Source organism: Haliaeetus leucocephalus, unplaced genomic scaffold (genome assembly GCF_000737465.1).
Source record: "Haliaeetus leucocephalus isolate CR32 unplaced genomic scaffold, Haliaeetus_leucocephalus-4.0 Scaffold848, whole genome shotgun sequence".
NCBI classification, from domain to species: domain Eukaryota; kingdom Metazoa; phylum Chordata; class Aves; order Accipitriformes; family Accipitridae; genus Haliaeetus; species Haliaeetus leucocephalus.
In genome coordinates this window covers 2,109,705-2,170,043 of record NW_010973284.1, presented here as the reverse complement: position 1 = coordinate 2,170,043, position 60,339 = coordinate 2,109,705, and the positions used below count along the sequence as shown (strand labels likewise).

The window sequence follows — 60,339 nt, the reverse complement described above, 5'->3', positions numbered from 1 at the left end:
GCCTCCCGCCTCTCGCGCCCCCTCGCCGCGGCCGTTGCGGAGGCTCCGCCCCCCCTCGCCTCGAGCCCCGGCGCGCGAGGCGAGGGAGGCAGCTGAGGCGCCCGCAGCCGCCATTTTGTGGCAGGCGGGGTGGCCGGGGGTCAGCGGGGGAGTGGAGGGGGGGGGTGTCCCTTCAGGAGGCGCAGAGGCATGCTGCTGCCGTCCTTTCTCCTGTGTTGCCTTTCCCCTGGCTTTACCCACGGTGTTGCTGTGAGGCCTGTGTGCTGCCCTGCCTCACCTCTCCTCACCTCACGGCTGGGGTTGACCCTGACTCCTGTGTCCCTGGGCCTGGCTGTTAAGAGGTCCCAAGCCAGACCTTAAGGCCCCTTCAGCTTTCAGAGCACATGGGTGTTACGCCTTGGGCTTGCTTGCTGTTGGTTTTGGAGACTTGAAGTGTTGAAGTGCTTCCAGCTACCAGAGAGGGCTGGTGGCAGTCGGCTCTACTGCGGCAGTGGTAGGTGGGGAGGTGGTGTTTTGCTTCTCCAAAGTCCAAGAAAATGGCAAGCTGCTAACCTAATATCTAATTTTGTCTGACTCATCTAGCTGACAGAAGTACATCATAAATGTTGTGATGTGAAAAACAGGTTATGTGCTGAATGAAAGGGTGAGGCTGGGACATGTGTAGTGATGACAGGGCAGCCCAGGCTTCATACACGCCCTGGGGCTTCACATGTAAACAAAAGCCCTCTCCTTTTGAAAGGTAAAGAAATACAGATCTTTGCCTTCAGCTCTATATATGAGCACAGTCAAGTATTGTTCAGTGTTTGCTGAGATACTCATTAGTTCATCCCTTTTTATTACCAAGGCCCTATTCTGTGACAGTTCTTAAGCACTGATGTCCGCTGCCAAGGAAAATACATAGTGACCAGATCTTGGAGTCCAGGTCAAGCAGAAACCTTATATAGTGATAGGTAGAAAATCTCTTTTCATTAGACCCAATTTCTTTCAGACCTGCCCAGCTTCCATTATCATGAGAGGCATGAGGAGTAAGATCTGTCAGTCAATTAGCATAGCATTAATTTTTGTGACTGTCTGCTCCAGTCACAAAAACAGCTGAGCTGTAGCAGCAGCAAAGCGCTTTGTCTAACCTAAGGCCTGTGTGTTTCCCAGCTGCCAAGAAATGAAGAACTGAGATGGAAGCTCTTATGAATGTCTTATGATGCTTAATGTCCTTATTTTTTAGACTTTGTATTTGCTTGCTTTTTCTTCTTGTCTTTATCTAGAATTCTCTGTTCCTAAGCCAAGCATGAAGGCTTTCTACAATTTCTTCTGTGGAGCAAATGTCATTTTTCCACCTCACAGAGTCTCCACTTTATTTCAAGGCTGCTGAAAATGCTGGGTTTTTTTCCTTTGCATATTTCTTTTTGCTATTCTTTGTTTCTCCAATCGCATTATTTAATTCTGTCTGCACAGGGGGTATAGGAGCTATTTCTGCATTCCTGACTTGCCTAAATTCCTGTTAAACTCGATGGATGTTTTGAGTGTGCAAGGGTGGAGCTAAAAATTTTGATCTACATTCTGCACTTGTAAAGTCCCCCCAAGTGGCATCACTTAAAATTAAAAATTCAAATCAGCCAAGCAGCAAATACAGCACAGGTAATTAGAGGATCTCTCTATCAGATACCAACACTAAATGACTCTCTCTGTGAAAATCTGGTAAACAGTTGGGCAATTGAATAGTTATAAAGTGGTGTTCTATGCTTTGGAGAGATAGGTTAAGACTTGTTTTGTAGCTGAGATTTTGCTTACTAGCCTCATCTCTTCTTCAAAAAAAGACTGTAATTCACATTTCTGAAGAAGACCAGAAGGCAAGCTTTCATGCCTTAAGACTGCATAAGACCTACTTAGAGGTCATGAGTGATGTATGGGTTTTCTGATGAACCTCAGCATGGCACTGGATTTCATTGCTGAAAAACTGATCTGTAGAGTGAGTTCAGATCGTGAGGCATTTTCACAGCTGTCTTTTTTTTTTCCCAAAGATGAAATGCGTATGAAACACCTGTGAACTCTGTACATGGTAGGATGGAGCTCACAGAGTTATTTATCATTACCTATCCCCAAATCTTTTCTTCAAGTTGCTGTGGAGGAAGCCGTTTAATATCAAACCCCCTTGACTGACTAGATATGAGCTTATCAAAGCTTTTGCTCACTGCATACACTGTACAAATATGCTATGCAGTAGTCCTTGGTACAATTAATACTTTAACAGGTACAATTTTCCTGTGTAGATGTCTCTATTAGTATTTGTGTATCTCTCTGTAAAAGTAGTTGTACTGAGCTGAATGAGGTTTTTTATGTGTATGAAATTATTCACACAAATGTCAAACGCAATAAAGGTAATGAAAAAGAGTTTAAATACAAAAAATATTTTTTCTGTATATTCAGGTAGAAACAATTTGGTACTGAAGTCTCCCTGCTACCAAGTTTGCTCATCACAATTAAAAAGTTGTCAGTTAAAATCTAAGAGTCTTCTGCTTCAAATGAAAAAACTTACTATAAAATAATAAAATACTTGGCTTTTATATAAATTCAAGTAAAAACTAATTGATGGTTTTGTCATTCAAGTTTCAATGTAAGTCACTTTTGCTCATTAGTGCTGGGCTAAAATCTTGGCAGAAACAATGCACTCCATCAGCCTTCTGCAAGCCTTCAGAAATTGGATTTAATGCCATTTAACCTGTTTGGCTAGTTGAAATCTCAGGAGTTCACATTCACTTAAAAGACTAGGCAACCCTTTTCATAAAGATCAAGATTTTCCAAATCTTGTTCACTAGAATATCTTGTCTTGATCTACTGAGTGTATTGTATTGTGTACTAACTGCCCTTGCCCCACTGACATACCAGCTAGTAGATGCTACTTAAGAATGCAATAGGTAGTAACTATTTCTGCTTATTATCTATGTTGTTGATGTAAAAAAAAAAGTACATTCAAAATCCAGAAGATGAAGTTACTCAACCAAACAGAAGTTCACTGCAAAACTTCCTCTAAAAGTTGTTATAAAATTCAGTACAGTCCTTTCTTTCCAAAGCATGCGTGAAGAGGTTGTAAGGAAGGAGTGGTCTTTTCTTTGCTTGCTATTTTACAGTATTTTAATTAAAGACTCTCAGTAAAAGCCACAAAAGACTATTGGATCCTTTCCTACTAAGGAATTGATTTTGATATCCCAGACATGCAGTTTGTTAGTGCCATTTATTCAGTAGTGGCATTCCTGGGAATCACTTAGTGCCGCCAGTCTTATGTTGAGTTGCACTAACGTTGAGTACTTTGCTGGCCCAGGATGTTAGTCAACCCAGAGTTAAGTGTGTGAGCTATTTTTCTTCTTCTCTGGGGTAAGATTAATATAGACAAGATACTGCGAGTTAAGGAACTAGATGTACAAACATTCAGATTAAATACATTTTAGGAACTTGTGATTTTGAGGGCCTTAAGATGAAGTAATGAACATGAACTCCAGCATTGCTTTCAGCTTGCCAGATCTGACAACCATTGCACTTTAGAGGGCAACTTGGATGCTTAGTAGTTGCAAAACTGGCAGAAATTCTGAGAATCTATCACTTAATAATTTTTATTCTCCTAGCTTCTAATTCTTGCACATAATTTTTAAACTGCTTTTGAACTGCATAAAAACGTAAGTGAAAATGGTAAATATGACAGAATTCTTCTACTAGATCTCTAAAATGCAAAATTTGTTTGGAGAGACTGAAAAAAGGGAGCATTAATTAACTTTCTATACTCAAGAGATTTTGCTTAAGTCCTTCAGCAGAACTGAGACAATTACAAAGCTATCTTTTTTCCAACAACAGAAAAGAGCACATGAAGATAGGAAGAAAAAAGGAGAACTCAACAGACCAGTGCTAAAAATGAGTGTGTCTGTACTGCACAGTGCAGTGGTTACAGCATAGCCACATCCAGTTACTTTCTAGTTGTTCCACTTAGCTTTTCTGGGTGCAACTAGACTAGAAAAACCGCTGAGATTTCTCATTTCAAACCTTACAAGGGCAGACATTTATTTCAAACAAAACTTTTTCAGCTGAAAAAGGTTGCGTGCATATGCCACCAGTACTGTTGGACCCACATGTAAAAATCCCAGTGGCAAATTAGAAATGCATTCTCATTCAGTCTTCCATTTAGATAATACAAAGTCTCCCTAATTGTTTCTGTGGCACTTGATTTGTGCTGGAGTAGGACTGTAAGTGTTATTCCTTGGGGAATAGGGATCGTCATGAAAATGAGATGTGAATCTTGTCAGACTGCCTGGCGGGTATGAAATTTTAACTAGATGAATCCTGGTACAAGGAATTTTGTTAGAACTGCGGAATAATAATTGTAAAAGTTCTGGAAGTTGATTTTTTCCTGCTCTGGTAGCAATTGTAATGACTCAAGATTAATTTTAGCATTAAAAATAGGTAATTGCAGTACTTGAGACCCTGAGGCAAATCAGGGTAATGCTTTGGAAGGATAATTATACCTGCACGAGGAAGACTATCTGTTTAATGGCATTAACTGGTCCAATTAAGGAGAAGTAGAAGAAGGGCCAATTTGTTACTTCTTTAACTATTCTCTGAAAAAGTGGTTTTGATATGCAAGCAATAGAAATTGGTTTGTTTTTTCTAAGGTGATTCTCCGAGGTTTAAACATTTTAAGGACTACTTGGGGGGATCTCGTCTCTAGTTGTCATTAAGTGCTTAACATCACAGACATGCTGGTGTTTTACCATCTAAACAAGAAGAGAGGGGTTGGGCGTGTTTATGCAGCAAGCATTTTGTTTCACATTGTTAACCTAATCTGGCCATAGTCCCGGTCTAAACATCCATAAAGAGATTATTCTTAATCAGGGGAAGATGGGACAAGAAGAGGATTCTTTGTTGTTCCAAAACAGCAGCAGGTTTGGGCTATTTTACCACTGATAAGAGCAAGAGCAGGCTGCAGGCTGGCTGAATGCAATGCAGGATCTGCTGCCACAAAGCTTTCCCCAGGGCCTGCCTGCTCCAACATAAATAGTGATGTGCGTGCCTTTAAGTATAGGTGTGGGAATGGACGTGTGTGTACACACGCCAGTCATTTGCAAACTAATGCAGGGATTTTGTGTCAGTGCGTTGGGAGAATACATACTTGCATATATAAGCAGGCATGGATTTTACCAGGGGGAATAGAGGGAACAGAGTTTAAGAGGGTTTTAATCCTTCCATGAATCCTTATCTTTCATTTCCTTGCTGTAATGCTGGCATTGCTTCTGGCACTGTCCTCAGATCTTGAGTGGTTAAAAAAGTTTTAACTAAAAGTTAAAAGCAAAGGCCAGAACTGGCTTTGTGCAGTTGCACAAAGGTAGTAGCGCTGTATGGAAAGGGCAGCGCTATCCTCTTCAGAGTCATAGCACAGAGACAGGATTTTTTTCTCTGCCAGTGGTTACTTTGAGCTTTCTAAGGCAGCCCTTCACCAGTTGGAATTGCAGAATGTAATTTCAGCAATGGGCAGCTCTACCTTCGTTAAAGCATGCATACCATCTGTTATGTAATCCAGGTAGGTACTAGCACAAAGGCATTCTTGTATCAGCTATGGGTTTAGTTCTGTATCTACTTACAGATAGATTCATAAATATGTATGTATTTCTACCTACAGAGTATTAAAACAGCATTCTAAAACAAAACAGTCCCCTGAATACATTTATGGCTGAGCAGACCCCACAGAAACTGATACAAGATTGATGTTAATCGCATTGTTCAGGGCGCTGCTTGAAAGCTGTCAGCCAGTGCCGCCTAGAACATAAAACCACCATCACTATCACCAGGCTGGCTGTACCCACGGAACCCACTGCAAAGTGGATAAAGCCAAATTACTTAAATGCAACGAACAAACACGCCATTAAAACAGGATGATGTAATCAGGAAGAGGGTAACAAGAAATTTCAGAGTTAGAAATTTCTAAATTAGAGTGAATAATAAAAAGCATTTTAATTTTGTAAAAGCTGACAAGTTAATTTTCTCCTTTTCAGTGAGAACATCGGCAGTGGACAGAAAGTCAAACAAGCTGAACATCATGGAGTGTTACAGTAAAATACTTGATCTACCATCTGCAAAAAAGATACTAATATATAGCCCGAGAGGTGGTATGACTGGAGCAGCAGGAAAGAAAGGAGTACTTAGCAGAACCCATGGGTATATTTGGTTTATTAGTCCAGATCCTACAGTAGCTTTACATAGCTTTATTCAAGTAGAATGATCTAGTCCAAAGAGAGGTTCTCTGAGCTCTGCACTGCAATTAATCTTCCCATTCTTTTGATTAATTGCAGACACATACCTTACCACTCCTATTAAATGACCCTAGTGCATTTCCAGTCCCCTAGCAGCATGCAGTCTGCTGGTGGTGATGACTAGCAAGAAAATAACTGACCACAACACATGATTTTCATGCAGCAGTCCTTTAATGATTAATAAAAATATGAAAGGCATCACAACAGCCTCTCTTGTCAATCTCAGCTTCTAAAAAGAAAAGCAGGAGCCAAAGAAAGATGCTGAAACTGTTACCTGTTAAGATTTTTTCAACAATTAGTCATTTTTGCCCCTCCTAATCAAAATTATGCCTACATGTTAATATTCTATTTTAATATAAAAGCTCATCATTTACCTTGAAAATATTTTTTTTCTTATGACAGAAATGAGAAAAATGCAGTGATTTTAAAAGAATGTTGAAAGCCACAGTAGATCCCCAGAAAAGACTGCACATCTCAGGATCTTCTCTGATGGAAGGACAGCACCAACCTCTCAAACACATATCTTTTATCAGCTCTGCGTAAGTTAAGAAAGTGGTTAAGCAATGTACTTGGAAAATTTTTATTGTCATCCTACATTTCCTCAGCACTGAGGGCTACTCAGCTCCAGATTTTTAATTTAATCCGTTTTATAGAAACCTAGTTGCAAAATTGTGTGGAGTTAGGCTAAGTTCTGAATTTTCCTATGACTTGGGAAAATTCAGCCTAGATATTAAATTCTCACTTCATCTTCTATCAGTACTAATGTACATACTTGACTGAAAAACAACCAGTTTGGACCTGTTGCTGTAAGGCACACAATTAAATTATAGACCCTGCTCCAAAATTTTTTGAATGTATTAATACCACTGATGCAATTGCATAAAAATCTTATTTTGGGGAAACATGATGCATCTGCCCATTCTATGTATCCAAAGTCAAAATACTTCCAGCATGTAAGTGAACAAGAATGAGGTTAAATGGAAATGGTGTATGTTGAGCCAAAAATTACTAAACAAACAAACACCTCCACCCCCCAAACAGCAAGTCTCTTCTATATAAACAAAGGCAGAAACAGAATCAAAGCATCTTCACTTTTTTCAGAGTGAAATACTCATCAGAGATGCATATTTAATAGTTTGCCCTAGAAGCAGTGCATTACTGTTATTACAATTACAAACTAGTAATGTTGAAACTAATTAACAGAATAAAAGAGCTGACCCTGCTGCAGTGCCTAGGTGTAGCAGTCTCATTGTGAACAAAGCAGATTAGACTGATGGGGCTTCAGACATCCATATGCAGTACAGAGAATATAACTGCCAATATTTCAACATTTAACAACTAGCATTATTTTCTTTAAAATGTCCTTCATGGTGGATATGACCTCTCAGACAAGGAACACAGCAGATGAGTAGGTAGCAAAGAAGTCCAGTTCTAGTGTCTTGGCCAAATTCCAACTTCAGTAATTACACTCTGCTCTTAAATTCCCCCTGCAGCTCTGCTAGAATAAAGCTCTTTTTCAGCTTGTCCTTAAGCATTGTGTAGTATTCCTGTGAAGGTGTACAACACTGAAAAATATCTCCTCCCATTAAAATTGCAAGGGGAATTTAGGTAGACAGAAAGCTATTACCAGAGTTTGAATTTGGGTGGAACACCAAGGTTAACTTACACTTGCATTGGGATCAAGGGATCTTTGCTGACTAGGAGTGTCAGACCCTTGTTAAAGAGCACACATGGGAACAGCTCACTGTGCTGCCTGAATACAAACTCGGAAACTCCGCACCTGGAAGTGACCGCAGGAATGTTTCCTAACAAATGACTCCGTATAAAAGCCTCTGGAGCTGTAGAATATCTTATCAAAACCTTATTTGGTTATTTAGTAGAATTTATGAAATTATTTGTTGATTAAAAAAAAGTTCTAGCAACTTTAAAAACAACGCACATTTTAAAAAAGTCTTTACCAACAGAAAAGCAGCTATATAACCCAATCATGCCAAGGCAAGTATTTGAATTTTGATAAGTAGATATACCAAGAACCACTCAAAGAGTATTTAAGCAAGCTGAACCAGGCCTGCAGTACTAGTGAAAGCATTCTACATTATGCTAAATAGAAAACTGTAACAATTTTCTTAGCCTCTAAATTGGGACACATTTAAAATATTTAGGTAACTTGATTCCCAAATTAGTTTATACCCAAAACCAAAAAAAATCATTCTTACTAAACTAGAATAATTTAGAATTATCACTGTACAAATTCCTGTAAAAAGGAAAACAACACTCCAGATCCATCCACATACAGTGAGTCTGTTTCCTATTTGTATTTTGTGCTTTTTTTTTCTTCTTCTTTTCTTCCTGTTGTTGCCTTTCTTTTTTCAGATCAGGGCAGCTGTAAGCTTGGTGCTCTTATTTCACCCATTTCTTTAATCTCAACTTTCTCATATTTTCTTGTCTGCAGCCACTTCAGAACAACCAGCACAGTGATGCCAAATCCAGTGGTCAGTATCACCACTGTCACTACAGCACTAATGCCAGAAACCAGTTGTCTCATGCAAAACTCTGGTGGCTTTTCATCAACATAGTAAATCCATAGTTTTTCAATATCCAGAGCATCTCCATTGACAGAGACAGTTAATGTACTGTTGGAATGAAATATGGAGTCATTTTTTATATCTTTTTCAAGGTAATAGGCTACATCAGCTATATCTACATCACACCTAGATTTCTCAGAGTCATTCTGGTTCAGGCCAATTTGGATAAGTGGGGAATCATACTTAATGGCTGCGATGTACTTGGGGTGCAGTTTGTATCGGCTCTCAAACAGATGTTTCAGGGCGTTTGCTACCTCGGGAACATTGAAGGCATTGGACCTTTTTTTGTGCTTCAGTTCAATGTAGATCCAGCTTGTTCTAACCAGTTCACTACAACTCAGGCTTTTGCCACCCTTTTCAGTTCTTCTTACTCCGGCAGTGTTCACACACCAGCAAGTATCAGTTTGATTGCACTGCCTGGCTTTGAAGATACCACTGTCCTTGCAGTCTGGATTGTAAATGCCATCATTGTCTAACAGCCCACGGGGATGGCCCCGGAAGCGCTTCTCCTTCAGGGGGGTCATTTCTGCCTTCATCAGCAAGCATTTTGAAGTCAGTGTTGAACAGTCTACCTTGTGATTTGAACCTACCAGCATGCAGGTGCAGTTCCCAGATGCGTCCTGGGCACATACTGTCCACTTGTTGGTCGCACAGGTACAGTTGTTCTCTGCTGATGAAGCTACCGCCAGAATCAAACCCAGCAAAACCCCAAACAGAGGCTCCATATTGCAGGTGAAAAGTGTTGATAAAGTCCCGAGTGATAGCAGACAGTATCTGAAGCTTTAATCCATTCATGGAGCCTGCTCGTTTCTATACGCTGGTGTGCTGCTCCCTTTATCAAGATTCAAATCAGACCCACCAAACAGGTTCTCCTTCCAAAACAACTGACATCTCATACCCAAATCCTAGAGAAGTCAACAAGCTGCACATTCATCTGTTACTTCTCACAGAGTGGTGCCGATGCCTGCCTTCCCTCTTGATGAGGAAGCAACAGGGAAGAGACAAAAGCCAAACTGAACCACAGCTCCTACCTTGGGCTTCCCTTATGGATTAAAGCACAAGCAGCTTGCCCTTTTTCTTCTTCACACTTTATATGGACTGTGCAAATGCACGTTTAAGGAATTTCTCCCATTTCTGTTGGAAGAAATCCTACTCCTCCACTTCATCATGGTTTTTCCTGTGTCTTCCATCACACAGCTTCTGTATCATTCCGCTCTCTAGAGTCTTATCAGTTATGGACTTCCTCCATTCTACTTTCCTATATTTATAAAATAAAGCCTTTTTGAGTTTCATGTTTGCTGCCTGGAGTAGCTGCCAATTCAGGAGGAACGGCTGTTCAGCAGTTTGATGGCTGCTCTCCTACTTACAAAGCACAGGAGCGCAGCCCCATCTTCCAGCACGGAAAGCTTCTCTCCCTGCTCTCCTTTGGCACACTGTCATCCCAAGGCAGTACTAAGAATGATGATTTTCATGCTTGCATTACCCTTACAAAGTTGTTAGCCGTTTCTGAAGAAATTTTTCAATCTGAACTTTGAGTAATGCCTTTTGCAGTACACTCCAGTAGCTCCCAAGTGTCCTAATGATCTACAAAGCACGAGTTAACCATTTCCATGTGTTTCGGCAGCAGCTGAAAGATATTTTCCAGTTTGCATTAAGCAAGTCCCATTCATCCGATTTGTCAAACACTGTCAGACACTTTATAAATCATTATTTTGCAACAAGTAACGACCACAGAACAGCGTATACGCCATTCTCCCATCCACGCAACTTGCACACTGCCTTGCCGTCGGCTCTTTTTATCTGTGCTGCTGTTTTCCTGAGGGCCTGCCCTGCTTCAAATCAATGCAAACTGGGCTACTTGCAGCAATGGCATGTGTCCGTGTGAACAGTGGGAAGTTACCCTGGCTGCCAGTGAGTATTTATAACACAGTATAGGTTTAATATTAGAGGTCCAGGTGTAAATACCCTCTACCACTAGAGAAGGGCACAATCTGGAGTTGAACTTTGCAGCTAAACCTCTTTCTAAATAAGCTACAGAAACACATGCTACTTGAGGGAGCAAAGATGAGACAAGTTCTTCAAATTATTCCTGGCTCCTTTATAGCACATTATCACACCTCTCCATTTCCCCTTTCTTTAGATAAAAATAACAGTAGTTGCCTGTAATTGAGATCTACAGCTAAAATAATTATTAAAATTGCTAGGTATTTCAAGTTGTCATATTAATGATTCTTTGATAAGAGTTTAGTAACTCTTTTCTCATTTTTAATTTCTAAGTCATTCATTTACCTATAATAACTGGGTTTTTTTGAAATTCCACATCCCTCCTTCAAAGTCAAAATCCATTTAACTGTCACCTACATACTCATATCTTGTCTTTTATTTCACATTATGAACTCTAGCAAGACTAAGTTTTCTTTTTCTTCTCTCTGGAGGAGAGAGCCTCAACTGCTCTAAAGTTACAGCTTGCAAACCAGCTTCAGTGAAGCGAGGGCCGTTTCTATATGGCTGAGAGCTGCGCTGCCCTCGTGCTTAGAAAGCACCATGTGGACGGGCAGTAACAGGACTTTTTAGTAAATAGCACTGTGCTTGTATGCTGTTGACAGATGTTCATGCTTTGTCTCAGCCTCACGTTATCATTCGATAGTTTCCCCTTCTTACGGACACTTTAGAGGAAAAAGAGGTTTGTCAGAAGTAATATATGGAAGAAAAACCGTAGGTAACTAAATGAGATGGTCTGTTTTCCCTACCAGTGAAAGATTCTCATTGCTGTTACCTTAATTAAAAACTGCATTGTCTCTTCCCTCAAAGGTAGCCAGAAGCACAATGACAGTTTTACAATATACCCATCACCAAGCAAAAAGTGTAGAACAGTGGCAAGAGAAGGGCAAAGAAGGAATAATTTTAAGTTTCCCTGACAAAATTGCATAAATTGCCAAAATGAAAGTGCACTGTTTCTGTTGACTTTTTTTGTGCTGGTGGATTTTGCCCTCTGTAAATAAGGAGAGGACAGACTTATTTTAAAGACAAAAGTCTTTCCAAATATCTATATACATAGATATTTATATGTATAAAAATATAGATATGTAATGCCTCTATGATGCTAAAAAAATAAAAAGTATTATTTCCTTTATCTGTGCTAAGCTGTAATGGCACTACAAGAGTTAATTCTTTAGAACAGCAGGCTGTAAAAGGAATAATCCTGTAGGAAATGCGGAGTGCATTATTTCTTTAGTGATCTCTGCTTCCATGGAAACAATTTCTCGGCACAATTCTAAATCTCATAAAAATAGGGCACGAGGTCTATGTAAAACAGCAAGACATTTCCAATTAAACAACCAGAATGCTTTTATCTGGGCCATTAAATACTTTGTCCCGTATCAAATATGATTACAGTGTTCACTGGGATGTTAACAACCAGCTACTTCCCATGCGCCAGCTCTGCGGGTCCGGATGAAGTCACCCCGCACGCATCCTGACGTCCCTTGCCTCTGCAGCGGGGTTCGCGGCGACAGCACAGCACGTTCCCGGCCCCTTGCAGATGCCGGGGCGCACCGCTCTGCCACACCGTGCCTTTCAAGGTGTGCTGTCCACCTCCGTGCTGCTTGCTTCCCACCGCCGCAGCATCTCCTTCCCCCGCACACCACCGTGTCCTCATAGCTAAGTAATGCCCAGCAGACCAAATCCTCTGCTAGCACAGCAGGAAGGAGTTTGTCTGGCTTCTGCTGAAGGCAGAAATACAGCTAGAACCAACACCCTCAAATCAAATTTGGGTAATGAATACGGTTGGTTGAAAGGTAGTCTGATGATCGCCTTCAGAATTCACTGGAGTTGCCCAAGAAAACAAACCCGTTACATTACTTACTTTAGTGATCCTACAGCCAGGATTCTCTCTGTGAAAACAGCGTGGAGAATACCCATCTACCATCCTGGCGCCCCTGCCACGAAGCACCACTGGATAACTTTTGGAAGGAGACTAAAGCAGAGGGTTTGTAAGCACAAATGAGAGAAACAAATCTATACCAAGGTACACAGCTACTGCCCATAAAATTTAATCACTGACCAGAAGTTCCCATGCAATACTACTACCAAGAACAGTTTTGCTCTTAGTCCAAACCCCGTTTTGTATCAGCTGTGACAACGCTCCCTCTAGTGGCTGTGGAACTGCGTTGAATCACCGGGTTATTGACACTGACTTGGAGTAAATAACCAGATCTGATGCTCGAGACAAGAAGCTATTACAAATACGGAACACACCTTTCAAGACACTGCATACACAGTCTTTATTAGCAGTCTCCTGTACACAATCAGTCAGGAATATCAAAGCAGCAAGCAAAAGGAAAAAAGAAAACAAACATCAATGGCAACAGTGTTAACTTTTTGTTTGGCTGGGTTTGGTTTAGTTTGTTTGTTTTCCTCAACTGAATTGTTCTTGGGAAGTTACTTATTTAAAAAAATATGGGCATTACCCCTCCCCTGGAACACGAGGCTTATATCCCTGTGAAGAAGCACTGCTGATAACTGGGACAGCAAAACTTGACTTAGCCAACAAATGCCCATAAAGGGTATTTGCCAAAAGTTACATCTTGGGGATTTGGGGGCTTTTTTGTTTGGGTTTTTTGTTTTGTTTTTTTAAACTGTTGACTCTTCCAGTTTAAATTGTATCATTCTACTTGCTACTCAACCATTTCCCACCTCCTGAACAACAACTTGGCAAGGTGTAACAGCTGGTCTTACATAAAGGAATAGCGTATGAGTCCACACAGGTACATGGAAACAAAGCTAGCATAAAAAGAATTGCTGGATGGGGAAAAAAAAAAAAAAAAAAAAAAAAAAAAAGAGAGCTTCCCCCAAAATATTTAATGCCTTATATGCGTTTGGTAGCAAAACTGGTAGTATTAGTAAAATGGATTTTTATCTTCTTAGAAGCATGCAACTTCCAAACTCGTATTGTTAACTGCACAGTCAAAATAAATTACGAAGAGTAGGTTAGTTCTTTCCTGCCAACAAAATTATTACTTAGCATCACAAGTGTGGTCTTTCCAATTCACATACAGTATTGGGTGATAATACTGGATTAGGATGGTCTAGCAGTTTTATTTCCTCCCACACCACCCTGCTAATGAACTCTTACAGAATCTGGAGTCTTTGTGTGCATGTCAAAGGCTCAATACTGCACCACATCCTCTTCTCAAGAGACAAACTGCTTCAAGTATGTTTTACTCAAAACTTTTCTTACATAACATCACTGTTAAATCCAATGAATACAACTGTAGTACTTTAACTCATTTTAATCATTAAATAGAGAAGCAGCCAGCACATTGTTACCACTACTGGGTTAATACTGACATCCATCCTTAAATGCCTGGAAATAGACTGTATGTGGACAAAGAACATTATCTACTTCCTATTGCTGTTACACAAGAGGTTCAAAATTCTCTTCCTACAAATCAGAACTAATTACAGCTTTTAGTACATACATTTACACCGTGTGATTTTTCTAGAAAGTAACCTATGCAAAACTCCAAAAGAATACCTTACACCGCAGACCACAACTAAGTAGGGAAGGAATGCTTTCTCACCGAGAGTGTAGCTCAAACTAGAAATACAGAAAACCATGCAATATTTTTAATTAGGAAGTCCCAAAGATGACATTTTAGAATATATGCAGTCTGAGTCAGCATGCCTTATAGAGATGGATACACCAAGTATGTAAATTATACATAGTAGTGGGATCTAAAGCTGCGCACCAGCAGATCTGAACATAGAAGAGAGCATAGAACATTCACCGATATTTTTAAGTCCACAGCTCTTGCATCTGCATTGGGAGAATCACTGAGTATCAAGGGCTCACGTTTTCATACAATCAGGTTCTGCACCTTCCACTTAGTAACAGAAAGAGACTAACATTTTACAAGGTGTTACAAAAAAGTAATGTTAACCTCCTGCAAAGGGGTTCCCTCCGTGGGATGCAACTCTACTCTTTTAAAGCTTTTCAAACTCCTTATACAAATGAAAAGCTGAAGTTAAAAATGTAAACATATAAAATCTTAAAATTCCATTTGTGTTATGTAGAACTAGATATATACAGTTGGTTTTTTTTTAAATAAGAATCGAGTCCATTGTCACCCCTCTAGATGTAAACTCAAGGTCTTGCTTGCTTCATGTTCTCAAATACATTTTAGACCTCTCTGAGAAACTTTGCCCAAGATAAATCTGTGTAAATAGTAATAACTGTATACGAGTCAAGTTTCCTCATGAATCAGAAAGCAAAATTTTAAGCACATTATTTCTATAAAGATTCACAGTGATATAGCTCATGAAACATTTCCAAGTTGCAATCAAGAAACTTCTCAATCAAGATCAATCTGTTTATGACTAAGTTATCTGAATATAGACTTGCATGAAATTATAACTGAAGAACTGATAGAAACCAATGTGTTTTCTTATTGAGCTGCACATTACAGAGAAGACTCTGGATATAAAAGTTGGTGGGTTTGGTTTTTTTCTTTAAATTAAAGACAAATACTTTTCTGCTTGTTGCACTCAGTTTGCCATCAATCAAGAGCTCTTGTTTCCACAGGAAACAGTGGCAATTAGAAGTGGACAAATCACAATGATCTGGCGGAACAACATAACATCTCCCCATAGAACGGAAGATCAGAAAGACCGCAACCTGTAATAAGACAGGAGTTACCATTTCCACTGGAAACAAGCACAACCACTGCTGAGAAGTCATGAAAACTTGCCAGCTTTTTCTCCCCAATATAGAAGCAAGATGGCAAAGAACATGCCAAAAAGCTACTTGACCACGGGGATCAATGGGCAGGGAATAAAAATCAAATGACATATTAAACTACAACTGAATAAAACTTTAGACTGGATATCAGGAAAGTTTGAAGTCAATGAGCTACAAAATTTTCATTTCAGTTAAGTTTCTCTTTTGTGAATTCATTCAAACTTACAATCTCTAAAGCGTCAAGGAACAAATTCATTCCAAGTTAGATGTGTACTGGTTAAAAAAACAGAGAAAATTCCCAAAGTGAAAGACTTGAGAGAGGACAAACTCTCCTCGAAGACTGAAGCACAGTATTCTTGCCAGGTGGTCCTTCTTCCCAAATGGCAGGCTGTTGGTCAATCAATTAATTCTGTGGCACTCATTTTTTTACAAAATGTTAGTAGTAAGCATTCCTCGTGTAGTCAGGTCACACACATTAGGAGTTTTTCAAAGTGTGTTTAAACCGTAACAATAAGATGACCGTAGATTCTGTAACAGTTACCATTAAAATGGATAATAATTCTGAAAGAGTTGACATAATGGGGAAGAAGAGAAGAAAAGGAAAAAAATAAAGTCAAAATTCCATAATTTTGTCTTGTTAAAGGCATCACACTGGCAATTCATTTGAACATTCATTCTCAGTTTCTCCAGCACTACTCTTTTTCTCACTCTTGTATGTGGAAAGGAATAAGTTTTCAATCTGAGTTAAGAACTCTTCAGCAATGAAGCAGTTTGCTACCTTGACCAACGTCTTCCTCATGCACTCCAAAAGCTAGTCAAAAGAAAAGGAGATTTTTTAAAAATTGTCATATTTCCTGAGTTTATTTATTCTAGCTGGTAAGTATTCCAAAGGGATTTTTATTTATTTATTTAGGATTAACACTACAGAAAGTGTTCAACTGTACAATATAAATTTTAGAAAGGAACAGTCACACAGGAACACATGGGTGATTTAAAACCAATTCTTTAAAACCAATTACACAACAGCTAAATTCAAGAGTATTCTACCAACTCAATTTTAGATTTAAGCTGTTTATAAGCAAAGTCATGTTGAGAGGGAAAAAAAATTAAGATGTGGGTAATCACTGTGTATGTGTTTTCTGTTTATGTCTTTTGCTTTGGGCAGATTTTCTGTCTTGTTTGTGCAATTAATGTTACAGCTGTAGTTATTTAGAACTTCATAGCAATGACGACACTGACTGGAAAATTGAAGTTCTCACTTCTGCATGACAATCATAGCACAGCACTACTTTACTTATCGAACAAAGGACTAGGAAGTTCAGATCTGCTCTTGAAATGCATGCAGCTCTCGACACCTGAAGCATACAACATGCTGAGAAGAGACATGATTAATTTGCCATTCACTCTTCTCCAGATTGAGGTTAAAACCCGGTATCAGCCCCAGCTCTCTCAAACGAGCATCCTTATGTTCGTTGTGTTTGTAAATAAATAAGCTGCACCACAGAAGTCATTTATTGCAATTAGCTTACATCTCTGATTTGTAAAAACGTGACTTCAGGTGACTTCTCATGGTATGAAACAGAATTGTATTTAAAAAAACATTTAAAATTAAAAAAGCTAAAAGAAAACTTACTTTCTGCAAACAAGTCAGGTCAGAATCTCTATGAAAAATTTTATCCATGGGGACACTGCTGTTGAAAGAAAAACAAGTAGTAGTGCTGTAGAAAGCAGACACACATCTGTGTTGAGACATCAATAATAAGCATGCAAAAATTCTAAACCGGCTATTCTTTATAATACAAATAGACATGTACCTATGGCAGAATCTGTATTTTTCAATTATCCATCGTGTTTTTTCAAATATTAATTCCCACTGAGGTTCCTCCAACATCTGCTGTACTTCAAATTTGTAGGGCAGGCCTGTAATCAATTGAACATGATTATTCAGTGTTTCTAAGACACTCAACTTTTTTTTCCTTTCTTTTTTAGTTTTAGGTGCAATCCCTTCCTTCCCCGTAACTGTTCATAATTTACTACTGACTGCAGAAGTCTGCAGTCCTGTTACTTGCCAATGTTAAGGAGGCTAAAGTAAAAGTATGACATATTTTGGATTCCAAATTTAGTTTTGGTGGGAGTAGGGAACAAACCTGTTCTCCTCCCTGCCCTCGCCAATTCCTCATGCCATAAGGAAGCACACAGAAATCTACAACGTAACAGGAAAACAGCAAAATGAATTGAGTTTTTATAACTTATTATCACTTCTGTAGTCTCTCTAAGATCTATGTGCTTATTACGTGAATAAAAAAAGATTTTGGTTTTTGTGTATGAACTGGCTGATGAAGTGGCTGACTATTGTTCTAGATTTCAGAGGAATTTTGCTCTTAAAAGGAAGAAATTATTCCAGTTTATTGCAGCTGGGGGAAGAGGAATTTATAAAGTATTCTAGAGGAACACCAGAAAATTACTTGCAGAACACAATTCAGTTACCAAACATCAGGGAGAAAGAAAGAGCCTGTAAATTTCAGTAAGTCATTTAAAAAAAAAAAAAAAGCGCCTTTCCAGGCCTTTCATAAGAATTTAACGAGATGAAACGCATACTTTCCAACTAGACCTCAGAGTAAGTGAAAAGAAAGCAATAAATACAATTTGCTATTTGAGTACATCTTGAACGTGAGAAGTTGTTCAGTGCAGAATGCATTTCCAAGAGTAAGAATTAATCTATAGAAATATTTGTGGCTCTCATGAAATACTAATTTTCATTCATTTGCACAGTACTGTAGCACTACTGCTATGGTATAACTTTTCCAAAGAGCTAGAGGAGATACCATTTTTTAAAAAGCTGATTTCAGGAGTTAAACATAAATACGAAGTTCTCTCAGACAGAAAACCTATGTGACCAAGAAAACATCTACTTCTAAGGGCAGGTAAAGTTTCTAAGTATTTTAACTCCACACCACAAGGGTGGGATGCATGGGAAATGAGGATAAAATTACGGTACTATCAGTATGGTAAACAGGAATTACTGCACAGATGTGGCCACCACTTCACTTCCCCCAGGAGCATGGAGCAAGTTTCCAGACAGATGGTCTCCCTTGCTTACTTCCACAGGAAAAAACAGAGGGGGAACTGTCGGCTCACACAGCCTCTGCTGCCGCATTGCCAAGAAAACGGGAAACCTTGGAGTTTGGATGCAGAAATCAGGACTTAAATGGGGGCGGGGGGGGGGAGAGATGAGGCAGCTACCATAACCACAGACTGTTATCATGGGAATTTTCCTCAAATTAGTGTCAGGGAAGGAGCAGAAGATCTGATCATCACTTGAAATACCACAGGTTTTATACAAGAGGTTCTTAACTATTCAAGAAAGGAAAACATCCCGTTTTCATGAAATGCCGATGACATTTTTGATCAAGAACTTGTTGCCTTAGGTTGGGATTCATGCCAGCACAGCATTTCATCTTTCCTATCTTGTGTTTTCCTGGACAGCTGGCAAGTTTGATCCTTTGACCTTCTGAACGCTAAGTTACTCAAATAAGGATTTTTGGCCGCTATAGCAGCCGATTCTTTGCTATTACATTTCTGTCTCCTCGATCAGAGGATCTGTTCAGAATTTTGTAATGCAGCAAAGTCTAAGTAATACAGGTGAAGCATTTTCTCAGCTGTTTGTATGGATACTGTATGTACCTAACAGTGACCCTTGCCCCAACCCTTTAATTTCTTTCACAGATTGTGGGAAATACTAATACAGAAAAACAACCTTCTATCTATTTATACCTGTACGTTCTTGTCACAACAGCATGGACTACTTGCAGGATTACTCTTTAAGTGCAATTCCTGGTTTTCTACAGCACAAGTTACTAACTTAATACCTATTTCTCAAGTTCAAGAATAGACAACATTTTGCCCCCTAGTATCCAAAAGGAAAAGAAAAATTAAGACAATGGATAAAGTATCGGTACTTACGGTAGGAACCGTCAGAACTGATCTCATCGCTAATTACTAGACAAGTAATCTGAGAATATGGAAGAGGATTATTTCGGTTGTAAGGACTTATAATCATTCCAATGAACATGGCACCACCCCTGGAGAAATAACTCTAAAAAACCAAAAAAACCACAAACACACAAAAAGAATTCACATCCAAGAAATACAACCTTTTTCAAAACAGCATTCTGAAATTAAAAAAAGTAAAATTTACGTCAATTTATGAATAAACTGATTTTCAGATGCATTAGAGCAATAACGTGTATTAACACTGTAAATACTAGGGAGGCTTCAGGGTTGTTGGGTTTTTTTGCTACTTATTTGTTTTTAATGTACAGACCAGCAAGTACCTGGTATTTAGCCTGCGTGTCAATATCTCGTATTGAGGGGTTGGGGTCAAAGGCCGGGTGGGAATGGTACCACCCAATAACACTGTATCCTCTGGCGGCCAGCGTTTCCGAGGCCTGCGTCTGAGATACTGGATCCATCTCGCACTGCAGGCCTGTACTGAGACTATTGCACGGCTCTGCTGCACAAACCTGTTAAAAAACAGTCTTCAGCTAGATAAATGCAAGAAATCTCCAGCGGTGAAATAAAATTTAAAGAATTTTAAGAGTCATATACCAGATCTTCCTCAGGATAGAGTTGTCAGGCCAACACTTGAACACAAGCCTAACCCTAACATTTCAAGATTACAGTAATTAACTTAAATATATTTAAGTAGTTGCCCTTCAGAAATAATATTTACATCTATTCAAATTATATATATTACCCTAACAGTTTAATATTTTACAGAAAATGTAAAAAGACAAACACTTACTTCTACAATTTTATCAGCTTCAGAGTATCTTCCACCTAGCAGCCCTATTACTTCTGCCATAGACACATGAGAGTGCTGAAACAATATTAAACAATCATTAAAGTCCAAGTTGTAGAACTTCTCCCAGTTTTGATCTGCACACGACAGAATACATTGGCATCACAGCTACAAGTCAGTAACTTCTCAGTCACATTCAGAAGGAAAACTTAGGACAGGTAAAGATTCTCAAATACCCAGTGTTTCAATTTAAAGCAAACAGAAAATAAGATGGTTGCTTATTATATATACGCATGTATATGGTGCATTTGTATAACACTTCCATCCATGAAGCAACGCTAGCTTCAAAAACTGGAGCCTGTGCAATGCTGTGCTGAACAACTGCACTAGTTTTGGTACAACCTGTTGTTACTAAAAACCACACACATTGCTTTATAAACACAAAATTAATTCCCAGACTAGTAGAAAATGAACCCGGAAGATTTCAAAATGGCAGCTCATTTTAGAAAGTAGCTTTAAGCAAATTACATTTAAAATATGATGGAGATTAGTAAGTAGTAATGCTCTCATTAGTTTTTCTAGAAGGTAAGTGGTTGTACGCTAAGCACAATATAAAACAACTTTACTCTTTTAGAGGCTTTATTTAATACTAGATTCTCACTTCTAGGTCTGAATAGAAAGAACTCTCTCTCAATCACCTTATGTTGCCCGTTAAAAAACCAAAACCACAACATATACGTCATAATTTTTTGAAAATAAAACTTAATTCTCACCAAATCCATTATTAAAAGTGCTTCGGAAGACACTTTCACCTGAAAAGGTTCCTGAAATGATAAACACAATAATGAGCATAAGAAAAGTAACCTAAGTAATAAAGCATTCTTGATTATTCACTTGTAGGTACATACCTGTTTTTCTTCAGTGAATAAACAGCACGGTATCAGCTGAAAGGGATCAAAGGAACTATAAAATGAAAGAAAATTTCTCTAAAGATGTAGGACAGTCAGGAAACTTTTCAAGTTTCCTGCTGTCTCCTTGGCAGAGGAGGAATAACCTTATTTTCTTTACTGGATTTTCTCATCCCACACTAGGATGACTTCTACCAAATACAGAAACTTCAGTACCCACACTCCTGAATTTTAATATGAAACATTTGAAATGCATACGTGTTATTTCAGACCATAATACATAGGAATGATTTGCAGTGTTCCAGCCTGACACTACCCAAGACATTTCTTTCATTTCTAGAAGATCTATGTTTCAACATGATGTACATCAAATACCTTTTTATTTGTCTTGAACCTTTAGAAGATTTTGCAGGTTTCAGTTTTTCTTCTTCTCTTCTTCTTGCTAATTCTTCAGCAGACAGATGCTAAAAACATTTAAAAATAAAAAGTGCCTTAATGTCTTAAGTGCTGTTTCAGTAGTGATTCCAAAACCAGCCCAGAATAAATTCTTGACATCAGTGTCCTCTTGAAATGCTATCAATTTGTGTGTGTTACAGGACTACTCAAGATAGAGGGCAATGGCCACAGCAGAATCAGTGTGAAAGTAATGACAATCAGAGATCTAGACCACAAGATGCCTGATGAGAGAATTCTTACATTCTCCAAGTCAATCAAATTCAGTAAAATCACAACCCGTATCGCAAACCATGCATAAATGCAAGTGTGGTAATTAAGGAGAAAGTCTGCCGCTACAATCCGTGGCCAGAATTTATCAGGACATCTCTTTAGGGATGAGTGTTTTCAAACTTTATTTCCATCCAAATACGTATTTTGCAGAAAGTGTTGGAATTATTAGCCACAGCAACTCATGTTGGCATTGTAACATTATGAAAGTAATTGTTACAGATACTTAGTACTGAAGGTTGCAGATTTAAGTGGTTTTCTATATGAGAAAAACAGGATGTTTACAGTTCTTCGCTATTTGTATAATTTGAAATTGTAGGAATGGACGAGCAGGTATTTTCTTTCCAAGTCTTCTGTAAAGAACGAATTTTTCTAAGCACTTCATAAACCACAGTATTTCTGGGCATATTTCTAGCAGCAGAATTAATATTAGGAACTTGTATCACCTGCATTATCAGCACAAAGAAACCATATTGGACTGAAAAAATAACATTTAAATCTTATTCTCCTATCCCCTACTGTTAGCTTTAGGAAGGCAGTTAACTGAAAATAAAGGGTCATGAAATCTGCTACAAGGCATGGCAAAGAGCTTTACAGGCATAAAACAGAGTAGATACGTGCTTACAACACGAACACCTTTGTAAACACCAAAGTAGTTGTATTTATCAGCAGCAAAAAGATGTGACAGCTGCTCCATTATTTTCAAATTATTGCTTCCACAAAGAGAGGTTAAGTACCTATTACACAACTGTTTCCCTTGTATATTTGATGCAACACCACCTGTTAGCAATTAGCAAAAATTAATTCTTCAAGGAAAGTTTAAAAGACAGAGGGTTACCTCAAATGTCTGTCCTTCCAAATCCTTTGCATCACACCAGTTTCCCCAAGGGTCTCGCACTCGCCGTCTTCTTGTACGCTGCAGCAAGCAAATCAACACGAGTCAAGGATCTTACTCCAGAAAAAACTGCATTTACTTCATTTAATCAGCCATAAGAACATTGTCCAAAAGTTTACTAACACTACGACCTATTTCCAGAAAAGAAAGAACACCCCGGAGTTCTGTAGAATTAAGTAGTTCACAATCTGTCATGAAATATCATCAGTGAAGTTTTCAGTTTTTAAGGCTGTAAAGCGTAACACCTGGTTGACGTTCCATGGATTATCAACACCTCTGACAGCAACACTGCATTATTATCCAGCTCTGAATTATAGCTCAGATAATACAAAAAGCAATAAAACCAGTATGTTTACACCTAGTGTATGCTACAGTTCTTTATAATTCTTTTTAGAGGGATTGATTTAGTTTTCCTCTCAACCGATTTATTTTGCTGTGAAGTACTTAAAGATGCTACGTTAAATATGAATATGGAAATTAAATCTGGCAAGCTTTGATAACTCATGTAGTTATGAGTTACTACTGTACTTAATTGTGTACTTTAATTGCATGCATACACCTACTATATTTAACAGTTAAAATGCAAGCAACTTAATCACCCACTACCAGTAAACTCCACTATCTTCTGGCTAATTCAGGCTAATAAATGATGGAGGGGTGAGCAGGGAAGGGTTAGGGCTGCAGGGAAAAGGCTGAAACACAATCATAGTTAAATACCTGAACAGAAATCAAATGTGTAAGATAGCAGAAGTTAGGACAGACACCTGTCAGATAGCGGAACTTGAACTTAGACTGATACTCGAATTACAGCGCATGCTAATGAAACCGCAAACTGAACGAGAAGAGAAATTTCCTGAGATGCCCTAGCTTGAAAATGAAAATTGAAACGACCTTCATGCTGAATGTTTTCTGCTGCCTCCCCTCGCCACACCCCTCACCAAGACGTACCATGGACTGCAAGCGCTGAGCAAGCTGGTATGCTTCCACTGTGTCTTTGCCTTCTTTGGATCGTGTTTTATCAGCTGGTTGCGGTCGGTTATAGACAGCCTGTTCTACAGGATACAGAAGAGAGATACACTGTACTTCAGTAAAGTAGGAAGCCACTTATTACTGGTACAGAGCAAAGAATGACATAGATAAGTGGTAATGACAAATGCCATAAAGAAAAAAGCAACAACAAAAAACCCCCGCAGTGAAAAGACATCTCTTGATGGTCATATTTACTGACTGATTATATAGCCCTCTCCCACTATCACAGCATTTCTAAACAGGAAAAACTCCTTCCTTACTATTAACTAATTTTTAATAACCTTTACTTTAGACAAAATGTATTTGCAGGACATTCCTCCTCTCCTAGGTAACTGTCATTCAGCTTTGGACCAAAATCAATCCAGAGACTCTAAAACAAAGTTAAGTTATAGGTGTATATATACTTTTAACGTGTTGCCTAATTTTAACATTTGAATCTTGTAAAAGCTAGCCCTGAGGATGAAGACATTGTTTTTTATTTAGGAAATAGGTATAATTCAGTGTGGGAAAAGAAACAATTACTTGAATTCTGTCTTACACAGAGGGAGGGCAGAACTTCAGATACAGCAGCTATCAAGAAAAAAAAAAATCCAACACTGGACACACAGAAAAGCACAAAACAAAAAACCCCCACCCCATCAGCTGGTGTGCGATAAACGTGAAGTGGGGCGGCGGGGGGGGGAGAAGAAAAAAAAGAAAAGGTCTTGTGTAAAACCAAAAATCCATAATCCTGTAAGCAGGTTACAAACTCCTCTAGATTTTCAAAGGTCACGAGAGACAATCTGCTCAGAAGATCCTTCCTAGTAAGGATTAACATGTATCCTTCTGTGTGAGCAGTATACCCTAACATTAAGCAGTCCTTCAACATTAATACCAAAATAGGCTACAGCCATACAGGTTGGAACACAGCTATACTCAACACAGTCCAAACAAAGATTCTCTTCTACAGAACTTAAATGTAACAACAATTACTATTTAAGACATTAAGAATATAGAGAAGTTGGAAGATTATCCACATGGATGCTTGATTCCAATTAAGTGCAGTCATTCGCGCTTCAATGAAGTGAACTTATGACTTTTCTTTTAAAGACACATCTACTAACCTTAACGTTCAGCCTTCAAATGAAAACATGCATTTTAACTAAAAAAACCCCTGACAATCAACAATAGATATGTTCAGCAGGTCCTGATTAGAATTTAAGTTCTGAACTGATTCCAATAAAAATACCTACCACAGCCAAAGTTAATTGCTCCTATTAGTTCCAAGTATGTGTGGATCCGTCCAATGCAGTTAACATCACCGCAGTTCTTAAGGCCTGGACGTACCGAAGTCTTATTCAGGTATTTGGGTTTACATCTCTCCCTAAAATAAAGTATAGCACGTTGCCAAATAGTAAAACAAATCATGGCAGGAGAAAGGAATTGCATGACTTAAGCTGAGGTTAAGATGAGCCACTGAAGGGTTTTTTTCCCCTCTGCAATGCACGCACTACACGCCACTACGCAGGGCAATCACAGCAAAAATATAAGCTTCAGAAAACGCATACAATTTATTTTAGGGTTATCCATACACATTCATACTTAGGCAGAGTGAAACTTATGTTCCATGCGTTACAACAAACTCTTCAACACGACTGGTGCCAGGAAACAATGAATTACTTGGAAGTACTATGATACTGTTAAACTGATAGAAGAATGTCTGCATTAGATTTGTCTAAACAGCTCATATAATCATAGGATTCCTTGGTGTAATAAATAAGCCTGTTTTCACTCTCTATGCACTTACAACTTGCTTTTAAACTGATACTGAATCATTTCAGTTCAACACTTCTCTGGTATGAAATTTTAGAGTTTCTTTACAACTAGAATAAGCTGTCAATACAGAAGACAACTGAATGAGAACAGAGTTAAACTCAGCAATTTGCTCTACTTAAAAGCAAGCTAACCAACACAACAAGCCCACAAACCAAAACTAGTAACAGAACAAACTGTATTTTGAGCCTGCTACCACAAATCACTAAGGTTCCTTAAACTGATTCTTTGGAGATGGAACATAAAATATTCAAGTGTACAAGCACTACTCCACATTGATTCTTAATTTGAAGTATTTTTTTGGTCAACACTTTGCTCTAGCACAGACTATTTCTTCTAGCTGCCGTTCTGTAAAGGCAGTACACAATGCTGCAGACCTCATTACAGAATTAATTTAATCGTTTATTTTGAGGGACCATTTATTAAAACCGTATATGCATTCTTACATATAGGATGACACAAATTGGAAGAAAATAACTTAACCAAAATGGATGCAGCTCATTCTGATATAGGACACGCATTTCCATAATGCTTCAAAGTATTTTCATTGCTTAGCTTCCAGAATGCCAGAAAAAAAACTGGGAAGATGCAAAAGCAGCATTAATAATCAGTGCTGTTCACTGGCAATCTTTATAATGAGACCATAAAATTAATTTTACTCTTTTCAGAAGTAAGCTATTAGTACTAAGTAGTGTTTTAACTACAACAAAGCAGGACATGAGTCATCTCAATCATTTATTTCAGTAAATGAAATTAATGCATCTTACCATTGATCCAAAATATAATTCCTAATTTTCAAATAACGCTCTGGTGTTTTGGCCTGGCGCCCTTCAAAAAATTCAGGAATAGCTTGCTTTTCTTCTTCCAGAATGATGCTTCTGTCAACCTCTGCTTCTTGATCAGGTGGCTTAAGCTCCTCTGCTTCTTCTTGATGATCTTCATCCACTTGGCAGGGGGAAGGAAAAAGCAATCCATTATCAGCCAAGTCTCTCTGTTCCTCATTACGCTCCTGATCAGTTACTCGTTTAGTACCACTAGATGTTACTAGTCTGCCTTGTTCAGCTTTCTCAACAGAATTATTGTATTGCTGGTAATCTAGGTTCACAGATTTGTCACCGTTCAGGTGCGGAGAACATGTTGCTGCAACACCTGGAAATACTAATGCATCCACTGTATCTTGCTTGGTATGTTGAAGATCCTCTTTAGCTAAAGAAATTGCAGAACTGTGTCCAACAGATGAAAAACCATGTTCCATTCCCTTCCTTTCTTCAACTGGACTTTTTGAAACAACAGATAATGCAGATTTTCCAGTTTCTTGCTGGAAGGTAGGAGAAAGTAGTTCATCCATGTCATCAGTTATGTCTACTTCTTCATCATCTGATAGCTTTTCAATTTTCACTGCATTCAGATTGGGATCTGCACGGCCTCTCAAGTTTCCAGACGACCACGCTTCTACCCTTATCCCATCTTCAGTGGGAAGACTGCTCCCACACTGACTTTGCTCTTCTTTTTCAGAATCACCATTTTTTGCCTTAGGAAAATATTAAATACTTTTAGGAGGGAAAAACAAAACAATCCCCTCTGCCTCCCAAATAGTCAGAACTATTTTACTTGAACAGCAGACATTCGGAAGTGTTTCTTCCTCATCTTACCCTTTTAATACATTTTAATCCATTGTGATTGACTTTTACACAGCATTATAGGTATACTTCTAGCCCAAGTGTAAATTAACATGTGTTTCCATTCAAAAAAACCTAGACAGTAGTAATTTCTTCTTAAATGCCCCTGAAGTCTCAAATGAGGCTAAAGCTAAAACTACAACACACAGTCGGAAACAGCTGTATAGTGGAAAACAAGTATTTTCAGACTAACAACCAACAGAATAAGAGACTACAATTATACTACATTTATTGTTTAGTTATACCAGCAATAAAAATACTGAAGTCATTCCAGGAATTTGAAATCACGTCTGACTTCACATTTAAATCTACAAATAAGCATATTCCACCTTTCTGAATATGGGAATAGAGTATGTACTTTAACAGCAGTACCCTGAAAAGACAGATCAAAAAGCAAGCTACAAGTACAACAGCATACTCGTCAAACAGCCTTTTTGCTAACTATAGAGATACTCCATTTACCTTGTTCTTAAAATACTGCCGAGCATAGCTCTTTACTTGTAGAACAGTACGACTTCCAATCAACTTGGCAATTTTCGTCCACCGGCGGCCAAATTTCACCTAGTACAACAAAGCACGTTTAAGTTACACAGATTCTAACATTCCAGACATTGCACTTTATGTGCCAGAAGAGTTTGAAAACTCAATTATTCATTACAAATGCACAGACAGTACAGCAAACCCATGGTGAGGAACCTTGCTGTTCATATTCTACCAAGAAGAAAATTGCACCCAACAGTAAGAATTACTGCTATTCTTCTTAACTAGAGGATCTTCTTCACCCAGTTCAGGTACACTATAAATTATGCTGCCTACTAACCCAAGGAATCCTACCGAAATGAATTCGTACTTGGCAAAGCAAACCCTGTTACGTTCAGCACTGTACAACCATGTAATCTCTAAAGACCTTACAACAGTAGTTAAAGGATTTCACTTTATTAGCTGATTTGCCTTAAGAACACGCTCTACTTCCTGTAGTTAACTACAGCATTATGATTGTACAGTTCATAAAGCTGTATATTTGAGATATTTTGTGATCTCAAATTGTAATCAGCCTCACATGAACAAAATCTGGTAAACAAAGCCATTTAGGGGGATTCATCAGTTTAAATCTGATTTATCATTATTACACTCTTAGTAGATGGCAATTATTCTTAACACATTAGAAGTACAAAAGCAGAAGCAGATCAATATAACATGCTTATTTATATTAATTATTGTTTTCCTATTTAAGATGAACTAATGACTTCTATTCAAAATATTACATATATAAACAAACTTACCAGTCCTTGTTCAAACAGTTCTTTTTCTTCTGATGTCCACTTTAATGAGTAGCTAGCTGATTTTGTAGGTGATCGCACCCTAGGAAAATAGGACACAGAAGTTAACGCTTTCTTAAAAATATACAAATCCCAGTAACTGAAGGCAACTTCTGACAGGAGGACTACTCCCCATCTTTGGTAAAACTCAAGGTATTGTTTTAAACATGAATGCGACTGATAAATAAAATACTGAGAATCATGTCAGGTTCTGCATCGCAAAGGAAGATTCAGGGCAACACAATATTCATCAGTAACTAACGGTACGGAAAGACATAAAAGAAGCACACAGAAAAGTTCAGGCAAGAAAGCCAACTAGAATTAACAGGGTGTGGTTTTGTTGTTTGGTTTTTTTGTTTGTTTTGGTTTTTTTTTTTTTCATAAGGACCACTGTGCTAAAAAAACCAAACTAGTTTACTACAGGCCTATTATTACATGCAACAGTATTTCTTCGTGTTGAAAGGTCTATTAAATAATTTTGTATAGCCAAACAAAATTAACTAAGGAGTTGTAACTTTTTTTTTTAAATAGTGTCTGGTAACAAAAAAAAAAAATCAGATGCCACACTTAAAAATGCAACTCAATCATTAAAATGTACATACATGACTTTTCCAGTTTTCTTATGTGGGCTGCAAATAAAAAACAAAGTGAAAATAAAAATTAGTAATTGTGATGCTGTTGCATATCTCAGCAAATCACCTTATTTGGGAAGGACTTTTCATTTCTTCTCATCTAATTGAGAATTTTTCCCAGAACACAGCTTACCTTTTCATAGATCTCTTCTCTGCTTCCTTTTGATTGAACCATATTTTTTCAGAAAGTGATTTATTAGATAAATAATATCTGAAATTGTTACTAAGTAAGTTTTCAAAGCATCAGAGATATTTGTACATGTGGGAATTCTAATAATCATATAAATTACACTGGTTCATAATTATTCAGCTGTAAAAGCAAGTACTGCACTGCTTTCAAAACTGAAATACACACTAATTTCACACCCTCCTATTAGCTTAATGCATAAGGAAGTGACATTTGACCTCTGAACCCCCATGCTCACTTTACTTTCAGCAAACTAGGTATCCTGTTTCTACAACAGCATTCTTCTTTTTTGACTTAGAAACCATACTAAAGTAATTTGCATCATATTGATACCTATGATGCTACCTGTTATATTGATTACCTATTTTCAAATTAAGACTCAATAATTCACCCTGTTAGGAAAACTTTAATTGCTTTATTTTCCCATTCCTCTATTACTTCATATTATTACTCTCAGTTACAAAAAGAACAGGAAAATAAACTAGCCCATGATTACTACTGCTATAGCCTGCCTAGTCTGCGAGGTCAACTTATGCCAGAAAAGCTACTACTGGACTAATTAAGGCAACACTATATTAAAAAAAAATAGAAATAAAAAAGCAGCAGCTGTTCCTTCCCATTTTCATCTTGCATGCTGGCAGAAGTATGAATGTAGCCAGACAAAATCAGACAGTAAACCAGTCCAAGTAAAGAACAATTCAGCAAAAAGAACTAGCTATTTTTAGCCAGATCAGCTGTGTGATCGGGTTCACTACGAAGCCGCACAAATAGCTGCATCAGCGCCATGCTGGAGGTGGCACTGAACAAGCAGCAGAAGTGGGGATGAATATCGCTATTTTTGGTGCCAGTGCCAGCTTAAATCCGACAAGCTTTGGAGTAATTTTCTGAAGAATCAGAAGCACCAGAGGAAGCTGCAAGCAGCTAGACGATTAATTCAGGGGTCCTCCTTGATTTCTGCAATCTACCTACAAGATAACAGTGCTTCAGTCATCTTAACAAGAAAAGATTTGTCCAGTTCCTTTGTGAACAGGAAGTTTTCTGTTATTACACAGGAAAATGTAGAAACAAATCAGCAAAAGGATACTCTTCTTCCAGCAACATTTTCTCAATGACAGCCCTGTTTTCTTCACTAATGCTGCTGTCCAATGTCCATGGCTGCAAACAATACAAATACATTTTAATATTTGAATTCTGTCACGCTGTTACTTGAATATCAAGAATGTATAATAGTTTCTAAAAGTAAACAAAAAGCGCTGGTTAAAAACCTAAAAGAGCATGTACGTGGAGGGAAGAAAATGGAGAAAACGGAAGTTCTGATAACCTTGCTAGAAGTACCATTCATTTAAAAAATACTTACGAGACTGTTGTCAGTTCTCCAAGATGAATAAAGATAGTGATCCTGCAGCAAGCTTGAAGCTGTGTTTTCACGACCTCTGAAAAAGATTCCAGTGTTCAAAATGACGCATACACATTCAAACAAAATGAATGCTGTCAGAGTGAAAATAATGGGGTAGTAAGTAACAAAAACATTAACAGAAGATGACAGAATTAGATACTAAAACTGAAACCATATAGTGCACACTATTATATAAATGTTACTCTCTTGTAATATTTCATTAGACATAGCATAAATCCCCCTCAGCGAGTCATCTTTTTTAGTAATCTCAGCAGCAACTCCTCACCTATCCCACTGCAGACTGTATGAGATATCAGTAAAACCCCGAATAGTAAAAATTCTCATCTGGAACAACTGAAGGCGGGAGGAACCATGTAAAATATACACAAACAAAAGGAGTCAGAATTTTATGGAAATATAAAGAACTATATTTTTAACATTAAAAACGTCATTGAGTTGTATTATCTCCACTTGACATTTCTACATCTTTCCCCCAACAAGGTAAAAACAAACCTGTTTTCCTCCTGAGGAGAGCTCATACTTACACAAGGTTTAACAGAATCCTACGATATGGAATTGTTAGTGATCTTATGGCCTTCATCCAGGTTATGCTTGATCTTTTCTGTAAATAACTACCTGTTACTTTTAGAAATCTGTCACTGATTAACATCACTGATCAACTTTCTTCTATTTTAATGCAGCATAAAATCTCCCTAGTAATTACTTGTTTTCAAAAATCTTTGCTTCCAGAACATTCAGAGGTTTCTGAAGACTAATTAGCCCTATATCCCCTACAGTGCTACTAAATTAAATTCACCTACTATTCTGATCTGCCTTGTGCCAGCAGTTCAAACCTCTCTTTATAGGTAAGCATAAATCCCCACGTACAGCCAGAAACCAATGGGACTCCTGCTTCTTTCAGAGCATATCAAGAAACGGGCCAGATCAATAGTCCCCTTTGCCCAGTATTCTGTCGCCAGCAGTGGCAGGCGCTACTTGAGGACAGCACACGAGTCCAGCCACCACCTCCGACACCGTCCTCCCATGCTCTCCCAGCACCTGCAACTGCTAGATTTGTAGTGTTACAACCGCTGCCCGTTCTCTTCCGCACCTGTTCACGGGTAAGGCCCCTTACCTGTGAATTTGTGGAATCGGTTCTCTGAACCTCCCTACGCTCGGTCTCCCAAACCTATCTGCCTCCACCAGTTCGCTACCAGTTATGCGACGCAGCACCTCTTGTCTATGTATTTTAAAGGACTCTCCTAGCAGCTTCACCAAGCGTCCGCACTTCACCTCCTGCTGGGTGCGACGACAGCAGTTCTGCGTTCCCCTCACCCCGGTAACATTTCACAGGCCCCATTCCCAGTGCCCGGCCCGAGGATGCCCCACACCGCCGCTCCCCCCGCCCCGGGCCCTCAAGGAGACTCCAAAGTCTCTCCCCTCAAGGGCCCGGCGGCGGGAAGCAGCAGAAACGGCAGCCCCCTCAGCAAGCGGCTTCCCTCCCCTCACGCCAACCCCGGCCGCCGCGGCCACGCAACCCCCCCACCCTCCCCGCCCGCCGAGGGGTGGCGATGAGGGGACGCGCTGACCGGATCGGCAGAGCTCCCAGCCCGCCTTACAGCCCTCACTCACCCCGGCACCGCCTCTCCGGGCACGGCCGCCGGGTCCCCTTCGATATCCACCTCCGGCTCCTCCGCCGCCGCCGCCATGACACCGGCCCCGCCGATCTCGCGAGAAGAAGCGGGCAGAGGGGGGCGGCGGCGCATGCGCAGCCGCCCTCAGTGAAGCTGCGCCCTGAGGAGAAGCCGGGGAGGAGGCGGGAGAGATGGCGCTGGGGTAGGCGGGGCGCGCTGGGCGGGCAGCTGAGGGCAGAGCCGGGAGCTGAGGGGCGGCTTCCAGGGGACGAGGGAAGGGTGAAGGGGTGAATGTCAGCCAGGGGTGGGAGATACGCGGTGGGGGGGAAAGAGCCAGCCTGAGGCGGGGGGGGGGGGGGGGGGGGCCGCCCCGGGCGCGGGGGCCGGTGCCCGCCGTTCCTGCCGGCTCGCTGTGAGGTGGGAGCGCTCTGAGGGGGAGCCGTGCCTCAGGGCCGCGGAGGTCGGGCCGAGAGCCGCCTGGCGATTCGCCTTTTCCTCGCTTGCGGTTGACCGAAGCGCGCCGGGGTAGCGGCCGGTTGCCGGCCGCCCCGGGGTGAACCCGGGTCCGCTGGAGTGTGAGGGGCTTGGCCGAAGAGGGACACTTGTTTCGGTGCATCGAGCTGCAGATGTCGGTTTTGCTGGCCTCTCTCTGTGTACTTCCAAGCGTGCGGTCGTGTCTTTTCACTCACCTCGAAGATGGCAGCGGCAGGGCGTTGTGGGGGTCAAGCTAAAGCGTTGTAACATGGCTGTGAAAATCACAGTTTTAGTCCCATACGTTCATAAGTCTGTGTTTCGTTTCGCAAGAAGTGTCTGGCCCTTTGTGGTAATTTGGCTTCTAATCACGTACTGAAAGGAAGCGTGAAGAACCATGAGGGTTGCTTATCGTTATATAGAAAATGACCACAGAGAACCTTCCGTCAACTCAAGAAAGTGTTTCCGTTTTAAGAGATGACAATACAAATATTTTGAACCAATAAACTCTGTTGCAACCTTTTTATTCTGAACGTTTCATCTTTGTGCTGGAGTTGATTTGAAAGTGAAATTAATAAACAGCAAATATGATTGTTTTCATTATCTCTACTTAAAACTGTAAAATCTGGACACGGTATGATGAAAGATGGAAGAAAAATAGTTGTTATAGTCTCAGGATCTGTCAATACCATGTCATAGGGTATAATACAGAAATGTCTAAAGAGGGTCCAGCCAAATATTGAATGTCAGTGTAGCACCTAACAGTGTCCTGAAAACAACATCGTGTTAGCAAAGTTTCGGGCACACGCTGCTCCTCTGGTTTATGCCAAGCCTCCTGATAGGACTTAGTAACATGGGCAACGAGTCCAGTAAATCTAGAGCAGAGCAACCCCACACACATAAATTTGCAGGGAGATGCTTTCTGATCTCCAGGTAGCTCAGAGAGCAACACTGTAATTGGCATAAACCGAGGTAATACTGCATTATCCTCAGGAGACCCAGTGCTGTTCAGCTCTTTGCTACCCTGCTTCTCCCCTTTGTTCAGTTATAGCTGTGGGGTAAGTTGGATCGGCTCACGTGTACAGCCTAGAGCAGGCATGCATGACTGGACTGAAAGAGAGGGCAGATCAATCTCTTCGGGCAGCATTCTGCAGTTAGGTCTGCCTAAGCTAAACAAAACTAGTGTTATCTATTCCAACATCTCTATACTCTATATCCTTGAGGATACAGAAGTCTCTTTATTCATAATAGATGGCTTTTTAAAAATGTGATTTTACCAAACAACGGTTAACTAAGCTATCCATACGGGCTAATAATCACAGATATATGAAAAGTTATTTTCTATCTTTTTTTTTTGAAGTCTTGATTTGTATTAGAGGAGGTCGTACACAATGTGTTTAAGACTGGTGCTTTTTAAATAGGTTCCAAGTATGAGATTGGTGAGAGAAGCAAAAGACTAATCAGTATTCAGAAGTTTAACAGTGTCTTTAAGATCCTTTTTTTCCGTGGCCACCTTTGATTGCTAACTTAATTCTGCCTGCCCTAACATAATTCTCAATCATACTGGGCAACAGCACTATCCAAATTACATTGAAAGAGAATTCTGCATTTAAATTTACAAGTTTTTGGTTTACATCTTCATTTTGTTATTAACATTTTCTTTTTCAAAAGTGTTACAATTTGAGCCTGATTTTCTGCTTTATTAAATTCTGCTACTTGCAATGGGGTCTTTTTGAGACTATTAGCAGCTAGTAAATTTGCTTTTTCTCCTTGTGACCAGTTTACGAGGGAATTTGCAGCATTAAAATGACTGGCCTTGCATGCACAATGCAATGGAGTATCCTTGCTGCTGTCTAAGGCATTAATGGCTGCCCCGTAGCTCAGTAATAGATTTATCAAGTCGCTGTGTCCATATTCTGCTGCAATATGCAGTGCAGTCTTTCTCCAAATGTTTCTGTCATCAATATTTTTATTTTTTCCTGATGACAGAAGAATTTTTATGATGTCTGTGTTGCCTTTGACAGCTGCGTAGTGCATAGGAGTACATCCATCCATGTCCTTAGCTCCATGTCTTCCTTTATTAGCTAACAGAAGTTTCACGATACTGAGATGTCCTCTCACAGCTGCAGTGTGCAGGGGAGTCTTTTTCTCCTTGTCTTGTGCGTTGGGGTCAGCATTAGCATTCAGAAGCATCTCTACCATTGCTTTGTCTCCCCTTTCAGCAGCAAAATGTAAAGGTGTTTTTGACTGCTTATCCTTAACATTAGCGTTTGCTTTGTGGTACAACAGCTGTTGGGCAACATCAGTGTTACCTCTTTGACTTGCAATATGCAGGGGAGTAACAAACTCTTTAGTGACAGCATTAATTTTGGCGCCGGCATTAACTAAAAGGCCAACTAATGCTCCTTTATTATGAAGTGCAGCAATATGGAGCGGGGTTTCATTGGCTTGGTTCATAAGGTTAGTTTCTATCCCTTTGCGCAGAAGCAGATTTGCGATGGAAGCAGCCCCAGCTTGAACTGCCAAGTGCAAAGCTGTGTCTGAAGCAGGAGTCTTTATGCTGAAGTCTGCTCCCTTTCCGATTAGAACTTCTGCTGATTCAGCTTTGCCCGTTTCACACGCCAGGAGTAAAGGAGTGTACTGCATTTCATTGTAGGCGTTTATATCTGTACCTCTGTCAATTAAAGCTGCTACAATACCATGCAGATTTTTCTGTACAGCTCTAAAAAGAGCTGACTCCATTATGTCAGATGACAAATCTTTAGAATATTCTAGTAGTATTTTGAAGATGGATGGGTGGTTGCTGTTGAAGGCTCTTTCGGCCATGTTGGAATCAACACTGGCTCCGGCTTCTAGCAGTACTTTTGTGGTATTTTCAGACCCCTGAGAAACAGCATAACTGAGAGCAGTCTGTCCCCTTTCATCCTTTCCATCTGTGGAGGCACCAGCCTTTAAAAGCATTTTTGCCAGACTGCTCTCATCTTTAAGAGCTGCCAAGTGCAAAAAGTTGCGCTGGTTCCTGTAGCTTCTTGCCTCTTCTTTCAGGAGCTTCTTCAATATGTGACTGTGGTTATTCTGTGCAGCCAAATGAACTGGTGTCTTGCCTTCCATATCCAAACTGTACATATAAGCACCACATCGGAGAAGCACTTTCACTGCGTCACCATGGCCTTTCTCAGCAGCCCTGTGCAGTGGTGTTCTTCCTTTCTTGTCCTTCACATCTATCTTTGCACCTTTGCTGATCAGATATTCCATTATTGTTAGATGTCCATTAGCAGCTGCAACATGCAGAAGTGTTTCACTTGAAGAGTTTAGTGCATTAATATCATTATATTTCAATGTCCTCTCTAACTCAGAAAGATAGCCTTTAGCGACTGCATCAAAGATGCCAACACCAGCATGATCTTTTCTAGGTTTTGCTGCCCTTGAAAGTTGAGTTTCTTTTCCTTTCTTCTTAATAGCCCATTCTTGCTTTTTTCTTCTAGGACTGTCTTTTTTTTCCTGGTGCTGTTCACTGCTGTTTTCAAACCAAACCTTGTCTTTTTCGAGTAAATATCCTACCAGTTGTCTTCTAGCATCTCCAATGCTTTCATTTACTTCACTGACGTATTTTCTTATTTTGCTATAAAGTTTTGGCTCCACTTGCTTTAAACATGGATAAAAAAAGAGCCTGCAGGCTCGTTCACCTTGAGAAATTAGTATGTCTAAAACTCGAGAGTTCTTTTGTGTTCGTGTCCTGTAGAAACTCATGACCATCTTTTTTTCTGGGGTAAAAATACCATTGTCTATCAGCCAGTTCAGAAGGCGGTCTGGGTCTTTTATGCCTTCTACTAGCTCTTCTTTTTTAGTCCTTAGGACTTCAATTGCGTATGGATTTGTAAACAGGCTAGTTGAATGCATGATCATGTTGCTAATCAAAAAGTGAATTGAGCTATTGTTTGATGTTTGAAGTCAATATGAAATGGCAAAGCAGGCTCACATCATTCCACACATTCTTTTCATAGAACAATGAACTGTTGTAGTTCAGTGATAAATCTTTAAAGAATTATAAAGAATTCAAAACTCCCTCACCTTTGGTTTTCTAGTTGTTAGAAGTCCTTTGATCTTCTCTGTTCTTCCTTAGCAACAAGTGAAGTTTAATAACAAAACAAAAATCTCTGATATGTAAAGATATTCCACTTCGAAGACTTCTTCCAGATTTTTTACACATAATTAGGGAGAAAAAAATGTTTTTGTGAATCTGATAATTGAATACTTGTTTATCGAGTTCCTCTGTTCCTCTGGCCAAGCAGTTTTTTGTAGGTGCCTAAATGACCAGTCTATTAAACATGACAAAAGAAAATTCACAGCATAGTTACTGTTGCCATGATTACATACCTTGTATGATCTTAAATGAAAGAGTACACATTGCCAGCTACATAGGTGAAAACCCTATAATGTAATGAAATAAAAACATAAAGAGAAGATAAAAATAAACTGTATAAGCGGCTAGTTATGAAAAGTGATCCAGCCTTTCTAATATGAGTTACAACTTCAGTCTACGAGGTATATTTAACTTAAAGGCTATTTAGCTTGTCATTCCTGCTGTAACCTGGAGTCTGTCTGGAACTTAATTCTTTTACATGAGGTGGATCAAGGCGTGTGATTCAGTATGCAACATTTAAAGTATAATTAAATAGAGCTTCAAATCTGTGAATATGTATAGTCTTCGATAGGGGTGTAGGACTTTTGAATCTAGCTGTAATTAATTTAACTTATTGGTGTTAAAATTCCTCATGGAGAGAAGGAAATAAAATAATAATCATCTACACATTTTGAAACCAGTTGAGAGAGAAATTGAGATTACAGAGTTCTGTAAGAGCTAGAAGTAAAATGAGCTGAAAAGCTGAAAGCTTGAGCTTATTTAAGCAAATGGGAAACTTTGCCATCTGTTTCTTAGTTTGGTGCCCTTTCTGTTGGGTCCTGCTGCCTTTGCATGTATTTTCTTTAATAGTATGTACTGTGTGACTGATAAGATTTTTAATTTTTTTCTGTTGACTTTAGTTTTATAAGTAAGATTGCAAAGCTTATTCTATTAAAAAAAAAAAAAAGATTTATTGAAGAAATAGCCGGGAAAGGCAAGACTTTTAATATATATTTTGAAAGCCAGCCAGTTACCAAGTCAGCAAATTTGACAGCCAATTTAAGAGCCCAATAATTCCTCTGAAATGCAAAGGGCACTACACCAAGAGTAGCAAAACCTTTGTCATTTAGTTAATGATTGTTAACGCATAACATGGGAAACTATGGTTTATTGTAGAGTGTCAGGAGGTCTGAATTGTGTTCCCAAATCTGCTAATGACTCAGTCTGTTATCTGCAAATTATTTAGTCTTCAGATTTGACTTAACAAAGTACTGAAGATCTATCCATGTCTTGAGTAAATTAATAGTCCTTACTTAAAGTTTGGTGAAATGGGATCTTTATGTCATCATTATTATTGGTCCCATGCAAAGCAGGGATAGCAATACTTGATTACCTTCACAGGGAAGTTTTGAGTTCTGGCAATGGAAAATGTTACGTGAGTGCTGAGCAGTATTGTTAATATAGACAGCACAAGAACTTTTGGAGCTCCTGGAAAATTTAAAACCAGAAATTGTGATATTCTTTAAGAGTCTATCAGTATGACAGTAATTTCCTAGCATTCTGAATACAGAAATTTTACTAGTTGTCATGGTTTAACCACAGCCGGCAGCTAAGCATCACGCAGCTGCTCGCTCATTCCCCCCACCCGGTGGGATGGGGGAGAGAATTGAAAAAAAAGTAAAACTTGTGGTTTGAGATAAAGACATTTTAATAGGACAGAAAGGAAGACAATAATAATGATAATAACAATAAAATTAATAATAAAATTACAATAATAATAATAATAAAAGAATTGGAATATTCAAAACATTATGCACAGTGCAATTGCTCACCACTTGCTGACCGATGCCCAGTTAGTTCCCGAGTGGTGATCTGCCCCCCTGGCCAACTCCTCCCAGTTTATATACTGGGCATGACATCACATGGTATGGAATACTCCTTTGGCCAGTTTGGGTCAGCTGTCCTGGCTGTGTCCCCTCCCAACTCCTTGTGCCCCTCCAGCCTTCTTGCTGGCCGGGCATGAGAAGCTGAAAAATCCTTGACTTAGTCTAAACACTACTTAGCAACAACTGAAAACATCAGTGTGTTATCAGCATTGTTCTCATGCTGGACCCAAAACATAGCACTCTACCAGCTACTAGAAAGAAAATTATCTCTATCCCAGCCGAAACCAGGACACTAGTAAACAGTACAAATGAAAGGGTGCAGTACTCCTAACTGGCCTTGAGGAGGAACATTTGAACAATATATGCAGGCAGCATCTTTCAGAGCCACCGTGGGACTTTATTTTGGGAAAATAATCTGCAGCAAATTACTTGTTACTAGATGCAAATCACAGTCTTCAAAATATAATTATGCATTTTTTAAAAAAAGTTCTTCATTATAAATATGTGACTTATGAGGCAATTCTGTCTTAAAGCAAGAATCCCATTTGACAAGAAAATTTTAGAAGCTTGTTGTATGGATTCATTTTTAGAAATTATGTCTTAAAAGCTTTTATTTTTTAAGTAGCATTTTAACTACTTTTAGAATTAAGCCTTTGTTCCAACAACGACTTCACAAAAAGATCAAAAATCCTAACAGTTGAAAAGAGATTCAGTATTGGCTATTTGAAGCATGCTTTTTGTTTATATCTTTTTAACTTATTAACTCTATTTATTTGACATATAAATGTTTTAGAGAAGGGAAAAATATTAAGGTTCCACCCCTCTTCTCCTTTAATTAAGTGCATGAGACCACAAACATGTGGGATCATCAGGAAGCTTTTCATTAAAAATAAGAATGGCAAAATTTAATATTACTAAAGATCTAAGAAAAGAAGTAAGTTGGAGAGAGGAAGAGGCAAATCTTTGGCTGCCTTCTTTATCTTTTACATTTATTTGTTGTCTGAGGGGCATAAGGTGATTTTTTCTTTTCTTGCTAAGTACTTCACAGGCCACTTCTTTTATTTCTGCTGGCTTCTTTAGCTCCACGTATCCAAGGACTGTTCCTTATTAGTTTATTTTGAAAAGAAAATTATGGGGTTTGCTTCTGTCTTCTTTGTCAGATAGCACTTAAGGATTTTTGTGTTCAGCAGTATAGGTATATAGCAGGAATATATAGCAGATCAGCTTATATGAATTGAGGAAGTTTTATGTTTTACTCTAGAAGGATGTAGTAAAAAAATTCTGATTGGTACAAGTGCAGGTTCAGCTTCAATAGTGTCATCAAAGAAACTTCATGCTGTAGGTGTGTTGATTGTGTTTTAATTCAGTGTATTGTCAAGAAGCCTGTAGCGAGTAGATTGTCATGACATAGAAATACTGAAAATCTTCACATAGACCACTCAAGCTCTAGTATCATTGTTAAGTGCAGAAGTAAGACTCTGTGTATATGTAAGATTACCTTAATTCAGATAGATCTATGTATACTCGGCACTGACTTTGTGGGAGGATATTCAGCTGAAAACGACACGGTGGAGTTTAGAGCAGGCCTTAAAAAGGGCAGGTGATGCTATTGATAGGAAAGATCTCTATTTTTGCCTCTGCTGAATAAGTGTGCATATAGGGAACTGTTTTAACCCAGCTATAGCTGGGAGGCTTGAGCCAGTTATTTCTGACATGCAATCTCAGTTTTGCTACTGACTTGTGTCCTTGGGCAAATCACTTAATCTCTGTGCCCTCTTTACACAAGCATTAAAAAAGGAAATCTTTTTCTACCTCACAGACATGTCCTAAGTGTTTATTAATGTTGGTGCAGTGCTTTGAAGTTATAGAGTGCTTTGAAGTTTTTGTCCTTTGAAGTATTGTTTTCTGACTTCTCAAAGATGAACATTTATGTCTTAAATTAACACGTGCCCGTGTTTTCTAGCTTATTTTATGTTGCTATGTCATCTTCAAATATACATTTAATTTTCTCTATTTTAATTTCTCAAAGATGAAAGCAACCCAAACTACACCTTGCATATTGCTAAATCAACATGTGAGATGCCGTGGCCGTGGGAGTGCGGAACCTGTAGAGGTCACCAGTTCTCCACCGAGGCTTTCCCACTCTGAGCCCGCAGCCTGCAGCTGTGGTTACTGTCTTCTGCTGAAACGGCATGTAATGCAACTGAATGACTTCCAGTAACTTCTTACATTCTCTAGGGCATTTTCGTGATAAAATTGATAGAAGGCCAAACATTAATAACACGGTTTCACTCACCGTGATATTTTTATGTTTCCCAATATGTACTTTAATTTCATTTAAGACAATTGTTTGCAGTAATGCCAACTGTTTATTGGGAACATATCTCGCTGTAGAGGAACTGGCCCGTAGGAGATAATAAAGCCAACATCATTATCTAAACATCATGAGGGATGGAGAAATATATCTGGGTAATCAAGGCATTTTCATCACTACATACGGGTCACGAATAAAGCTTTGTTTTGCATAACCAGAAACCTAAGTGTGGCCTAGCTGGTTGATGTTGAACTATATTTAGGTATAGCTAGATTGAGAAACAGCAGTGTTAGAAGCATTCATGATGATGATTAGAGTGTACTTGACTTATTATAACACTGGAAGAGAAGCTGACTAGTCAGAATGTCTGCAAGAGAGACAAAATGTAGTGCTGAGTTTTGCCTAAAGATTAACAGCAGTAAATTAGGGAAGTCAAAAGGGGAGCTTTGGCACTGAGTGATCTGTTTGTGTTAGTCATATTTCTGTAGAGAGTAGGCTTGGGGCCTTCCTGCTGCTGAGCAATCTCTACCCTGGCTGGTATTTAAATGTGATGTTCCCTAGAGTAGTGCCGTCCTCTGAGTGGTACTGGCACACACAGAACATGCGTATCATCGGGGGCCTGCTGGAGGGGGGAGAAAGCTGATCTGTCCAGTCTCACGTTTTGCATCTCAGACTAGCACACTGGGCTCCCATCTTATCCTCTCTGCAGCTTATGCGTTGGCCGGGCATAACCACCCCTGCAGAGTCCTGTGCCAGGTCCTATACTTGAAGGAGGTACCTCGCAGAAGGCACAGCTTCCCAGCTTTGTCTGCTCTTCATGGATGCTTTCAGAAGACTAGGCAATAATACAACAGATCATATAATAATTCAGGTATTTTATTCTATTTCCAGTGCAAGTCACGATGTTATCCCAACACTATAATACTATTTCTTCGAGTATAAACAAATGAAGATCGTGTTAAGCGCTGCACCCGTACAATGCAAAATGTTCTTTTTTCCAAAGATTAGCATGTACTTTTATGAAGTTCACAACCTGGGGTAATTGTAAGTGCATAATACACATCTGCAAAGTGCCACTGATGGCTGTAAATGCTGATAGAGCAGGCTGTCCATCTGGATCGAACTGTAGGAATGAGGCTTAACGTACATAACTCAGCCAAAGTAAGGATTAGGCTTGTTTCTCAATTTACCATGCATATATTAGTGAAGTTCAAGAAGAGTAACCAAACTACTTAGAAACCTTTTTTTGCCATTCAGGTTTTTGAAGTATATTTATAATTTATAAATCTAATTGTTATAATTAGATTTAAGTATTTTTCCAAAGTTCTTCGTGGAATTACTTGCCAGGTAGTTTTCTGAGAAGCTACATAGTGGAGGTGGAAGGAAAAAAAGCTTTCTAATTTAGTTTCACAGAACTAAATAAAAGCAACATTCTTGTTTCAGAACATAATAAATAAAATAAAAGTTGGTTTGAAACAAGCAGAAAAAATGTTAGTGGTGATTTGATGAAATACATATTTAGTTACTGCAATTTTCATAATGTAAAGTAAAAAAAAATTACAGTTTTTGTGTTTAAGTGATGAGTATTACTAGTTATTTGTTTCTGTACATATTTATTCTGCAGAAGTCTTTATTGTCACAGGCTTAATTTAAATTTAAGAACTAATTTGCCTGTGAATCTATTGACTAAACCTGGACACTAGTACTGATTTTACTAATGAGGAGATAGCATTTTCCAATTCATTGGCTTAAAGTTGTATCAGTTTAATGGTTTTTATCTTGTAATTTTAGAGGTTAAATGTGTCCTTTCAGACCAACGGTAATAGAAAGCAGTTAAGACAAAATGCTAGCCCTCACATCATTAGCATAAAATGTAAATGATGTAAAAGTATTAAGTTACTAAATGCTGAGGCAGCTTCAAGGATCAGCAAAACCAAATGGAGAGAGGGCCAAAATGGGCAGATTTTTTTGCCATTTTAAACCAGACAAGCCCTTGTGGTTTTGAGTCAGGAACATACACTTTGTCAGTGAAATCTTACAGAACAAAATACTTTATAGAAGTTATTTAACTGTTGAAGACCAAGATCCTCCTTACACCCCCTGTACTCATCAGGCTAACCTTACTGGCAGCATTACTCCCAGAAGGTGAATACGGTGGTGCCACTAGATCTCCCACAGGAGCCTTTTAAGCCAAATTTGCTTTGTAGATGTAGAGTAATTTGTGAAAAACTATTCTGAGTTTGCACCAGTACATAAGCAGAATTTTGTTCTTACTGATGATAAAATGCTGTAGATATGACTAGAGACTAACGTGACTTTGAAAGGAATAATGTTTTGCCGCATCATAAACCAGTTTTAATTGCTATTATTTATTAAGTTATTACAGTTAAATGTCAAACATCAGACATAGTACAAACATTTACCTAAACAATGTCTTGCTAATGAAGTCTATGCACACGCTTTGAAATTTTGCCCTCTCTGAGGAATCCATTTACAGTAAAATGTATATAAATTTATTATGTAAAAAGAATTTTCAAATCCATTTATTTTAGTTCCACAGCTGTTTTTTTCTGAATTTGAAGAAATCTAAAACTTATTTCAATTCAGTGTGGAAAATAATATCAATATTTTTTTATTCCAGTAAGAAAAATTCTGTTATAATTACTCTGCAAAAAAATGCAGTATGTCTTTTGAGTTAGCAATGGTAAGCTTTATTTTCTAGTAACACCAGCAGCAGCAAAAAGATACTATAGTCTTGCAAGTGGGAGAGCAGATAGTAGTGAATAAGGGCTCACTTAATTCCCTCTTTAAACCTATTAGAGGGCAATTGAAACAGTTGGGCCTGGCTGAGTCTAATTGGTCTTCTGATAGGCTTCTTGTAGTACATCAGAGAAGATTCCCTGCATCTGTTGCCTTCTCCACAGCTGTCATTTCAGGCTTCCATAAGCTTTATTTATTTATTTATTTATTTTTCTTAATATTCTAGCTTTGTTTCTTGTTTCTCTGTCTGTTTACCTTGAAGATGGTTCTTGCATTCCCTGCTGTCTGAGCTTGGGAAGGTGACTATTATGTTGTGAGTCCTTTAGGTTTTTCTTATTGCCATAGTTTTACAGAAGACTGATAATAATTAGCACCATTTTAAAAAGTTCTGTGCGAGCTTATTTGTGACCCTTGAGTGACTGTAATTCCTACCTTACTTCTTTGCTTCTCAACTTTTCAATAGTATTGTTCACTGCAGTAGGGAAAAGCAAGGCAACTCAGGACTAAGATAGATTCCCTGGCAGTGCTGGTTTAGCTTATCTTCATTACTTTTTCTTTGTCTAGAATTCTATATTCAGAGAAGAAGTAAGTTGATTTTGTTTTTTTCATATTAAATGGCTATAATATAACTTTCATTTAAATTCTACTTGTCTTACTAAGCAGTTATCTATCACCAGTACATCTTTGCTATTCTGTCTACATCTATCTATAGCACTTTCCTAGTCTTTAGACAATGCAAGTTATTCAAGGGGCTTGCTTGTAATTACATTTTTTAAAAAATGGATATTTTTTCCTTCCTTCTTTTGGAAAAAGATATGGAAGCATTTAATTCTTTTTTATGTTTCTGATTACCTTTATTTTCATTCAGTTGTACTCTATCCTGATCAACTAGTTAAAATTATCTTGGATTTTTAGTTGCATTCAATTTATGTTTGCTGTACATCAAAATGAAGCTTAACTTTCTGGGTATAGCAATGCTAGAAAAATCACAGGCATGTAATTATTTCTTTCTTATTAGTGTTTTAATCTGTTCGCAAATCTGTAATTTGGTGAGTAACTTTTGTTCAGTTTTGCAGTGTTTCTCATTGCTAGATGGTTTTCTGAGACATATAGAGTTGACCCTTTCACGTGTTATCTCCTCTTTCCAGTTCTGACAGCTTACCGTCTTCTATTTGAATCCTCTGGCTTTGACTATTTCTGTTCCCCCAGATTGCATATGTCTTCTTGTATGTCAGGATGTGGAGACCTGCATCTCACATTAGTTCCAATTCTGCAAAGTATGTAATTATACATCTAACTATAGAGAGGTGCCTCCATGGAGTGTAAATTTGACTCCCAAAAACTTTAGTACGACATTAGCACCTCCTATCTTTTTCTGAATTCTGAATTATGCTTTAGTATTAAGGAATTGATTAATTGGAGCACTGAATCAGGACCTCAGCCATACTCCTGTCTGACTCCGTGAGAAATACCCTTGTTGATTTGGATAGCTCCCTAAATCACAAAGTCCTGACAACTCCTCCAGATTCATGGTGTTTGCTTTCCTTGGCATATCCCAAAACATCCTTCTCTGTTCAGCTGCACCTGTGATATTCCAGCAGCTCTCTTTGTTCCCAGGCCATTATGTCTTCCTACTCAAATTTCCATTCAAAGAGTGATTCATGCAGCAGGGGAAAGGCATGACCTAGCTGCCCCCTCAGTTTCCATCGCTTTGCAAATCATGTGCAGTCTCATCTGAACTGGGGCTTTCATTTCAGTCTTCTCTATTCCCATTCCTGGAACTAATTCTTTTATTCCGTACTCCTGTAGTCTGCACTGAGAGCAGAGAAATGTTTGCTGCATAAACAGGCTTTTTTTAAAAACTAGCTTCGGTCACGGGAGCAGTGAAAACACATCAGCATGAATTTTCTTTCCCCTAGGAATGCCTTTTCTCACCGCAGATGAATACGTATGGTTGTTACCTGTGCCATAGCTACTCTGTTGACAAAGCACAAGCTTGACTCATTATACCAGCATCCTTTTTTTTTTTTTTTTAATAACAGCTTTCATAGTCTGAATGTTTGGTTCTGATGTCCAGCTGGAGAGAATTGCACCACTAACAGTCTTTACGAGAGTTGCATGCTCTTCAGTCATTCTTTCAAATGCTTTTGATGTCTTCCATTGTCCCCTGTATTGGTTTCCTCTTCATCCTTTGAATATTAATACCTTATGCCTTTTTGAGTCTCCTTTTCCACCATTATTCCTCTATCATCAAACCCACTCATTTACAATTTCTGTCTCCTTTACTGTGCAATAGAAAGTTTTTAAGGTTTGGTTTTGGTGTCCCGTGTCGTGTGTCGTCCGTCCGTCCCCCCCCCCGGCTTAAATAGCAGTTCTGGCTTTACAAGACTCTCAGTATTAAACTGTGCTCTCTGAGACTTCTAGGACTCCTGCCGGGCAACGTGGAAGATGCTGAAGAGGCATCTAGACCCATTGTAGTCTACCCGTAGGTATATTTTCTGCTGTTACGGTTCCCAGTGAAGCAAATTCTTTGGCTCAATATGTATAGCGTAATAGTACACAGAATAGTAATATTCCCGCTAGGGGTATTATTAGGGATAGATTAAGGAAGGAATAGTGATTTTTAACAAGTACTTGTGTGGTGAATTAGCTACAATAAGTAAAGAGATGAGCTAGAGGATCAACCTTCTTTTTCCCTTGTGTCACAAGACATAGGGAAAGCTTAGTTTCAGCTAAAAGTTAATATAGCATCATGAAAATGGGATCAACATGACATTAAGAAATGAAAGAAGGGATATTGTAGTGACAGCTCAAGCTATATTAATAACTTCATGTTTAATTCAATAAAATGTCACTATTTAAAATTTATCTGAAGCAGCCAGAGCTTGCAAAAGAATTTGGAGCAAAGCTACTAAAGAGTATGCATGGCCATGGTGTTGCTAGGAATATTGGCAAATTTAGCTTAATTGTAGCAGATTACATCTCAGATTTGCACTTTCCATACTGTTTTTGTTTGGTACCTGTATTACTTTCTTTTTTAATCTTTTAAATCAAAAACTATTAAACATCTTTTGCACTCTGTAGGCTTGCTTTTTGTTAGTTTATTTTACAACAGTTTGCATTAACTTTATCTAGATGTGACTTTCAGTTTTGCATGGGTTGGTACTAAAACCACCAGGATGGTAGTTTGTTCCCCCTTCCCCTTTTTTACTCACTGGCATAATTTCCATCCAACAAAGCTTTTCAAAAATAAGGAAGAGGCCTTCCTGTACAAGCTTCCTGTGAATCCTATCCAGATATAAAAGACTTGTGTAAAAGCTTGGCAGGCAATCCCAGCATATGCCACTTAGTGACTTCCTTATTTTATGTTACCATTCCACGTAAAGCAAATGAATCTGAAAATCAGAGTAATTTCCATTCATTTTCAAATAAGAAATTTTAAATGGTAAATTTCCTATCTGTGTATAACGCCTACACTTTAAATTAAGTTTTGAATGCTGACAGCATTAGTCATAGGAAATCCTGTATGAAAATCCAGCACTTAAGTTGGACCTTCCCCTCGATCATACCATAGAAGGAGTTTGCAGGAAAAGATTCTGTTACTCTTAAATACGGCATTGATTTTTAACCCCTTACATGCCATTGCCTCTAGTATGACAGTGCTTTTTTTCTAGAACCCATTTCCCATTTTCTTGTGATCAAAATAGTATTCTGTATTTTAATGATATACCAGTAGCATTCTATAGATATGTTTGTATACATATACACCCTCCTCCATGAACACCAGTAGTCTTCAGTGTATGCTCTTCAGAAGAAAATGAATTTGAATAAAAAATTGTTTTAGAATATTATATTGGATATAAGGGAACCAAGTGCTTCTAGTAGCATGATGTAGAATTTCTTTATAGTTGCATATATATGGTTAATTCTCATAACAATATATTGCATAAAATACTATATACAGTGTAAGTATTTTAAAATATTTGGTTAGTGTTCACAGAAGCACAGTAAGAGCTTTGACTCACAGGCGTTGCTGTGTGCAGTTACGATGGTTAACCCATTACCTTTCCACCCTTCTGGCCCTGCCGCTCCCAGAGATGGGGCAGTAGGCTGGGATACGTGTATCCACAGCACAGTGTACTGGCACAGGACGCCGCTGTCAATGTGTGACCTTACCGAAGGAGGTAGTAGAGACCTGTCACCCACCCTCTTCTGCAGCTCTTGTTAGAAAGGTGGCTATCGCTGTCAAGCAACGTAATAAGCAATTGGCAGAGGTAAAATATTAAGTTAGGTGTATCGGCTTACATTCATTCTCTGTTCCCAAGACACATACTGTCTTGGATAAAAGTGAGGCAAAATAGCAGTTACTACAGCCAGCAATTCGCATACACAGTAGGTGCTATGGAAGTAGTCTGTGAATGGCAGTGGGACTACCACTGTGCTCAGAGGAGGATTTACTGGACATGAACTTCAGCGTCAGCAGTTTGTTACTACGTTAAAGAGGAGACTCGTACCATGGTGCTGAGAGGGCAAATATATAAATATTCATGTGTTAATTATCAGCTTCAAACAAATTGTATAGCTCAGTAAAAATGGAAAGCTAAAAAAGCCAACCTAACTTCGTAAATTAAACCATAACACAGTCAAGGCCTGACAGTAACATATACAGCTATGTTGCACAGGATTATTTTTATATGGCGTGGGTGAACCAACTTTGATAGTTTCTTTGTGTTTGTTTAAAACGAGCCCACAAGGACATTTTATCTCTTAAAAAAAAAAAATAATCCTAGTTATCATTTTCATTTAGTGGGAAAATCCCACACATGTTGAATTACTGTGGAACAGCTGGCTTAAATTAAGGTTTCAGACTTAAGGAAGGAATCCCGGAGCATAAAGTATCAAATAATAGCTAAATTCAAGATTAGGATGATGATTGTGATGTTAGGCATGGCAAGCATATATTAGGTAAATGAGCTTAAAGAATCATAGGTTTCTGGTAACGCGGTGAATCATAGTACTCCAGTTTTAGATCAAAATACAGCAATGTTTAAATATAGTTTAATAAATGAATCAAAACACATTTTAATATATCATTGTTTCTAGGTGAGAGGCTTTAGATTATGCAAATACTGATGGATGACAATAAAAGAAATAGAAAGCCATTAAAAATTCTCAGTATTTGAGAGCTCTACTTTTATTCTGACTCTTCTCATGAATTTCAAGAGCCTTTCATATATTTTTTGAGCTTCATCATTATAATAATTTTTGGTTGTATAGGCAAAAGTGATAATTTTTACTGGCTACATGGAGAGTTTCTGTGTGTTTTCAACCTATACTTATGAAAATTCTCTTTTTTAACTCATAGACTCATGGAGTCATAGGGTCATTTAAATCAGATTGTAGATCTCCGTGAAGTCAGTATTATTCTGAAGATCCAAGCCAGAGGGAGGATTTAGGCCAAGACATCATAGTTCTTTGGTTTGGGGCTTTTTGTTTTTGTTTTTTTTAAGCCAAGACCTGGGCTGCCTGGAAAAAAGGAGAATTAAGTTCAATACTTAACTTCTGCACTGTAGATCTCCCTTGTGCTTCACACAACCAGCAGTTATGGAAAATCATGTGTGGGACTATGAAGTAGCTCCTCATGTAAAGCTGTAGGTGGAATTTGACCTCAAAGTCATTACTTATTGTGCCTTTGTCTGATGAGATAGCAGCTGAATCCCAGAAACACCAAGCAATCTGGTTTTATTTTTGTATGTTAATTGCTAGGTCTTGCTTGTCCTGTTTCTATACAGTTGTACAAGACAAGGAGTTTTATTTCTTCTTAATGCCCTTAGATCACTACTGCCACCATAGAAGTTAGACCCTCCTAAAGAGGCAGGGAAAGGGTGACATCGTTAGTAGTGTGCTTCCACAGATTGGGGGGCCTGCGCTTCTATGCTATGTTGGGCAATGTATTCCCAAAGAGGGTAACGTTAGCTTTTCCTTCTTAGATTGGACTGTGGACATGTCAAAACACTTAGAACTAAATTTCAGGAGAGAATACCATTACAACTAGGCTACAGAAAATCAGGTGGCACAATTCTTCAATTGAGCTGCTGATGTTCCTGATTTGCAACAGGTTTGCGAAATGAGCTGTTTCTGACAGAAAGAGTAACTTCATAAGATCTTTCCTTCCCTGAGCTCATTACTTTGTTGCTTTTGTTACCATACTTGGTCACTGTTACCTTTAGAGTTTGATTGGAAATGTAACTGGCTTTGCTAGTAGCAAATAGATATTATAGATACTAACTGAGAGCGTTTCATTAACCGAGTTGCCACATTCAACCCACAGGCACATAACCATGGAAGCAACAACAATTAACATGAAGTTAAAAACCAAGCCTTTCTCTTATTGCCAGTCTGGCATTTCCTGTCCAGTGAAAAACACAGAAGCAATTTCTGCGCATACAAAAGATAACACAGTAAACAGAGGGGGCCAAGGAAATAGCTTGGAACTAATTTGGGGAGTGCTGGTGTATTTTGTAAGTAAATTCAAAACAGACATGGAAGCCAGTATCAGGAACATGTGCAAGAAATTCCATTTGTAAGACTTTGAATAATAACCTCACTGCCCTCTTAAATAATTTTAAATATATATGCATAAAGTTAGTCACCTAACAAAAACAGTTTCATAAGCAGGTATACTAAGGACTCACAGTTCTCGTTGAAGTTAATGGGTGCATGAAAAGTGTTCACTGTGAAAGTCAAACCACGTTTTATAGGTTTGTCCATATGGGAAGTTGAGCTTGTTTAACCAAAAGTGTGAATTCAAATTAACTTAGTAAAACTGGTGCAAAATCTGCCTGGACATTTTTGTAGTGTAATTTAAATTGGAAAAAAATGAATTTAAGAGTTCTGACTCAATCTGTGGTAATTTGAAGATTGCTGGTGAGCGTTTCTTTCAGAAGATGCCACATCCCTACTTCTTGTACCTGCATTTATATTCCACGTCCCTTGTTGCCCTCCATCATTTCAGGTGTTTGCAGAGCTGCGTGGTTAACAGAATAAGAGAAGCATGCAGATTAAAATAAGTATCCTCAATATTCCAAAAAGCACTGCCAGCACAAATGAGGGAGTGGAAAAGAAGAGGCAGAGGAGGAGGGAAAAGGTGGCTGCTCAGGCTGGCACCGATGTGAAAAAAATGCTTACACACATCAAAGCTGAGCTCCCTAAGGCCAGGAGGCGGATCTGTCAGTGCTCACCTGGCAGCAGCAGCCCTTGTAGCAGTAGTGGCCAACTGTTCAGCTACTGCAGTCCACAAATTGGCATATAAACCTAAAATGCCTTATTGGTAGCTTCTTAAAACACCACAGCTAAAGCTACTTGAGGTCATGCAGCAAGACCCCAAGTTGTATCAAAAAAGTAAGACTGTGCATGCTTGTGTACCTGTTTGAGACAGTCCGTTTTAAAGAGCTAGAGCTATGTAACTTTCTCACGAAAATAAAAGTTTAGTCTGAGGCTAAGCAAATTCCTGATAAGAAAAGAAGTCTATTGACACAAAATGTTTTGCCCTTGCTCATTTTCTTTCTTTCTTTCTGCTATGGAGATTCTGACATCCCTGTTTCCCAACATAAGAAGATACTACAATTTTTAAACATGTTTTCTTTCCAATATTTATCAGTGGCCTGATTTCCAAACCTGATATATCCAGCATCTTTAGGACTTGTGCTACTTTTTGGTAACTGTCAATCAGCATTGTGAGAAAGAATCAAATTTGTCAACTTTATTGTTACTTTTGCAAAATTACACAGAAGCAAAAGCTGTCAGTAGTTGTGAAGCTTAGTCAGGGGCACTTCCCTTAATACACTAAGCTTAGGTGGTTTTGGAAGTGCAGAAGTGGGAAATAAAATTCAGAAGTCTCTAAACAAGCTAATGTATTAAAAGCACAGATAAATCTGCATAGAGAAAAGCAGCCTGCTTTTTCACAGGTCACAGCCCTGAAAACTGATGCAGTGGGAAATTAGAGAGAGATGTGCTGCTACCTGTGGTGCTGCGCTGGAAAGATACTGGTTAGAAATCTCTGCTTCAAGGAGAAGGAACCTGGGCAAAGACCACTAACTTCTGCTTCTATTCCATCATTTAAAGAAGGAAACTTTGCTGTTAACTTTTCAAGTGTTAGCTTTGGTCAGTAACTTTGTTGCAGACTAACTGTAAACTCGTATACTGTCAGTGCTGAAGTCAGCTATACTTACTGTATAGCTTTACATAGTTCATATGTAATTTTGCATATAAAAGCACTTTGTTAAGTAATTAGAATATATATATTTAGAAATGCTTTATCTGGTTCAGTCAGGAAGCAGGGAGAACGGACAATCTGTATGATAGTAAAACCAAACAAGAAAACTAGAGAATTTGGGTTCTTTTTCTCCCCTTCAGGTATTTGGGTCAGACACTTAGTGATTATTTAGCATGATAAAGATCATATCTTGATCCAGGCCCTGAGACACCACTGGAGGGTTCATTGTAAGTCTTGTTTTCAATGACTTCTTGTAAGGAGTTTTGAACAGTTGATGTTCGGGGATACCTTAGTGTTTGTATAGGGGAAAAAAGACTGTACATTATGTGTATGATGCAGTAGACTAAAACTTTGCATATGGAAATTTGTTCATCACTAACACGTGGTGGATGTTTGCAGAACTTTTCTGTTTAGTAAAAGTAAGTGTCTCCTGATTCTAATCAGGAATCATTACACCCTGGTTTCATGCTATCTGACTAGAGGCTCCTAAGTTAAAAAAAAGTAGACTGCTGAGGCATAGGCACTTCCAATTAGCAATTTAGTTTACCCAAATCTCTCTCTGAAGAGGCCTGTGCTTTTCTGTTAACCATAAGGAGAACCCATGGTGCCTCCTAACCTAGATGACTTACTTAGGTGTCAGAAGTTTAAACTGAATAAATCCTGAGCTATATCTTTAAAGTGTTATGGCTTCATTTAAAAAGGAACTTTTTGTGTTTGACTTCTCAAGGTGAAAATAAAACAACAACTAGAGCTTGCAAGGTGGGTGCAGCAGCTTAGAATTTTTACTACTGTTAAAATTTCTAAAACTACTTTTGGACACAAATGAAAATGAACTTTTCATAGTTGTCAAGGCGCTTTGATTTGCGGTCACAGAGAGCTCAGCATCTTTGAGAATCACATCACTTGAAATAGGTAGGCTCCAATTTTGGTACTGCTAGGCCATGCTTTTAAACCTACCAGTAATCTATTCAGTGGAGATGCAAAACTTCTTAAGTTATCTCTTTTCATGTGAATGGCTTTGTGAGTTTGAATAGCAACATTCGTTGGGTTATGCCTGCATCGTGCATGTTTTCATAACCTGTCATCTGAGACATAAAAGGCATGAGAACAGCAGGCATTTAAAAGTTATGCCCACTAATTCATCATCGTGAATAAGAATTCAGAAAAATAGCCATGAACACTCGGTTTTGAACCCTTAGTGTCCTCTGAAATAACTGTGGTTATTCTATGATTAAAATGATGCAGGATCTCCCTACTCGTTGCAGTGATTATTTAAAGAGTTCACGGAAGCTGTTAAAATTAATCTTTTTTTTAGTACGTTTGCATGATAGCGGGTTTCATCTGAAGACTTTTCTGGCTACTATGTCATCTGAGCAAAAGCTCCTGTTGTAGGCATCCGTGCAGCCTGTTCCAGGACTCTTTGCTTTTGAGCTCCATCTGCTGGAATTGTGTCCCGTTTCCCACATCTTTGGTGTTCGCATGCTGCCAGGTTTCACAGGAATTGGTTTTAATTTAAAGGGAATAAGGAACAAAGTTCACAGTTCAGAGGAGTTTCTAGAAAGTCACTGGTCCTATTGTTTAAGGAATCAACCTAAAGAGTGCTTGGAGAATACAAGGCTCAAAACACAAAATAATTGTGAGACTGAGGAAAAGAAATATTAGTTCTTCCTTCACTTGTGTTTACAGAGTTAATTTCTAGGTATTTTATAGAGATTTGGATTAATCAGGTTACTCATAACCTATGAAGTTCTGTATGAGATTTCAAAAATAGGTTACTCACTCATTTTTCTGAGTTAGGTTTTTGTTTTGTTTTCCCCTAATGTCTGTTGTTACACTGTAACTAAGAAAATTAGCAGCGTTTTCAGTATTTAATTAACTTTTTAGAAAGCCATTCTTCCCCATTGTAACTGTGTTTCTAGTATTTCAGAATATTTAAGGACAGAAGGGACCATGATGAACATCTAATTTGATTTTTGTAGTTCCATTGTTCCTTAACAAAATGTACTGCAAGGAATAATGTGCAAAATTGGAAAAGAGGGCCCTGCTGTGCAAAACCACTCTAAAACTATTTAAGTAGTCAGAGCCTTTCACGGTAAATTATATGATGACTTTCTACAAGTTTTCTTTGTAAGAAGCACTATTCTCTGTTCAGAGGATATATTACAATGTTCATGTCAACAATAATGTATATGTGTAGAATTAGGATTGCCACCAGTCCTTGGGTGCAGACACTGGTGTTGGCAGTGCACGTAATTCTAAAGAACAAGCACTTTTCTGGAAGAATTACCTTCTCAAAAAGCAAACCACCTACATTTTGAATTTTCCTTTTCTTTAGTTGGAAGGCTAATACTACCTTGCTCCCCCTGTCCCTAATGCTAGATGTTATAAGGTATATTCTGTTTCGTAATGGGTTTGTGTATGTGGTAATTTCAAATATTATTTCCTTGCTGTCCATCTGCCTCTTAGCAATATTTTGTGTTCACTTATGATGTTTGCAACTTTTTTTTTTCTACACAGCAAACTTTGCCTAAACTGGTTTTAGTTTCTTGATGTGGGTAACTATACGCTGTTATAGCTAAGTCTTGGGAATAGGGGTAGAGAGGAAGAGATGCAGAACAGAGAAAGTGCTAGGCTTGATATTAAAGGTAAGCGTTCTTTTTTTTTTTCCAGTTCTGCCTTATACTTCTCATGGACATGGTACACCACACTCCGTGGTGTACTCCACAGATGCCCAAGCTTGTTCCAGCCTGAGCTGGTCCATCTGCCTCAGCAGTCTATTCAGTAATGCTGCCCCGGCTAATTACCCCAGAGCCTGGGTCAGGGCTATTCACTCAGGCAGAGCACTGTGCTGTTCCAGCTGTGTAACTTCCAAATTTGCCACTGGTTCAGGCTCCACAGTCCACTGTGCAGTGTCCTTACGTGCTGTGTGATACTAGATAAATGATGTAAGCCTGCTCTGCAGTAACCCAGGTGCCTGTGAGTTAGATCGTTTGCTTCCTGTGGTTGTGGGGATAAGATCATTAATGCATATGCAGCAATGTACTTCACTGAAAAGCCTATTTACTTTTTCAGAAAGTAATTATTATAATGGATTTCTTAGGCTTCTGCATGGGACAAAACTGTCAGTCATTTTTCACATAGCTTTTGAGAGATACTGTCTGTATTTCCTGACAGCTACCTGTAAAATAGAAAGATAGCTAAGGCACCTCCTGGTCACCAGACTTCATTGTTAAATGGGTATGAGCTGCCTTATGCTGATATTTAAAAAGTGCCATGTTTTGAGGTCCGTATTTTTTAGACCTACAGAGAGGTAGGCAAGTGAAGGATCAGGACTCTAATAGTAACTGCTACTGTGTTCTGAGATTGAAACTGGCTGGTATGTAACTCTTCCACACTGTAGAGTAAGTTACATTGTTACTGTTACTTCTGTAATGACAGGTACTTTGGATTTAAAATTAATTCAGTGACTAATCATGGTCAAGCCCCCCTTGTAGCTCACTTCTTTTCATGAGATAGAATTGTGAGGGTTTGGTTGGGTTTAGTACAGACCCAAATTCTAATTAGTATTTCTGTGTCCCAAACATGTTGTTCTGATTAGAGGCTCTTTGCCTAGGCATTTCTGTGTAGCCTGCCCTGTTTGAAACCCTGCCTTTTTCTGACTTCACTTCCTGAATCCGTTGACAACACTCACAGCCAAACAAAATACATGTTCACAATGCTGTTATTTGCAAAATATTCCCTTGTGAGTACAGCTGGGGCAACAAAAAGAGAGTTTCTCTCTGAATCTCAAAGAGAACTGACTATTCCTTATAGAAGTAAGGCATATAGTGCATTAGGCAATTTTAATCTCAGCAGTTAAGTAAGTAAGTGTTAAAACTTCGGATTTCACCACATACAAATGCACGCACATCTTTCATTACAGTTGTGCGTATTGATCACTGAGTGATCTAGTAATATACTGAGTGCTGACTTTTAATCTATGCTGAAGTGAACCAGATAGCAACAGGCTCATAGCCCGCCACACTGTTTACAAAACAGATGGAGGTGGAGGGAATATAAACTTACTTTGCCCTGTCTTAGGCCTGATCCTCAAACAAGATATGGGACCAAAGAAAGGGTTCATCTACATCGCCCCTCTGGCACTAAAACCCACCTTCCTCGAGGGTAGACTCTCTGCCTGGACGCCAGCACCTCCTGAGCTGGACCGAGTCAAGTAACTTGTGTCACAGAGACCAACCCATCAGACGATGCCCACCTAACGACCAGTGCTATTACTCAGTAACTTTTTTGCCTGTGCTACAGAATGTCATACTTGAGAGAGAAAACACATAACTGCAACGCTAAATGTTCTGTGTGTGCGTATTAGGATAGGGTGGAGCAGACTGTCACTCAGCTGTATTTAATTAACATAGTATTTTATATAATGTATTTATTTTTTACGTAATTAGGTGATTAAGCAAAATGCTTGCTAGTAACATCCATTCCATAACCCAGCACTGTTGAGAGTTAAACATGCACCTTTGCAGGTAATTAATCTCCTTGCCCTGCTTATTTTGCTAGTTGGCACTTGCTAAATCCCTGTAAAACCACACCCAGCAGTGCTGTGTATTATCCCTCTGCTGTCTATTCCTACATATGGTCAAAATCAACTTACCTTCCGGGTTGCTGACATCAGCAAAATGTACTCTTGGCAAACTACAGTATCCTCCTAGTAACCCTTTGTTTGGTTGGTGTTGTTACAATTGTATTCCTCTGACAGCAGCAAACACCATCTAAACAGTGTCTACCTTGACACTTGTAGTATGATGTGGAAGGAGATTACCATATTATCGTATTTTAAACATTAAAACAAGCCCTAATATGATAAAATGCATATAATATGGGGGGGGAGATATGAGAAAGATACTTCTATGATTCCTGTAAGGAACTGACCCACAGTAGTTGCAAGTTTCAGGGTATCATGTTGGTAACAGTAAAGGCATATATATCCAATTATCTAGTCATCTTGTGAAGTGACCTTAAACAAGACTGTCACTTCAGTTACAATTATGCTTTTAAGGAAAAAAAAGACATTTTTAAGACTGCCTGCTCTAAAAAGTTAGCATTCACTAATAATGAATTTCTAATATTTTATGGCTGTATTTTGATAGCATCTATTTCCTCTTAGCTGTTTGGCAAGCAGGAAAACATCTGGTCTCCCTTCAAATATATGCTTATTAAACTAAATGAGTTGGGTACAGCGTTGAAAATCCTGGTATAATAATTGTTCCTCCCCCTCTCTCCCCCCCCAATGAGTTAAGTAGCAAGCTTCTGAGGTATATATTTATATTGCCATTGTACTAAACCCCAAGACTACTATTTTATAAGAAATACATGGGAAGTGCCAGAGAAGTTGCTATTTTCAGCAAGTTGCTGAAAACAAGCAACAGGAGTTGCTGTTTTTCAGCAAGTTGCTCTTCTCATTTCCCACTAGGTTCAGTTTTCTCAGCTTTTCTATTGCTAAAAAGTTTAGAACCCCTAGTGACACCCAAAAGGGAAAGGATTTCACGATAGGAAAAGGGTTATAAAAGTATTTTACTGTTGACAGCAGCATTGTCGTAAATATTAACAAACAAGGATCACCTCCTACTTAGGAACACAGGAATAAAGGTGAAGGTTTCTATTTTTGAAGTCTACAGCATATTTTGTTTTTTTAAATACAACCACTTGCCTTATCATCTTGAGGGCATTAGTTTAATAAAAAGCATGTCAAATCAAGTAGCCAGTTGCTCCAATTACAGAGCAGTTTCATACACTGGCTTTCTAGCCCTCTACAGCCTGCTTGAAGTTAGCCATCTAAACTCGGCCACTAGAATGCGGCAGGCAAGCTAGTCAGGTTACAACTGGGAACTACAACTTCAGGACAACTCAAAAAGTTGTTTTAGTTTGGTGATCAGGATCCAGCTTCTCCCTCTCCTTCTCACACGGTCTCCAGGACATGCCTGTAGTTACAGAGTGCATCTAACATAATCGCTACCCTTTAGAGTTCAGCATAAAGGGCATTTTCCCAGCTCAGGTACTAGCAAAAAAAAGTGTGAGGGGGAAATGCATTTTAATTATTTTATTTTTCTTAAATATAATAGAACCTTCTAGATTTTTTTCCAGAAACAGAAACATTAAAAAATTATACTTTATTACAAATGGTAAACTCAGAGTGCTAAAAAAAAGCCTCTTATTTACAAACAATACTGGGCAGCGCCCAAATAAACAACATAAAAATAACTTACAAAGTCATGAAGTAGTTTATTGACATTAATCAACTTTCATAAAATAAAATAAAAAAAGATATGTACATACACAATTTACTTGAAGGCAGGCAGAATAGTTCTTTTTTGTTTATCAGCCTCCCACAAACCTCCCTCCCACTTTTTTTTTTTCTTAAGTAATACTACATAAAGCAATCTACAGTTTCTATTGCAGTTTAACCTTTAATACTGAATGATCATCGAATGTTAGGTCCATGCAGGTCTTGGTCAATGTTAAACGAAGATCTGACATCTCATCTGAGCAGGAACAGCACTTCTCGGAGCAGTGCTGGCTGCTTCACTACTAACTCAAGCTGAAGGCTTGCCAGTCTTTCCACACATGCGCTTTGCAGAGCACAGGCAGGACTCAGCCTTTCAGCTCTTACCATTAGCTTTACGCATCTGCCACTTTTGGTTTGTTGTTTTAGTTATACCACAATATCACAGTTCTCGTTCAAGACAGTCTCTTCAAAACGTTTGCAACTGTTGTGTTAGCATTAGCTGGCACCCGCTGTTGACATGGTTCATGACCTTCTGCTTAAGCTGTGCAACCTGTTCTCTGAGCATGTTGGCAGTGGATGCCAGCTCTGAGTTCTGGGCTTTCAAAGTTTTCACTTTTTCTTCCAACCTGGCAATCCTTTCCAACTTCCTTTTCCGGCATTTGGATGCCGCAATTCTGTTTCTCATGCGTTTTCTCTCGGCTTTGATTCTCTCCTGCGACTCCATGTCGATGGGGGACAGGGGAGGGGTTTCCCCTGGCATTTCAGGTACAGTCTGAGGCTCTTCTTTCAGAGCCTGAAGCCTGGGATGCTGCACGGGCATCTGGGGGTTTATGTGATGCTGAGGCGCGTAGCCCATGTTGTTCGCGTTGTAGTTGGGTGCGGAGTTGAGCGCGTTGGGGTTGAAGTTGCTGAGGTTGGCGTACACCGGGGGCTCGCTGTGCAAATTCGTGTTGAAGCTGCTGTTGCCGGCCATGGAGGACACAGGTGCCATGCCGCTGTTAACAGGTTGAGCGGCGGAGGTAACGCTGGGCATGGTGTTCTGGTTGTGCAGTTCCGCCAGGGCTCTGACAAAGCCTTCCGCGAACCCCTCTTGCTCGTCGGTAACGTTTTTGGGGCAGAGGAACTGCGTCGGGGTCGGCGTGGTGGTGATTAACCCGTTGCTGGACTGGATGATGAGCCGCTCCAGTTCAGGCGAGGCCAGTTTCAGGAGTCCCACGTCGGGGGAGGTGAGGATGTCGGCGTTCTTGTTCCTCAGGTGCGGCTTCAGGTTGCTGGATGGGTCGGACAGGTTCAGCGTCATGTTCTGCTTCAGCACTTTGGCGTTATTATATCCATACCCGCCGCTCTCCGGCGGCACGAAGCTGGCGTTCAGGGCATCCTCGTAGAAAGTAGGCTCCATCTTTGCACTCATAGAACAGAGTCCGCGGAGTGGCGCCGGGAGCTGCGGCAGCGCGGAGAAGCTTGCCCGGCCGCCGCTTGCGCCCCGCTCCGCTCGGCCACCCCAACCCTCCCGGCCGCGCGGGGAGAGGGAGGCGGGGGGGGGGGTAAAGGAGAAAGCAGAGCCTTACTTCTCGCCGGGGCGCGGAGGGTCCTCC

The 60,339-nt window shown here is 39.1% G+C and overlaps 4 protein-coding genes across 8 annotated transcripts; all 4 read right to left on the bottom strand.

Annotated features, from left to right (window-relative positions):
* Positions 1-8,625: 8,625 nt before the first annotated feature.
* TACSTD2 (tumor-associated calcium signal transducer 2) lies at positions 8,626-9,616 on the bottom strand. Its single transcript, XM_010582317.1, has one exon. The coding sequence runs from the start codon at positions 9,598-9,600 to the stop codon at positions 8,665-8,667; it is 936 nt and encodes a 311-aa protein (XP_010580619.1). The 5' UTR covers positions 9,601-9,616; the 3' UTR covers positions 8,626-8,664.
* A 2,669-nt stretch (positions 9,617-12,285) lies between these two features.
* Positions 12,286-32,711, bottom strand: MYSM1 (Myb-like, SWIRM and MPN domains 1). 4 transcript variants are annotated; one of them, XM_010582319.1, is made up of 23 exons: positions 32,628-32,711; positions 30,957-31,032; positions 30,684-30,754; positions 29,546-29,623; positions 29,383-29,409; positions 28,745-28,823; positions 27,924-28,022; positions 26,550-27,313; positions 25,203-25,333; positions 23,890-23,993; positions 22,885-22,962; positions 21,699-21,787; positions 21,324-21,378; positions 21,189-21,239; positions 20,419-20,493; positions 19,949-20,137; positions 19,578-19,710; positions 17,429-17,534; positions 17,248-17,305; positions 16,393-16,425; positions 15,405-15,551; positions 12,741-12,851; positions 12,286-12,618 (listed from the first exon to the last, which is right to left on the bottom strand). In XM_010582319.1, exons 1-23 carry the CDS (start codon positions 32,702-32,704, stop codon positions 12,286-12,288), a joined length of 2,964 nt encoding a protein of 987 aa, XP_010580621.1. In that variant the 5' UTR covers positions 32,705-32,711. The 4 variants fall into 4 exon arrangements, with proteins under 4 accessions (XP_010580621.1, XP_010580622.1, XP_010580623.1 ...); XM_010582320.1 differs by having other exon boundaries at positions 12,286-12,600; XM_010582321.1 differs by lacking the exon at positions 29,383-29,409.
* A 364-nt stretch (positions 32,712-33,075) lies between these two features.
* Positions 33,076-37,006, bottom strand: LOC104841178 (ankyrin-3-like). Its single transcript, XM_010582693.1, has 3 exons — positions 36,880-37,006; positions 34,778-36,474; positions 33,076-33,318 (listed from the first exon to the last, which is right to left on the bottom strand). Exons 1-3 carry the CDS (start codon positions 37,004-37,006, stop codon positions 33,076-33,078), a joined length of 2,067 nt encoding a protein of 688 aa, XP_010580995.1.
* Positions 37,007-58,543: 21,537 nt separating this feature from the next.
* JUN (jun proto-oncogene) lies at positions 58,544-60,332 on the bottom strand. 2 transcript variants are annotated; one of them, XM_010582316.1, is made up of 2 exons: positions 59,736-60,286; positions 58,544-59,600 (listed from the first exon to the last, which is right to left on the bottom strand). In XM_010582316.1, the coding sequence occupies exons 1-2, from the start codon at positions 60,153-60,155 to the stop codon at positions 59,211-59,213; spliced, it is 810 nt and encodes a 269-aa protein (XP_010580618.1). In that variant the 5' UTR covers positions 60,156-60,286; the 3' UTR covers positions 58,544-59,210. The 2 variants fall into 2 exon arrangements, with proteins under 2 accessions (XP_010580618.1, XP_010580617.1); XM_010582315.1 differs by having other exon boundaries at positions 58,544-60,332.
* Positions 60,333-60,339: the final 7 nt, after the last annotated feature.

Bases quoted from the DNA above. Each gene is read 5' to 3' on its own strand.
- TACSTD2 (XM_010582317.1), bottom strand. From the start codon at position 9,600: ATGGAGCCTCTGTTTGGGGTTTTGCTGGGTTTGATTCTGGCGGTAGCT.
- MYSM1 (XM_010582319.1), bottom strand. From the start codon at position 32,704: ATGGCGGCGGCGGCGGAGGAGCCGGAGGTGGATATCGAAGGGGACCCG. The intron at 31,033-32,627 runs GTGAGTGAGGGC...AATCTTTTTCAG, and splicing joins CCCGGAGAGGCGGTGCCGGG to AGGTCGTGAAAACACAGCTT. The intron at 19,711-19,948 runs GTACTTGCTGGT...TTGGTTTTTTAG, and splicing joins ACACGCAGGCTAAATACCAG to AGTTATTTCTCCAGGGGTGG.
- LOC104841178 (XM_010582693.1), bottom strand. From the start codon at position 37,006: ATGATCATGCATTCAACTAGCCTGTTTACAAATCCATACGCAATTGAA. The intron at 36,475-36,879 runs GTATTTTTACCC...TCTTTGATGCAG, and splicing joins GAACTGGCTGATAGACAATG to TCGCTAAAGGCTATCTTTCT. The intron at 33,319-34,777 runs GTAACACTTTTG...GCCATCTTCGAG, and splicing joins CAGAAAATCAGGCTCAAATT to GTGAGTGAAAAGACACGACC.
- JUN (XM_010582315.1), bottom strand. From the start codon at position 60,155: ATGAGTGCAAAGATGGAGCCTACTTTCTACGAGGATGCCCTGAACGCC.